General features: G+C 39.3%; 3 protein-coding genes across 3 annotated transcripts; 2 read left to right on the top strand and 1 right to left on the bottom strand.

Annotated features, from left to right (window-relative positions):
- Positions 1-622: 622 nt before the first annotated feature.
- Positions 623-29485, top strand: LOC137276775 (cubilin-like). Its single transcript, XM_067808417.1, has 26 exons — positions 623-725; positions 3595-3676; positions 4641-4765; positions 5370-5519; positions 6216-6300; positions 8075-8202; positions 8671-8814; positions 9262-9343; positions 11008-11135; positions 11800-11940; positions 13140-13230; positions 13645-13766; positions 14604-14759; positions 15059-15140; positions 16465-16601; positions 16842-17015; positions 17704-17794; positions 18886-19025; positions 19509-19652; positions 20866-20947; positions 21897-22027; positions 22901-23035; positions 24467-24557; positions 25021-25139; positions 26082-26231; positions 27115-29485. Exons 1-26 carry the CDS (start codon positions 653-655, stop codon positions 27264-27266), a joined length of 3135 nt encoding a protein of 1044 aa, XP_067664518.1. The 5' UTR covers positions 623-652; the 3' UTR covers positions 27267-29485.
- Positions 29486-32230: 2745 nt separating this feature from the next.
- LOC137276776 (CUB and sushi domain-containing protein 2-like) lies at positions 32231-38199 on the top strand. Its single transcript, XM_067808419.1, has 8 exons — positions 32231-32330; positions 33680-33773; positions 34167-34297; positions 34847-35119; positions 35659-35743; positions 36028-36164; positions 36558-36728; positions 37549-38199. Exons 1-8 carry the CDS (start codon positions 32276-32278, stop codon positions 38010-38012), a joined length of 1410 nt encoding a protein of 469 aa, XP_067664520.1. The 5' UTR covers positions 32231-32275; the 3' UTR covers positions 38013-38199.
- A 16497-nt stretch (positions 38200-54696) lies between these two features.
- Positions 54697-62907, bottom strand: LOC137276777 (bone morphogenetic protein 1-like). Its single transcript, XM_067808420.1, has 9 exons — positions 62652-62907; positions 61549-61566; positions 60947-61073; positions 59941-60050; positions 59478-59630; positions 58862-58946; positions 57959-58077; positions 57202-57357; positions 54697-56711 (listed from the first exon to the last, which is right to left on the bottom strand). Exons 1-9 carry the CDS (start codon positions 62707-62709, stop codon positions 56431-56433), a joined length of 1107 nt encoding a protein of 368 aa, XP_067664521.1. The 5' UTR covers positions 62710-62907; the 3' UTR covers positions 54697-56430.
- Between the last annotated feature and the right edge of the window lie 9068 nt (positions 62908-71975).

A 71975-nucleotide genomic window follows, 5' to 3' on the forward strand; every position in this document is an offset into this window, starting at 1 on the left:
TAACGTTATTTGCGTGGGAGTGTGCCCTACAACAGCGCTAGACCCTGACTTGCACTTGTTTAACTGACGACTACTTGTGTATGGAAAGGTACTGAGATGTGGGAGAGAGTGTCACTCTATACAGATTGCGAAATTCAAGCCATTCAAGTGGGGTTTTACATGAAGGTTGAGATGGATTGTTTTGTACAGTCCCAGCAGTGAACTCCCCAAATAGATGCAAACCAGTCATTAAAAAAACCCCGAAATATATTCGTTTGAAATTAAATGAATTATTGTAAATACGCAAACACTCAGGGCATAAATATATACAGGACTCCTTGATTTGCTGTAGATGATTCCCAGATTATGCTATATACAGTGTTACAAACGTTGTCTCAGAGACGATGACTGTTGTAAGAAAACACAGAGCACTGAAAAAGAGCAAGATAATATTATGCTAATTAAGCCCCGCCCACGTGGACGTATCACGTGCAAGCATGACCCATATTCCACCGCGGGACTGGTGCGCAGGTACTGATCGCTGTCTATACAGTTTAAGGAAGGGCCCCTATCGAGCTTATCACCGAGACTATCATTGTTTACACAGTGCATTGGGCAAGACTTTAAAAACACACCCGCAGTCCACATAATCATCGGACTAACACCTGCCAGCATGGACCGAGCTTACTGGAGATATTTCGTGTTCACCTGTGTAATGGCCCCTCTCCACCTTTCCTTAACGTCAGGTGAGCTAATCTTTATGGTCTTCATCTCGACCACTTGATCAGCTATTTACCGGTATACAATGATCGCTTACTTCGAAAGCGAGTCTCTGGACCATGTAGGTCAGTAGGATGAGGCATGAGTGCGATCGTCTTTCAATGATGTATAACGTACAGCTACGCCTTACGTCCAGCTTCCATCCTCAGCAGGATAGCAAAAGCACAACACAAAGCAGTGAATGGAGTATATCGCCTTTCCAACCCATCTCTTTAAAGAAACCACAAAGTGTTAATTGTGCATATACAAAGATTTCAAGCTATTGGTTTCAGATTATATGATCATTCTTTACAAAAACCCCAACAAATGAGCAGTCGATACTACAATGGAGCATGTGCATTTAAATCAGTGATTGGGACAGTGAGGGTGTTAAATGCCAGGATGTTTTTTTTAAGATCGTGCTGTATATGTATCAAAATATGCAGTTGCTTGGAAACCAAACAATTTGTTTTAACAACTCTATTTTTTCAGGGAATCGGGCGTAATGGGTATAGGTATAAAATAACTGATTAAATCTTTAAATTAGTTTGCAGATTGTAGAAATGGATTTTGTTCGTTTTTTATTTAGACATTATAGAAAAGGAAAGTATTGTAGAAAGATTTAAGGCATTGCAGGTTTTGGGCAATGTCTGAAAACATATACATGAAGCAGTTGTTTAATGTTATTATTTATCAGCTGAAAACACAAATATGTGCCCATTCTTTTTGGCGCAAATATGTCCTTTTTTGTTTAAAAATTCAAAGCATTAATACATAATACGATTATTACATACTAAATTTTACTTACTAATTATATGAACGTCTTTACTCACAATTTATACTTCACCCATTATTACAAAACCATGCAATTTTACATATATTTATCAATAAATATGTATTTCAACCATACGTTTGGTAGTTTGTTGGACTATAACCTGATAATTACTAATCAGCAAATTTTGAAAAAAATTGCTCAGGATTATCTCATTATTTAAATCAGTTCAGGTTGGAAAACGTGGCCTGCTAACATATTGTCCGAATCGATACTTTTAAAGAAGTTTTCTCCTTTTATTGCACAGAATATTATTTTAAAGAGGTTATCGTGTGTTTAGAAGTAAGGTAAAATTCATGTTCAAATAGTTATATTAGCATGAATATAGAACCTGTCTCTACTATCTCCGAAAAAGATTATGTCGGGTTTACATATAGTAATTCAGTGTTTTACAGTGCTTTTCTGATTTTTTAAAAATGCGAATATGATACTATGCTTGTACCATACTGAAGTTGTTTCTGATACCGCCCTCAAATCGCATATAATGAGAATAAAGTAATATATTGCGTTTTGCAGATTGTGCATATATGATCGTCTTACAACAAGTTATTCACTGGGCATACAGTGGATGAGAAAACGTCTATTTTATACATTTACACATGCCCGTGGCCAGTAAATCTCCACAGTCACTGGTACAACTGATCAGTGATTTTTCTTGTCATTGGTAAATGACTTGTTAAGTTAAATTACACAAGAGTATGGCATGATAAAAATGTTCATCATGCAGACAGCTTAATGTTGAAACCAGTGTCAACATTCAAATTTCGTGCTAGTGACTTATTTTGTGGGCTTATAACTTTCAGGCATTGATTGGCCGACTGGCTTGCAAATGCATACACTATTTCACACACTGGCCTGTGCTTCAAAACATAGTTTTCTTTCCCAAATGGTCGACAACAATTTCGTTTCTTTCCGGTATCTTTCCCCCAGGACACCAAACATGTCCATGGAATAGATCTGGTGTTGTGAAACCTTGGCAAAAAAAATAATTTGTCTCCTCTTTAACTGACACGAATGTCTTAACATACATTTTCGCCTGGCCCACACCGAGGACCAAGTGCTCGGTTCAAATATGCGGCTGTCCGTATTCAGTGTTCAGATCCCAAAAATGTTAGTGAATGCTATAATTAATCACCAATGTACTTCAGTATAATCAACGATTTAAAAATCTTATCGCTCAAGAATATGAAACGTAACCGAACATAACTATTTTTCCAGGGTTTCCTGAAGCAAGAAATATATAACGAACCCTAGACTTGTTCATGAACTCCGATACTGTTTCGCTACATCGTATTGACACAAATAATTAAAGAATGTTAAAGTTATGAGGTGCTTTCATGATCTGTTGTTGTTTTGTAGCATGGCCTCTGGTGGCAAATCAATTACGCAAACCAAACTAATTTGTGCCAAGAGGTTCACGATGTCCATCAAGCCTTAAGAACATGGTTGTAGTATTTACTACTAAAACTGTCGCATTTCAAATGATCAACTTTGTGTGGAACCTCACTATATAACGGTACCATAATGTCATGTTGACATTTATGTAAACATTTCCATCTCAACCTCATTTAACGTCATTTTGAATTAATCCACGTAAAAGGGGAGATTTTATGAATATCAATGTCTGAATATTCTCTTTTATTCACGAACTGAAATGTTATAGAAAATAATGAAAAACAGCGTTTCAAAGTGTATTCCCACTAATTCATCATCTGAATTTGATAGATATTATGATGACAATGTTTCAAAATATTTTCCTAATACTTAATCAACTGAATTTTATAAATAATACGAAGGACACATTGTTTCAAAGTATTTTCCTTCTAATTCATCTTCTGAATTTGATAGATATTATGATGACAATGTTTCAAATATTTTCCTAATCCTCCATCAACTGAATTTTATAAGTAATATGAAGAACAGTGTTTCAAAGTATATCCTTTATCAATTGAATTTTATAGACGTCAACATGAGATTTCTCGCCGTAATATTTCTCGTCAATATATTTTATATTTACATGACAGCTACACCGTGTGGTACGGTGCTAACTGCAACGTCTGAAAAGAAGCTCCTCACCTCACAAGGATACCCTATCAAATATGAACCGTGAGTATTTTTTTTACACAGTTTGCAATGTGAGTAACTATTGGGATCGCTTTTAACATTGAGGCGTTGAGGCAATACGAAACTGTGCAAACGTTGGCCGACTCATGAAGTTATAATAGGATACCGCGATAGTTTGACAGCTGCATTTGATGTAGAAATATACGGAGTATTTTTACGTGGTATATGAGATTATTCGAGTAAGTGTATGTGGTATTAACGAAAGAAGACGTTATCGTAAAGAACACCGTCTTCGAAACACAAAAATGGTTGATAGTTGTATTTCGATATTGTTTCTAATATGGTTTTAAGCTGGTGGTGTTCAGTCAGAATAGGAAGGTCCCAAGCATTTTTGTCCGACGTAAGCATTTCCGAATTTCCATGAACGACAGAATTATATCTGATATTTCCCTGTTTGGACCTTTACACACGATGTATGTATGTATGTATGTATGTATGTATGTATGTATGTATGTATGTATGTATGTATGTATGTATGTATGTATGTATGTATGTATGTATGTATGTATGTATGTATGTATGTATGTATGTATGTATGTATGTATGTATGTATGTATGCATGTATGTATAAAACAGTATACACATTGTCAACAAGTACTTTCATTAAGTTTGTGTTGTATAATAGCATGCTTCAAGCTGACGTAAGAGCATGCAAAGAGCAACCCTGACTGAGATGCATATGTCGTTTTGAAGTATGTGGAATTCAAGTGACCATTACCTGTAAAGTAATTACAATCTGTTGCATCGTAGTGTAAAAAATGTACATGAAGGACATACAAAGCACGTGTACATTCTGTACATATTGAATGTATTAACTTCAGACGCGCTTTTCTATAGCAGCTTCGTAAATTTAACTATTTTTTATGTGGTAATTGAAATGCATAATGGCGTCAGAATATATAGTCCATTCCACTTTCCACTGATGAATACTAACTAATGATTTCAGCTCTCAAACCTGTTCATGGACTATTCAAACATCGGACCCTTCCATGAATGTAGTTCTAGAGATGGTGGACGTGATGATTCAACCTTCTACTGATTGTGTCGATGATTCAGTCAGCATATACGACGGTAAGATCTATATATCACAGAGGGATTCTGGGTTAGAATCCAGCAAGGTTTAAGAGGCGACCGAATGGGGTTAGGCTCAGTGACGTGGTCGGTAGTAGGTCCTCCTACATGGGGGCGTGCTTTGCTGATCACAATGCGACCACACTATTGTCTGATCCAGACTTGATTAAACACAGACCTACATTATAAAGCGGTAGGGTGATTCATTTTCATTCAGTATATTGAACTGAACGTTTTCACAAAAGGTGTAGAAATTACCATTTTTAAATATCCACCACAAGCATACAATTAAATCAAGCTTTTGATTGTGTATTAATTGAACATATTCTAATTATTATTGATTGATTTCCTGAGTTCATTGTATACAATATTTTTTATCGTGACACTAAATAAAACGAGTATTTATTTATTTTGTCCCAGCAATGCTGCCATCTTCTTTACGTGACATTTTAGAAATTGGGAAGTTCAACATAGAAAAAACTTATATTTCTGTATTATGCTTTCATATATTTCATGTCGAAAGTTGTATTATTGATATTTGTATATGCATCACACAATTTGTAATGCAGGCGGCGTACAGCATTATTCATTCATTTCACTACAGGTAACTCTAACACAGCGACTAAGCTGGACACGTTGTGCGGAGACAGTCGTGTGTTCTTGGCCTCAACTGGACAGAACCTATACCTTGAATTTCGTTCCAACGATAACCTGGAGACAAGAGGCTTCCAGTTCCGATACTACGAGGGAGACAGTATGTATCGCTCACGCGAAAAAAAACTACACAAAAACATTTTTTAAAAAAAGTTTAAACCTTTCTTTGTTCAACATTTACGTTCTTCTTTACATCAACCATTAGAGACAAACTAGAATATGAAAGATAAGAAAAACAATGCTTTTAGAGTTATACCTTTTCTAGCATTATTACGGTATCGTCTAAATCAGTGGAATGTTGTGTATAGTTTATAGAACACATCAAATGAACACATCTTTCAAGTATTACATATCAAATCATGAAGAATTTGGCACGGCTGTCACAGTAACTATATCACTAGGTGTTATGCATATTCAATATACCTCGGACTACGCTGTATGTATAACTAACATATATTTGGGATTACACTTTCTATATTTGGGATTACACTTTCTAAGTAAAGTCCAGATTCTAGTACTTCTTTGGTGTTGAGTCCCATCCAGGATTCGAACTCACACTCGGAATAAGACATTCTAACAGTTATCACACAAAGTCAGCAGTTTTGACCCACTGAGCCACCTCTTACAGAATGGAAGTCGGCCATCAGGAAGTGTGTACTATGTACTTTGTGTACCTCTCTACTGCATGAAAATGGTATGGCTCCCATGACTGAAGCGATGAATAAACGGGGTGTATTCGTAGGTCGAGTTCATATAATCAGACATGTGACTGAAGATGGATTTATATTTTCTGTAGGAACAACGCTCTGCACCTTCACATTTACGGCTACTCGGGACGTGAAGACCTTCTACTCACCCGGCTACCCCATCGACTACTTCAAGTAAAGTGTTACATATTTCTTGTATTGTTATTTTATACTAGTTGCATTCATTCAATCATTTTGTTTGTGTGTTGTTTAATGCCATTTATATGGCAGCGGTCTGTAAATAATGGAGTCTGGACCAGACAATCCAGCGATCATCATCATGAGCATCGGTCTCCGTAACTGGGATATGATGACATGTCAACCAAGTTAACTAGACGGACCGACACCCGACCCCCCAACTCCAACCCTTTTGTCGCCTCTTATTGACAAACATGGGTTACTGAATTTTAATTCAAACATCTAGTGGTCAGTTATGACAAGCATGGGTTGCTGAAGACGAGTTATTTTATTCATTAACCTGGAACTGTCAATGATCAACTTATGGATGCGATATAACGTAAATCTGTTAGGTTTGTTTTTACTTGATGATTATATATCTCTATTTACGTCCCTACTTTGATCAATCTGTCTGAGCTTGTAAAACTCGAATTGCACCAGAACGCAGCTGCTAGGCAACAGTGAAAGAACATGATACGTCAACACTCAATTCTGTACAAAATGTCTATCAGGTATCAATTTACCAATAAAGTAAGCCGTTTTCGTTGACTAAAATATGTATTATGTAAAATATGTATTATGCAATATCAACCCTTAGAAGAAAATTTGCGATGCATAAACACAGTTGTACTGAATGATTGATTTCATGTAGTGTAACACCGCTCCTGATAACACTCAGCTATGTAATGTTGGTGTGGAAAAAAAACATGATTTTATAAATCAGTCAACATATTTGACACTGTAACCCATGACGACGGGCAGTAGCAAACTGTCATCACCTAATATTACGGCAAAGATAACTTGAGGACTCCGAGTCAGAAGTAGTCACGAGCAACCCATACTTGCAGCCTCGTGAGATACAAAATCAGCGAAAACCTGCGTTAGAACTGTTCCTCAATAACCCATGGTTAGAGGCAAGGATCAGTCTCGCTGACTTGGTTCATATTTGTCATCGTATCCCAGTTGTGTAGACCAGTGGTCATGCAGGACCCACTGAATATTGCTAAAATACAAATAAACATGCAAACAAATATATAAAGGTGAGAAGCGAACACATAGATCGGGTGGTTAGACTCGTTAATTTGGTTTATACTGCCCTTACCCCCGACGACGGGAAATGTTGCTCACAACATCGATCATTGGTTTGTTGGGTCCAGACACAAAGATTTACCGGCCTTCGCCATGAGCAGGAATATTAAGTGCTACACGACAAGAAAATAAATGACACATATCCTAACTCAGAATAAACAATAGCTATAAACCAGTTCCTAGCGTGGATACTGAACAATAAATGTTTTTAAGAAAATTTAATTTGAATTGCTGTGTGACAGTCTTCACTCCAAAATAATATCCTCAGACATATTCATGCGTCCCATCAAAAGTTTAGACTCAATAGTGTGAATATAGCTACTTATTACAGGCAACTGTTTGCAAAATATTCCATACTGTTTAAAGATACTGTTTATGGATGAACTGATGTACTGTAAACCAAATTCGTAACGTTGGAAAGATCTATCTATCTATCTATCTATCTATCTATCTGTCTGTCTGTCTGTCTGTCTGTCTGTCTGTCTGTCTATAAAGTGAGTGTTTTAAGTGAGTCTAAACTTTGAAGGGAAGCATATGCATGTATATGCATATACATTGATGTGACAGTTTACGTTAGATTATTTCTTATCAATATATCTTCTATTTTGCCATGTAATATATATGCCATGTGATTGTTTTCCAGCAATTTAACCTGTCAGTATTCAATTCAAACGGCTGATGCGTCAGACAGCGTGCGGCTGGAGTTCACAGACGTTGACGTTCAATCAGCTGACTCTTGTCGTTATGACAGCATCGGCGTGACAAATACAAGTAATGCATTAAGCTATTTCTGAATGTAAAACTTCAGTGGCATCGAAAGTATGTATATAAGTATGCAGCAGTACAGTGGTTTAGGCATTGCAATTCAGGGTGGGGTCTGATTCCATCAGGACGTGCTCATAGTGATCGAATCCCAGGTTTGCATCGATTGTGATCCCTGGTTTGTCAGCAAATATCCGTGCTTGTGTTTTGTCTTGTCGTTGCGTGTGTTTGTGACGAGGAGACCATTTGGCAAAGACTTCCTGCTTATTTTATCTTTGGAGTCGTTCTGTAATAATGGACGTTACCTCATATGTACAATGATCAAAACACCGCTATCCTGATATAATTAATCTAATCTGGAACACGTATATAGTATACAATATAACCAAATTGTGTGCGAACATTATGCTAACAACCGTGGCTATGCACAGCTGAATCCCCGATACACAATGTCTGCATAAATCAATATCGCACTAGTTTCAGGTGGCGATGACCCGGTTGCTACTATCTGTGGCACAGTGGCCTCACGTTATCAAGGAGGAAATAACATGAAGGTCGTATTCATATCAGATGTGTCAAAGGTCAATAAAGGATTTTCTGCTGAATACCGGAGTGTCCCAAGTGAGATTTATTGATATATTTGACGTCATTAAAGTAAATCATAGTGATAGCAAGTAATATAATAACAGGAATAATAAAGCGATACTTATGATAAGCTATTTTAGGTTTTCATTGTTGCAACATTAAATGTCATAAAACATTCGTTATAAACACTTACTGATTTTATGCTTTATGTATTTTACCGCCTTTGTTATTTTTATTGTGTTCTTGTATTGTCCGTTTGTACTTGTGAGTACACACCTGTTGGATTACTGTAATCTATGGTCTTTCAGATGCCCACATAATGCACGTAAAACAAGAACCATTTTCATGTTGGAAATTTGTGAAAAACGTATTCCCCTCAAACATACCCGGAAAAAACAATACAAAAAAATCTTTATTTGAGTGATGTTATACAAGATGTTATGAGCTATACAATTTAGCGAGGCGTATCTTCATATCTTTCAGAGGAAGATTGTTCCATGCAAGTGGAAGCCACAGACACGGACTCTTTCATCATGTCCCCAGGGTACCCGACTCAATACTTTAGGTAATACTGGACAGTATTTATTCGGGCGATTTGTGCTTGAAAAACATATATCATTGTAACCCAAGACCTATTTAAGTCGTAATGAATAATAGTTACGTTTACATCCTCTGGTTCAACTTAGAAGTGGCTGTGCATTGTTTGACGCCGCAATGTGTATGAAATAGAGAATGAACCAACTGAAACAGTTGCTCGAACTGCCCAACCCTCTGGAACCAATTTTCAGATTGAATTTGATACGTGGCAGATAGATGATAGAAAATAAGAAGAGTTGGTGCAAAGATCCAAGCAAGGATAGATATATGTTTACTCTATGAAAAGAATCGTGAAATCATTATATTGATATTTCTGTTATGAATATTGTCAAGGTCCCCCATGGTTGCAGCTGAGTAACGGCATTTATTAAAGTGCAACATAGTGAATGTCAGTTGTGTCAAAGGCATTTAGAAGTTGGAAATATCAAACTAAAAGTGCTTCATGGTTCAACTTCTTTATTATACAAGGTCACAACGTGTCGAGACAGATTCTAGTCTCTTCTTCAGGTGAAGTGAAGTGATGTGAAGAAGAGACTAGAATCTGTCTCGACACGTTGTGACCTTGTATAATAAAGAAGTTGAACCATAAAGCACTTTTAGTTTGATAGTGAATGTCAACTTGTATAACATGAGAAACACCACATTCCACTTGATTAACGAGTAATATATCAAATTGTAGACGTTAATGCTGCTAGGATTACACCCTTTAACGTGTAGCACTTCCACGTGAATCTCAAAAACCCCAACGGATTTGTATTGTTTTTATTGGTACGGATGCTACGGTCAAGAGCAGAAAACGTCAGAAGTGTGTCAACAAAGAAATAGTCCTAGGGAAGCAAAGTTTAATGAAAAGAGATCAAACGTGTTGTTGCAGACTGTTTTGATAAATGACATTCCATTCATTAATTTAATTTCTTTTCCGCTTTGCAAAATCTACACGTCCACCAATACAAGTGACGTATAACGCAGTGACCTTGCATAAAACGTCACAAGATAGTGTGTACATGTTGTGATCTAAGTAACTTATGTATGAGTAACCTGCTTACAGTATTTAGCGTAATTGGTATCACCGATGGAGACGATATGCGAAGACAAATTATGCTGTAACAGCTGTAACGGACTTTGTGAAAACTGTATACACTGGGTGTAACCTGACGATAACAATTACACGTGTACCTACCTACACTAGCTGTATAGCATCTATACTGATACAGACTGAATATAGCCACATCGATCCCAGTTTAATGAACATATAAACTTGTGGTACCGAAGAATATTATGCATCTGCCCAGCGGCGTTCAATTGTGCATTATGCAGGAATATACAGTATGTATAGTTTAGATGAATTTACAATCACAGTTCAGTAGGACATCCAAAAGTATAATTAACAGTTCTTATGAAAATATTATTTGCCGACAGATACACGAAGCATTGATGCTATGAATGAAGAATAATACTGGACAGTTGGTGATAGACCTTACAAAGTCAATGGATGATGATTCAACATGAGGGAATCAAAGTGTTCTGTTCATTATGTAAAGAAATCTTTCGCTACGTTGGTCGTATCATTTGCCTCTGCCCTGGTTGAAAATCTGTAACTTCCTTCGTGTACATGATGCCTTATTCTTCCAGTAACCTTATCTGCCGCTGGACAATCGTTGCCATGGACAACGATGCTGTGGTGGAACTGACTGCTGTCGCCTCCAACATCGCCGACACCTCCACATCTTGCAGCAGCGACAGAGTGACTGTGATGAACTGTGAGTTTCTCTTTACAGTTTGTTTTGATAAAAACAATGCTGACGAAATTCAAGATTATGTTACTTAGTTTAGCAGTTGTAAGTCTTAGAGTGTTTGCTTCGAAATACACTGGACAAAATAGGTTAGGGATATTGGTATTTTTATGATTGATATTTTATCAGTATGTCAGTTAGTAGATCGATCATTATTCATAATTTCCAAATTTACCCAGACTATTTTTGTCCGGTATGTATATCTAATGTGATATCAATTAGTTATACAAAACATACGAATGCAGGATTAATCGGTACTATGGGTGGAGACAATGTTAGCGTGACAACAAAATCGTCGTACAATGTTGGACTGGAATTCATAGTGCCTAAAGTTCTCGAGATTTTGTAGTGATTTATCTCAAGCTTCAAGCAATATTTTATGTGATAAAAAGCTTTAATTTTCAAACTATCTCATACAGTTTCACATTTAACACATACATATTCAGAAGTATAAGATATTATAGATGAAAAGAACTTTCATATGAGTTTGAAAATCATGAAGTATCGAGAACTGTAACACATCTGCATGTGTTCGTGGAGTTCATGAAAGAAGACGAAATGCATCTGTCACATGTGTGAAGCATGTTGCCAGGTTCGTAAATTTATATGTCACCTTCTATTACAACCTCAGCTGACACAACAGAACTCGGGACGTTCTGTGGAACAAACACACCCACATATGAAAGTAACGGACCAAACATGACTGTTATCTTCACAACTGACGGAAGCAACCAAGCAACAGGGTTTCGGTTGAAATACAAACAGAAACAAGGTTGGTGTCACGTTTCAAGAGATACATAACACTATGACCCATGCCTTTTAACTTTGAGTTTCTAAAGGAAAGGATCCGTTAAGGTCTGGGGTAGAATAGACCTGCAGTAACCCATGCTTGCCATAAAAGGCGACTATGCATGTCGTAAGAGGCGAGTAACGGAATCGGGTGGTCAGGCTCGCTAACTTTGCTGACACATGTCATCGGTTCCCAAATGCGCAGATCGATGCTCATGCTTTGGATCATTGGATTGTCTGGTCAAGACTCGATTATTTACAAACCGTCGCCATATGGGTGGAATATTGCTGAGAGCGGTGTAAAACTAAACTCACTCACTTACTCACCCTAAAAGAGAGAGGATTTCGTTCTAAATGCAAACAGAAACAAGGTAGGTCACGTTTCAAGACATTCATAACACAGTAACTCATACCTGTTAACTTTGAGTTTGTAAGGGGAAACGGGCTTCATTCTAAACTACAAACAAACAATTTTACGACAGTGGAAGCGACAAACACAAGAAGTTCCTTGATAAGCATTTTAGCAGTTGTAAAGGTGAAGGACAACCAAGTTCTGTGGATAGTCAACCTCTTTATCACGGATAGTCAACTTCTTTACTGCAATGAGTGCGCCGTTTCGCTGTGGGTACTAACACAGTTATCAAGCAAGTCAACAATTTGATACAGGAAGAACATAGTATAAATTGCTGCATACCGAGTGTAAGTGGCTGACCAGGTTGATAACGGTGTTAGTACGTACACCAAACGTCTCACTCCTTGCAAGAGAGAAGTTGGGTTAACGACAAACCCATTACAATGACGCGCATTTTTATATTTAAAGAAAATAAATACGTAAACCGTCATGTGTCGCCTGACCAACGCATATCAGACGGAAACAAATTAAGATAAACTGTTTAATTGGTTGGTTGTTTAAGGTCGCCGTGGTAAATAGCTAGGTGTTTGACATCATGTTTTATGTGAAGTCAGCGAGCCTTATTGCTTGTCGCCTCTTATACGACGGGAAGACCAGTTCCTGAAACAAATGGTATCAGGTGTATTCACTGAAGATATATGTCTTACATGATTTGCTTTCAATTGTCATTTACTTCAAAAATATGAAATAAGTTAAATCTCAATGACGTTTAACTCTGAGATATGTTGTACGGTTGCCTACAAGTAATATCGAGCCACTGTGCCTTACAGTAACACCTACATCGTCATCGTGTGGAGGGACATTGACAGCTTCAACACGTGAACAACTACTTTCTCCGGGTTATCCAAGAGCATATCTGAGGTAAATTAAAACATCCTCGTGTTCAACTGATCACAACTGGTTATATAACCTTGGAAGAGTTTAGGCAATTTAAACACATGCTGTTACCCATTTGTGTGGGTTTGCAAGCTTGTTGTTGTTTAGCATCATCTTATGCTAGAGAAAATCTCCAGAGTTGACACTTACCAGGATGAAGGCACCGTTTAGTATGGGTTAGGATAGGTGCTGGCAGATTGAATCTTGGGCAGCTTGAAACCTCCGATCAACATACCCTATTAAGGAAGTCGAAACTGACAATCTCTCAAAGAATTGCCATGGTCTGTTTGTCCATGTATGTTTCTGTGTCCAGATATAATCATCAAGTTAGTATTACCGAGCAACTGTACATACAGTAGTTGCTTATAGCAACGAATTAAGTTGTACTTCGTTTTACAGATCCCAAACATGCACTTGGACAATTACAGCCCTGAATGAAAGCTTCGTCAATCTCTATGTAGATGACATTGATGTAGAAGTTGGTGATGAGTGTCTTTTGGATAGCCTCAAGATATACGACGGTATGCAATTGAATTTAATTAAAGTTATCTTCTGAAACAGAGTAATGACAGCATACAATTTTAACTAATTCAGCATGACTTTGTATGTCTCTAGTTGTCTGTGCATGCGGTAAAGCCTTTCAAACAAAACAAAACCTTAACTTTTTCACTAATAGGATATACCTATGTTGATCAGTGAAATGAATACCTCCACCTTCGAGGTACATACGAGGGGAAGTGAAAACGTTCGTAGGACTCACTAGATATGTGAAACAGCACGGCCACTAGTAGTATTGAATACATTGGTCATTTAACACCTCGAAACAAACAGTATTATTCATTGTGATATCTGGAAGAGAGATACACTACTGATATGAGAACTTCTCAAAACTTGTTGACCTTCCCTGATAGTCTTGGATTCATCACTGGCAAATCGCTTCCACACAGGTGAGACTTTCAAATTTCGAAACAGGTTATTAATCACTGGATGTCAGGTCATAAGTGTACTCCTGGGTTCTGCTTGCGTTGGTGCCCTCTAGTGTAAGGACATGTACTCAGTTTTAGAATTCTCAATGTTATTAGTAGTGTATTGCTCTTTCAGTTATCACAATACTGACACTGTTTGTTGCGAGGTACTTTCACGGGAATTTCATGAATGACCATTGTATGCCAGTAGTCGGTTGTGAGTAATACGAACTTTTTTACCTCACCCCGTATCGCCTGTCAAAGACAGAAAAGCAGATTTGGAAAACTGTAATCCAAATATACGGATTACTTATGGATGTGTGACGGGTTTTGTCACTTCTCTTTACACATGTTCGAGGTGATGTAAATTTGGTACAACTTAAATGTTCACAGGGGGTAGTTCTTCGAGTCCCCACCTGAGAACTTTGTGTGGACAACTGAAGGGTTACAGGTTACAAAGTACAGGGAATGTAATGACCCTTGTCTTTACCACTGACGACTCCAACAACGGCAGAGGGTTCGAAGTCTCTTATCAACAAGCCTCAACGGGTTTGTATGTTTATCCGCACCGTACATAGAATAATTTTAAAATGTTCTAGTTATTGTAAAATTAATGTTGATAAAGTTCTGTTTGTGAAAAAGGACTAACAGGATCGGGTGGTCAGAGTCACTTCGTTGACACGTTATTATATCCTATTTGCTAATCACTGGATTATCTGGTCCAGACTCGATTGTTTATGGACTGCTGCCATATAGCTAGAACATGTGGCGTTACACAACAAACAAACACACTTTTCAATTTCAGGGTTGTTACAGTTCATATTGTAAATGTGTCTCCTTGTTTGCAGAATTAAAGTGCTCCGAAACGCTTAAAGCTGCAGACACATATTCCTACATCACCTCACCGCAGTACCCGAATCCTTTCCCAGGGTTTGTAGTTTTACTCTAAACAAAGGACTAATCAAAGGTGCCTCTGAAAACGAAACCTCGTTAGTCGGGACTTATTTATTCTAGAAACTCCAGATTTCGGACATGTATGCTGGGAAGTAGTACATGCGTAAATAGTGGCATCATTTGTAACTATGATCCGTCTATTAATGAAGACAATTTCAGTAGCAACGCGGGCGTCATGATTAACGTCACTTCACTATGTTCGTTTTATAACGGTTGATATCTTTTTGGCAGTGTGGAGACAATGGTGGGTTGTCTTAAAAGAGTTGATAAAAATATGTCAGTCCGCACAGCATCGTTTTTAATATACTGAGGGAAACAAATAAGGGAAGGTCATTCCATTGCAGTGTTCATCTTTTTTTTTCATATATTGTCCCACAGCGCATGGAAACTGGAAAATATTGTACATTAAAGGAACGCTTGATTTGTCCCGTGTTCCTTTAAATGTTTCTGTCAGTATATGAAGTTCATGTAGAGAAAATTCTGTTTCAAATGCAAACAAATTATAGTGTATCTCAGTGTATCTCTATATTATCGTGATAAATAATCGTGACAATTATATTCATGTGATTTTAATATAAATTATAAACGCGACGTGTTCCTGAATGAATCATATTTGTTATATACGGGAGCCATGGCCACTGTAATGTTATTAATCCGTATCCGCGCGCGCGTGTGTGTGTGTGTGTGTGTACATGTGTGCACGTGTGTGTGTGTACATGTGTGCACGTGTGTGTGTGTCTGTACATGTGTGGTGGTGTGCACGCGCGCGTGCGTGTGAAACTGAATATTCGTGCTATCTGTTCGAAATAAACTGTACCTTGATTATGAATGAGTGCAATTATATCATGTTAACTTTTCTTATCTTGGTATTTTCATCTAGATATAACATATTCCGAAGCGTTGGAAGTTTGAAAACATTGAGCATGAGACACATTTCTTTAAGGCTTAGCTTATTATACATTACAGTTAATACAAGAAATACGGCTACTAATTAGGAAACGATCCTTGGAAAGCCAAAAAGCCATTTTGTAATTTGCAAAAAGTAACAATGTCGAAGTTTAAGTTTGTTCCATGTATTGCAATACTGGATACTGCATGATAGTACTTTTGAGTAATTAGTATCTTTCATGAACAGTACCATAATGCCGAACTATACTGAACAGCAAAAGAAACACAACTCGTTTTCGTCAACTTTTCAAACAGGAGACATAAACATGAACGCTTACTTTTACGAAATTTCACATTTTCGCAACTTGGGTTATTTTTTTTTATAATTATGCGATACCATTTTCAATTTTAGTAATTCAAGTTGCACGACGTACAAAATAGGTGGCGAATCTGGCCTTAAGTACAGGATCAAACTGGAAGTGCTGGAGTCAGATCTCCCTGAACCAGTAAATGGCGAGTGTACGAGCGACTACATAATGGTGTTTGATGGTGAGCGGATTGCCATTCTTCCATTAAGATCTGGCAGAGTTAACGCATCTCTGATTTCTTTTGAATAAATAACATTAACACGAAATGTTACTTTTATGAGATTTCATTTTTACGAAACATGCATTTCTTTTCGTGTCAGTATATATTTGCCTCTTGCATGTTGCACGTTGTAACATGTAACACGTTGAATATTACTCATAACAAAATATCTGAAGTGCATGATTTCCTTTTGTTTCAAAGGACCCTTTAGCACTTCTGCGCCACTCAAGTCCATTAATACCCAGAAATCCCGCTTCTGTGGTAAAGAGCTGCCGACGTTTGTGAGTCCCGCCCTAATGATGGTCCAGTTCCACAGTACACAAGCAACAACAAACAGCAAGTTCCGGATGAGATACAAACAAGGAATATTTGCCGGTAATGTGTATCTTTCATTCAGTGGAATAGGTATTTAACAAGGGTACCCAGGGCCTAGAGTTTCGAAGCTCTCTTAGCGCTAAGATAATCCTAAGTTAATGTTAATATCTGACACTCAGGCAACTCATTTTCGCTAAGATAGCTTCGAAAATCTAGGCCCTACTCTTTGTATTACTCCTAGGTTCACTGTTTTACGAGGGAGGGGTGCAAAGAAAGGGACTGACAGCCAGGTGTGCGAGAAAGGATGAAGACGGCACAGCACAGGTTAATGAATCAATAACTTTGTCGGTACTTGTGCACATGCTTCTCGAACACCTGGCTGTTGCTTTTTCTGCACTGCTATGTCGTAACAAACTGTGTCAATATTTTAATGACAGTTTGTCAAACAACTTTTTCTGTGATGCATGACAATGACATGAGTAAGATTAAATTCTCACCAACACACAAGACTTTCCGTCCCGAACCGCTCACCTTGTGTCTCTATTTCTTAAGTGCAATAGCAAATCACTAAAACTAGCGTTTACCATATCTTATGCGATTATTCCATCGGTTCCAAAACAGGAGAGCGCTTAGATCTTAGTTTATCGCATATTTGAAGATGATCAAGTCTGATGCTAAACAATGTTATGATATACTAGCGGCTGGTGGTGTGTACATATTATTTTTGAGAATGCATTTTGTAAATCAGACGAGTTTGTGTCTCCCTGTGGTGGGACCCTGACAGCAACGGATGATATCCAGAACATAACCTCACCGAATTATCCTGACGATTATAGAGGGTGAGATTCTTCCTCGTGTTATATTATATAATTGTCTTAACAGCTGTTTCGACTTCTATAATCATTGATACCCGAGAAGATCGGGATTAGAATTGATCTTCAGTAAACCACACTTTACATGCACGGCACTTCATGTTGACTTTATTTATAACGTCTTTTGACCCTGTGAATTGATCTTCACCCATGTTCGCTCTGAGAGGCGACTAACGGGATAACATGTCATCGCTTCCAATGTGCGTAGATCGAATGCTCATGCCATATTGTTGATCACTGGATTGTGATCACGAGATTAACTCTGAATTACATTATTTGTACCAGCTGTAACTGGCTGTGGAGGTCCACTCACTCTGAATAGTCATGTCGCTGACGTGCATTATACTGTGCATGAACAGCAGCCATGTTTTCAGAAACACCATGATTTTGTCTTGCTACTTGATTTATAAGATAAGATGCTGATAATAATAATGATGATGATGATGATGATGATGATGGTGGTGATTTACAATCCCAGTTTTGCGTTCCCTTCAACACAAACCTAATTGCTGACGAGCACCCTTCAGATATTCCCCTTCCTCCCAGACTCTAATGCATTTATTTTACCACGTACACCCAGCCACTGTTAAACAATTACAATCACTTGTTTCCTTTTTGTGAGGTGGTGCTCAATATTCTGAAGGCATGTTTGAATACCATGAATAGCTGCATTTGTTACCACTCGGCCCTTTCCGTAACCGCCTCGTAAAGACTCGGCTTGTTCCGGACAAACACGAGTGTAGTCTGTAACTGAAGTCTCAATTCTAAGGGAGGTAATTCTCGTTTGTTTTAATTCATGAATTGTAATCGTCAGTTACCATGTCAACACGAGTCATTAGACTGTATACCACTAACACGTTGTATTGCTGAGTTTAGGGCTTCCTTGACAAGAATGGCATTTGTATGTTAGCATATGGAGAAATGTCGTTAGTTTTATTAAACAGTAGTCTTCCACTTCTGATGGGCAACATGCACAGTGGGCCAGCACGTATTGTGTTGTTACCGGTTGATACTCATTACAAAATTTGCTAACTAATTTCGAACGATCTTTTCTTTAGGTTCTTAAACTGTACCTGGACCATCACAACAACAGATAGCACCAAGATGGTACGGCTAACCTCAAGAAACTTCCAGCTGCTTTTATGGCCATATCCTTATAACTGCGACGCCCAGTTTACTTGGTTGAAGATATACGACGGTAAGAGTGATGGCGTTATAATGGATAGATACTAGCACGAAACACCGGGCGAATGGGTAAGGTATTACGATGCTTTGAAAACAACATTCAAGATGTAAGACAAAATATTATGTATGTCGTCTTCTTTTGTACTGTATATACACCGTTTCAGGATTTTTCATTGTCCCTTCGTCCGGTGAATGATTCAAAATGATCCATACTTGAATAAAAGCTTCTATATGCCTCTCAAGGATCTCATCTTTCAAACTATGTCATGGTGGGGGAAACCCGTGAAGATCTGGGTTAGAATTTGTCTTCAGCATTAGATCGTTGTCATAAAAGTGACTATTAGTAAATAAGTGGGATTGGGTGGTCAGGCTCGGAGTTGCTCAGACTGCTCAGACAGCTCATGCTGTTAATCGCTACACCTTCAACTTTGCTAACAAACACCCCATGCCGATCCTTGAATACCAGGTGATGATAACATAAACTCGTGTTTTTCAGGTTATGCCAACACCACCAATTACGATTATGAATGTAGTAGACAGGCTTTGATGCTGCGCCAGAGCAGTCAAAATATAATGGCAGTGGAACTTCACGTATCTGGTTTCTCCAAAGCTTTCAGTCTGCAGTACATTCAAACAGCAGGTAACTAGGCAAATTATATATTGAGTCTTTGTTAAAGATAATCATTCTGTGTTTGTTCATATATGCGTTTTCTCCAGCTGAATTATTTAGTAACCCATGTCGGTTGTGCCTAGCGGCTGACCTTCTCAGATCCGGCCGCGGTGGACCACGTGTCACAACAGCAGCGCGGGATAGGGTCATACGTGTTTGTCACCTAGATGATAGGCTCAAAAGCTACGACTGGGTTGGGTTTGAGCCCAGACGGTAAGGAATTGGTATTCGCCCGAGACGACCTGTTCGAGACGTCAGTTTGACAGATCAGCATCGTCGGCTGCGATTTCATTGTGTGACCACAGTAGCGAGACATGTGATGCTGTTTCCGTTCAGACGAAGACTTCGTATTCGACACTGCGTGTATGTAGTAGACAGGTTTTGTGGAAAAGAGTAATGATGTGGGCTGACATCTCACACACCGGACGGGCACACCTGGTACACGTCCAGGACAATATAGCAGCACAACGTTACACACACGACACCCCTCGGTCAATCGTCCTTCTCATTATGCAAGGAGCAAAAGTGATTTTTCAATACGACAAATCCCAGTCTGACTGACGACGGTCTTCATGTGGACCGGCAGCATACAATTACTGCCAGGCCCCTCAAGGTGTTCAGATCTGAACCCTTTGAACAACGTGTACGATCCTGTCAGCAGTCGATTCGGGCACTTCAGGAAGAGCTGCCGAATATAACCCACTGTCCCAGGCCACAATTCATAATCAGATTCGTTCCAATGACCACAGGCAGTTTCAGACTCTCTTGGAGACTGTAAGATATATCGGGCACATCGACACCTGATTCATGTGTGCCACCCACAACAACCGTCGTCAGTGGCATGCCGTACGCCGTGCGGAAAATTTGAACATTTTACTGTGGTCTGTTTCACAAGGTATATATTGAGAAATGACACATGAAGTGTACGTGTAAGTGTACACATGAAGTGTACGTGTATGTCTTTAAACTACTTTTGCATTTCTTGTCGTAAAGAGTACATATTGAAAAACCTGGTTAGGTGTATAATACGTAAAGCATTCATCTGAAATCCTCTTTTGCATTTATTGTTTTACAGAGTACATATGCATACTGTGAAACCTGATGTTATTTTAAAAAACATATATAAGCTGTTTTAAAGCAAGGACATCAATACTGCTAATACAATTAAATATTATGTTTTCAGAAATTGTGCCTTGTGATTATGTAAAAGATATCGGCAGCTTTGGTACACTTAGATTTCCTGGAAACGTTCAAGGTCCAGTGCGGTAAGTACATTACCGTAAAACATAATCACTTAACTTGAAATATCTATCAAATAATTACTTCATCATTATCAAACAATTACTTCATCATTGTAATTCTTGTAATCGGATTGTCTAAATCTTTCGATCAAAAGGCACGAACTGCGACCGAGACCATGAAAGCTGATGGAAATATCTTCAGTTACTAATTACCATAATTGTACCCCTATTAATTATTGCTGGTGTTACCTCAATCTAAATTCTACAAATTAAGTCCAAACGGATCAGTACACTCTCTGTATGTTCGACAATAATAACTTTAAAAAGAAATAGCAAGCACAAAACACCAACGCTTGTGTTCCGAACTGCCAGAACCGTCGGGCGTAAGATGGTAAATAAATCCTGAGTATGGAAAGTCTTATTTACAACATATAACGTCTTCGCCAGAAGTCTCCAGTACGTGCGTGTGATGATAAGGGCAACACAGTCACGAAACTGCCTTACCGTGTAATGAATGGATTACTGAAACTCCAGATATGTAATGGAGGGTAAATCTCTACCAGGAAATATTACTATAATAATGAGTGAAGCAAATAACGGTATACCACTAAGTAAGTCTTCTGAGATTTCCTTCCACAGCGATATTCAAAGCTGGTGATGAAAACTGGAAAATATGATGGAACGCATATGTTCCTTTATTTGTTTTTCTGAGTATATACAAATAAAGTTAATGTAAGACCGAGGTGGTGGAGGTACCAACCGTGCGTGTATATTGTTAGCTGCAGAACGAAAACTCAAACACACCATATTATTAAATCAGTTTATCAATCTAAATGAAATTTTGTCTAAAGTCCACACTACCAGTGATAAGAGGTCTCTTTCGGGAAAAAATATATTCGCTGGTGATGTTGCCAAACTGAAGTCCAGAAATTTATGCAATACAGTGTTTCTTTCATGTTTAATAAATTTCCAGAGGCGGCACGTGCTCTTGGTTGATAAGGAGAACATCAGTGGAGGAGAACAAGCACATGAAACTGACGATCAACTCGACTGCATTAATTAAAAGCCCTAACTGTACCCAGGATTTCATAAGAGTATATGATGGTATACTTTTTCTTTTGAACAAATATACATTTAATCAGACAACCCAACGTGTAATGGTGTTGTACCGTGTTAATTTCCAAGTTGAAACTTATTTAAAAGATTCATTGGGAATCAGTCAGAAGAGGAATTGAATACAAAGGTTTCACTAAGACAGTATAATATTGAGTGGCAATACAAATTCTAAGGCAAATATAATACACGAGTGGTGATTACGGCAATAAAGACAGTGATGGGCAAATTCACCTCTGAGAAACTCTAATCAAACTTGGAATAAAGGGTTAGACAAAGACTAACCACAACCTAACGATCGCCACAAGCGATATTTGTCTTATAGCTTCCGGGGCGGTGAGGTAACCTAGTGGTTAAAGTGTTCGCTTGTCACGCTTGTCACGCCGAAGACCCGGGTTCGATTCCCCCACATGGTACATTTCTGGGGTTCGTCGCAGTGATATTGCTTGAATATGGCTTGAAGCGGCGTGAAAGGACGTCACTCACTTCTGTTGCTTGAGATGTATAGGGAGAGGAGAGACGAACTGGCTCCGATTGCATAACTAAAAAGAACTAGAAGCTTCTACAATAGTCCCCGAGGTGCATCACTCCAGAATGAGCACCTTGCACACACACACACACACACACAAACACAAACACACACACACACACACACACACACACACACACACACACACACACACACACACACACACACACACACACACACACACACACACACACACACACACACACACACACACAAAGCGTTCAGTTGTGACTCCAAACACCCGGATTCGATTACTAACATGTACACAATGTCCGAAGTGCATTTCTGGTGTCGCTCGTCGTGATAATACCGCACACTTTTTTTTTTGTTTTCAGGTCAGTCGTCAGCAAGCCCTTTAATTGGCCTCTTTTGTGGTGAGGAAGCATCAGTGGTTCTGGTGTACGGACAACACATCTTAATCAATGCCTCGCTGGCCGAAAAACGTTCTTTTGAAATCAGTTACTCAACAGGTTTGTTGATAAAATTATGCACATTTACTACGACACTTACTACTTGTGCCATGTGATAGGCGATGTGATATACTGAAGGACTAAATACAGTTGACCAAGTTGCATAATCGTAAATTTGAAAAGCTGAAACAAACTTTGTATAACCTTCATATAATGAATTTGTATTTTGGTCTTTCAAATTTCGTTCCGTGAAATTTTAACCGTTTATGCGACTATGCAGTTATGTTTAAACAGGATGTAGAAATAGTCTTTGGAGTGTCATTGAATGGCAGAATGGTTCATGTGTTTTATATAATATTGCTGACTTAAATTACACGTTTCTGTTGTTGTTTTTTTTTAAAATATGAAATAGTATTCAAAACGGCGTAAGATCTACTCATTTCATGTGTAAGGGAGTGAGTGAGTGAGTGAGTGAGTTCAGGTTTAAGCCATACTCAGCAATGTTCCATACTATATTGCGGCGGTCTTTAAATAATCGAGTTTGGATAAGAGGTCAACAGTGTGGGCATCTATCTGGGGACCAATAACATAGTGGCCCCCGGCGACAAGCATAGTCGTTTTTAGGTCAAGCACGGGCTGCTGAAGGCCTACCTTTGCGGGTCTGTGAGGGCATTAATATAATCATCATATAAACTTACTGGGCAGTGTTGCTAAACATACACAATATGTACATTATATGTCAACTACATATACAAATCTAATCCAAGACTTTCGCCAGGTCAGTGGTAAAAACGGCATACACGATTTTATCATATGGGACATTTGTTTGCGGGATTGAAGGGCATTCGCAGTTGTGCAAATTGAAATGTCAATGAGGCATATTTCACGCAAATAAAATTGGGTTTTAACTAATGTGAGATACAGATAAACAAAAATTACCATACCAACACCACTTCACTGCCATTACCATACGAGTCATATACTGTGACTTGTACATTGAACAAAAACAATAATCAGCACTAATAATATTATATCCCGAGGTGACTATAGCCAAATCATAGGTGTCGACAGCTTTCGTTTTATTGGTGCATTGACACTATCACGTGACTGCCTTCATTGTCACTATCACGTGACTGCCTTCATTGTCACTATCACGTGACTGCCTTCTCCTCGCGTACTTAAATCATGAAGTTATAAACTTCTTAAAATCATAAACGTTGGCCCGTGTTCAGGTATATTTTGGTCCGCTTTCGGAAATTAGTTAAGTGCTTTCCATCTGCATCACTTCCGACTTTCATCCAGCATGAAGCTCATTCGTCACCACTCCCTCCTTTCCGTAACCACCAAGAAGCTATTCGGTTTAACTCGGAGTTGGCTATGAAAACATGAAACTGCCACGCCGTGACGTCGTGACGGCAAGACAACCCACCTCCTCCGACTTGTATGAATACATGTAGCCAGTACAAATAATAGATTTTGATTTTGTTTCAGATTTGAACTTTTTGGCAACTCTAACGAGGTACGCTTATTCCGACAAGAACGGCATTATAACCTCCGTTAATTATCCTTTCAACTACCCCAGGTAAGTACATTTGAAGTTAGTTAGTGAGTTAATTTTCACGCCGCTCCCTGCAATATTTGAGCTATATGGTGGCGGTCTGTAAATAATCGGAGCTGGACCAGTGATCAACAACATGATCATCGATCTACGCAATTGGGAACCGATGACATGTGTCAACCAAGTCAGGGAGCCTGACCACCAGAACCCTTAAGTTGCCTCTTACGGCAAGCATAGTCGTCGCCTTTTATGGCAAGCCTGGGTTGCTGAAGGCCCGTTCTACTTCGGACCTTCACGAGTCTCCAGTCACGATCTCTTGAAACGTGTGTGTCGGGTTTCAGATTTATCTTTTGATATGTTTCTCACTCACTGGATTGTTTGATCCAGCGTGCATTACGCCAACGCAATTATATACTTCATTGTGCAACCCTGAAAAATAAACTGAAATGTTTGCTTTACGTCAAGGGAATGTTGGTTTGTTATGCAGAAATGCTGAAATAGTATGGACAATTAAAACAATCGGCGAGAGAGTTGTCGTGGAAGTGATGTCGTCGGAAATAGAGGCGTCTGAAGGCTGCATCAACGATAGAGTTGAAGTTCACGACGGTAGGTATTATGTCATTAGCATTCAGGCATTGAAGTAAAAGAGACAATAATCAACAATTACAATTATAAGACATTTCTCCTGTGATTTCTCCACCAGCAGTTTTAATGCATTACAGTGAGTGAGTGAGTGAGTGAGTGAGTTGGGTCGTAGGCAATATCAGGTGGCACCAGAAATGGACTTCAAACATTGTACCCATGTGGGAAATCGAACCGGGTCTTCTGTAAGACGAACGAACGCTTTAACTACTGGATTGCCCCACCTGCTAATGTATTATAGGGAACAACATCAGCGCGTTAAACGAAAAAAACACGTGGGAACAGGTTTGAATAAAATAAAGAAATAAAATAAAATAAAAACAAAGAAAAAAGACCATACATGCACTGAATGTAACGGACTAGGTCGTGCATGCGAATTTCTTACCTCATCTTCAAAAATACCATCCGTATCTTGGAGTTTCCGAGTTGGCAAGATCAGGGCTGATTCTCTCTATAAGGCCTGTTTCTATATCACGTGTACATATTCAGAATTACAAAGCTGAACTGGTTAAATGGCGAATGTGTTGCTTCACGCCACATTCAGCAATATATCAGCTACATGGCCAACGTCTGTAAATAATCCAGTCTGAACCAGACAATCCACTGATCGACATCATGATCATCAATCTGAGCAATTGGGAGACGATGACATTTTCCAACCTAGTCAGTGGTGCTGACCACCAAATCCTGTTAGTCGCCTCTTATGACAGTTACTGAAGATTAGTTGTAACCCAGATCTTTATTGGTCATCAGTGGCCAATGTAAGTTCGTGTCTTAAAGGCGTGACCTGTGGTCATCGTATCCTACCTTGTTTTTCTACTTGTAACATGTCTAGAATGTATATATTCTGCGACGTGAAAACATTTACTAACTCACACATTTACAGAATCTGTATGCTTATTTCAGGGGAGTCAAAGAACGGGAAACTTCTAGGAAAGTTTTGTGGAACAAATACGCCGTCATACGAAAGTTCTGAAGAAAGTCTGGCCGTCGTCTTAATTAGCAACGACAACGACATCACCGGCAAAGGGTTTCAAATCAAGTACTATGAAAAAGGTAAAAAGAACGGTTATGTTTTCCTAAAAACGATTCTGTGTGCCTGGTATCTGGTTAGAAGTCCATGATGTAAAGCACCTTTTCTCGTCGGAAAAAGAAAAATGACAGTTGTGGGGGCGATGTTCTTAATATCAACCTCTTTTGATGGGTTGCAGTTCCACGTTTTTACAGATAAACAGTCGTGATATAACTGGAATGTCGTCACTGGCACATGTGGGATAAAGTACATGTATACCATTGACATTGTGTCGATAATGTATGGTTATGTGCAAAGCAAATTATAATAATGTGTCACTTTGATTTAGTAGTGTGCCATCATTTTAGTTGTAACATTTCGTCAAACATTATGGTCTGTAATAGTCAAGCTCGCATTCAAGGGAAGCACTTGTTCCTTAGGAAGAATACAGAATGCTGGATTTTTAAGACAATGGTTTTCATTGTAAGTCAGATGTTCAGTTTCATGTGATAGAGAAACATGAAATTGTTTTCACAAAAAGAGCGTCGGATATTGTTGTAGAAATATCCTTCACCCAAATACCAAAATATGGTTGTAGCGGGATTGCTTCTACTCAGGTATTACACTTACTTAATATCACTACAAATGAAATGGGTCATGACCATTTCCAGAACCAACTTGATGTATCGAAGATTCGCTTTTTCAAATAATGATTAAGCCGTAATCATATTCGGAGGAGTATTTGATTTTAAGCACATGCACTGGCGGGTGTATGCATTAATGGTACAAAGGGAGATGTTATACTAGGTCGTTCGTGACGTCACTTCGAAACAAAGCTAAGGCACTATAGTGCAATGCAATACTATATTATAAAGGTTGTTATATTGAAGCTAAAAGAACTACGTGATTTTTATTTGTGTGTTTCAGTGTCAATTACCGGATACATCATCGGGGGTGTAGTAGGCGGTGGAGTGGGGATAATTATGTTTGCAGTAATTGCATTCATCTCTGTTAAGAGGCCGTGTCAATCTCGATATCCCAAACGGAATGCTCAGGCCACGTATGTCAACAAACACTGAGGAATAAGGTGCTCCACAATTAGACGATACCAAAGTGGTGGGAATACTGAGGATATTTCTTGTAGAATATTGAGTATATCTAAATGCGCAAAGTAACTGGAAGTGAAGATTGGTAAGAATTCGTTTTGCTTAATTGGGTCACATAGTATATATACACGTAGATCTAGACATCTAATAGAATATTGCATTACTCCGAACGTGTCGATTTTGTAGAATATTAAAATATCTCCATGCGCAATGAAAGTGCAAGTGTATGCCTAGTAGAATTTCCTTGTGCAGAGTTGTATCCCCTTGTCTATATACCTTTATATCGTACAGACAACGGAACCTATCTTAATATGCAAAGTAAATGTACATCTCGTAAAATACTGAAAACATATATCACATGGAGAAAATGTTCGTGTACATCCAGTAGTGTAAACAGTATCTCAGTTTGACTGAGTTTATATCCGTGTACTTAGCATCTAGTAAATTATCTATATTTTAATCCCCCGAATCACTTTAGTAAGCACAGAATAGTACATTATCACATTGCAGATGAAGTCGTAGACTATTAATATGAGTACGGTGCTGACAACTCCATTAGAGATAATATTTGAAGGTTTCCAAACAATTAATGGTAAACGTTTGTAGAATGGAACTGCTCTGTGTGCTGGTATGGATACGTAGTAGGCAAATTACCCAGACGTTCCGAACGTGTGAAGGTCAGCGTCATCTTGTACTATGACTGCAACACTTGTCAGAAGAGAAGTAAATATCTGGTGTTCTACTTGACTCAAGGGATAAGAACACCAGATGACACAGACACATTTAGAGGGTGAGCATCTGGTGTTGTACTTGTCTAGATGATGTGGACACCAGATGAAAAAGAAAACATCTGGCAGATTGAACACCTGCTGTTGTACTTATCTAGATGATGTGAGCACAGTTGAAAAAGAAACCATCCATCTGACAGATTGAACACATGGTGTTGTACTGGTGTGGTGTTGCGGCAGTTGTGTATAGAGACGTAAACAGCAGCTGTTATAACTGTCCAGAGTATTGGTCCACTTGCACATACCAAATACTGCTTTTGTACAGATTTGCATGGACATTCAATACCACATGCGCCCTAGAAGGAGAGACCCGACTCGGGACCTGTCGAAGACCTAAACCTGTTGACCTTACTACTGGTGGACGGGAGCCACCTAAGCTAATATGATTGTTGTTCAGCTCAGGGACAGCTTCGAAATACCGGTGAAATCACAGGGACTTGTATCGCTTAGAAACAGCGCTCGAAAGACATCGATTGGTTGGAAATGAAATATACAGTGGGAATGGCCAATCGGATGGGCCGAGTCTGTTTGTGCGGATCTGATCAGTTCACTTGAATGTCAAGGTCACTTATTGTGGAGATAGCTGTTTTCGATCATTCGTGGCGTATAACTTTTGAAATAATGATCCGATTGTGACCATTTATAGGGAAATCATCTGGTTTTTGATCCGTTGGCGTCGACGGGACCTTAAAATAGTTTACGCGGTGACATGTAACTTTGATCGAACATGGGGTGGTTTCTTCGTTACATCCCTTTCCTTTTATATAGAACTAGGGTAGGGTCTATACACATATATGTCTTTCGAGCGCTGTTTCTAGGCGATACAAGTCCCTGTGGGTGAAATGGTAATGCATGATTGGTGCTTCAATGTTTATTATGTAAACAGTTTGACAATCACAAAGACATTCACAATGAATGCTCATGTACTATTATGCTTTGTGTACATGAATATGTATCTTACCTTCACGTAAAATAAGTTTATATCATCGACCATTGACGCTTTAACAAGTTTCCTTGTCACACCTCCCAAGTGGGCAAAAATGTACCCGCTGCCACGGTAACCGCCCAACTCTCTGCCGAGAAGCTGTGCCGCTAACAATCGTATGGCGTCATAATATGACGCATACAGTTAACGAAGTTAAATAATCCTTTCGATTAGATGTTATTGGGTTCATGTACACATCTATCTATTTTACCGATTTTCACTGCGTTATTTAAACGTTTTCATTCATTGAATCGTTTGCAAACTCAATTTAAATATGTACAACCATTTTTACAGCAGTTTTAAGCTTGTCAGAATATGTTTCACTGATTTTGAATACCCAGTCGAGAGGCACACACGGTATTGTCAGGAAGTGGTTAGCGAGCTTATCCTCAAAATAAAATAAACTATTTCTTTCATTTAAGATAAATACGTTGTAAACTTCCTTTAGGTAATAGGGTCTACCGACTAGGATGACAAAGAGGCGTACATCAGGCCGTATTACCCATGAGAAAAGCATACAACTTGCAGACAGCGTGACCCACTGCTTGACACGTAGAAGATGAGCCTGTGTTTGTGACAAGTAGGCGGCGCAAGGAATGTAGACGAATACACTTGGTTGCTACAGGTAAATGAGGCAGATCGGGGATTAAGCCCGTGCAATACACACTCACCATGGCGTGAACTCATGCTTCTTCAGTTTAACACGTGTCCCGCAGACACGATTCGCACGAGGAAACTGAATTTGTCAAATTGTAGGCGACAACCTGTTTCACACATTTTTCAAATGGAATGTTGTAGACAGCCTTCCCATAAATGCAAAAACGGGTCATTTGTCAGGTCGTGGCTCATCTAATACTGGTATATCAGTAGTGAACCTCACATTTACATATAACTCGTCCAAGAAGTCATTGTTTTGTGATGTGTATTTCTTGCTACCTTTAGTCTGAAGAGCAAACGTGTTTTGTTGTTGTGCGTATATCTTATTTATATACGAGACCTGTGACGTCCAATAATCAGCATCATTTCATATACGTCCAACCTCAAATGTGATATATCTGAGTTAACCAATATAAGGTTTTATTACATCCATCTGATGGACGTGTATTCAATTGTATTTTCTGAAACATATTTATTAAATATAATTATTATCATGTAACTTATCTGATGTTTTCCGATGTTCCAGACGTTGGAGCTCTTACTGTCTTACTGTCGCCTATTGCACACAGTTGTGTAAGAAAAGCTTTTAATGTCGATAATGTCTTGCGTGTTTGCACTTGTCATAATTCATCATACCTCAAGACTTTAAAAAATGGGGCCGGTGATTCATTGACGGATGCCGTTTGAATCAAACAAAAGTGTGATGTTCAAAGAAAATATTCATTCGGAGAGAAGTGCAATGATTGTATTGATTATAAATCGATTAGGAAGTCGCATTGATATAACTCGTACTGACAGCTCAAGATAAGACAAGCTGAACAATTTACCGTTGCCCGATTCATTTCGAGCTGCTTGTACAGGGAAGAAAGTGAGTGAGTTTAGTTTTACGCCGCTTTTACCAATATTCCATCAATATCACGGCTTCACACATTGTACCCATGTAGAGAATCGAATCCGGGTCATCGGCGTGACGAGCGTACATGCGAACCACTGGGCTACGCCACCACCCCTGAAGGGAAGAAAGAAGAAAACAACAACAGCATAAACTGTTTAAGAGGCATTCTAGAAGTAATAAGTAAATAAAATGACAAGCCTTTATGGATGAACAATTTCTTTATTGTTCAATCGTGACCTTTCGGTATAGATACATGTACCGTTTTCAAGCATGAAATGAAAACACGACGGTATGTAACTATACCGAAACGTCGCTATTGTACACTAAAGAAGTAGATCAACCCTAAAGACGTTTTCTTCCAGCAACAGCATAATGTCACCGCCTAATCACACGAAGTAATGTTAAAACAGTACTTGAGTGAATTTAGTTTGATGCTGCACTCAGCAATATTCCAGCTATATGACCGCGGTATGTAAATAATCGAGTCTAGGCCAGACAAGCCAGTGATCAACAGCATAAGCATCGGTCTGCGCAACGGGGAACCAATGACATGTGTCAACCAAGTCAGCGACCGTGATCACCCAATCCCGTTAGTCGCCTCTTACGACAAGCGCAGTAGCCTTTTATGGTAAGCATGGGTTGCCGAAGGCTTATTCTACCCTGGACCTTCACGGGTCTCTTTATTTATATTTTTATGAAATGGATATGTTATGTATACAGGAACTCCACAACAAGAAGTTGCAAAGATGTATTGCTTTCCCGACTCATACAACTTACATTGTAGCATCAATCACAGAAACACAATCACAATCACAGTGCCACATATGGGGCAGTATACGCTCTTCCTTTCGGGAACACTAACTTGAGTTATTGTCACTATTTCAGATCCATAAACATACCCAGTTAGTCGGAATCGTACCAAGGGCCTGTAATGGGGATTTATGATTAAGAACACTTTTTGTGGCTTTAAAGTCGTGCCAAAACTAATTTCTCTTCAACTAGATGACATGAAGATAGGCTTTAATACCAAGTGACAACCATGCTTGAAAGCTTATCGAAAACAGCTGAAGTTTGCCCATTAATCATTTTGACATTCATCACAATGGAGGCAGATTACATGATATATTTTCCCCCTCTGACAGATGACAATTTACCTCAAAGGTTGACATTAAAGAATTATCTACGTTCAGAGCAGTGACGTGATAGTCATGTAAAATGATGCGTTTTGATAAACAATGCTGCTCCTTGTACGTTACTGACACGAGAATTCCTCTGAATACTTAGTAAAATAACTTGATTGGTTGACGCACATGAGTTACATGTTTCATGAAAATGTTTGTGAACAATGCAGTATTTCCGGGTCATTGATCCATATGTTGACATCGGTACGTATTACAAAGACTGAAGTACACCCTGCATCACTTTAATATTCTGTTACACAAAGAAATAATAGGCTCTTAGTGCCAAAGGCATTTACACTGTACTCTCGTAAAACATGCGTCACAATTAACATTGGTTTTTATGCAGTGAGAACCTGGCGGAAAACCATTCATCATAAAACATTCATTATAATAGACACAGGCTCTTACAGCGTCACGTCAACGACGGATAATCAGTTTGTCAACGTGGTCCTCGGGTAATGTAGGTGTTGTGCATAATGCCACTGACGACGGGCTGCCTTGCTTTTCTGTTGAGTTTCTGCATAAGTGCAGGTAACTTCTTTTCAGAAACCTCATTACATCATGTTTTATGTGTGTTGATGTCAACATAATTGTGTTCTTATTGAGAAATGGGAACGTAGTAGCCCGTCAATACACGTGTATGTGAAATCTGGCACTTCTATTTGCTGAATATTGGCATATCTTAACTGACGAATGATCCCCGGCAGCTACTGGAAGTTTGCGGAACCCGTCGTTGTTAACACTGCCATGGATGTGTAGGTACTGTACAAGAAGCTGTGGAATCGAAACATGTCGAGCCTTCGATACATCTGAAATTTGTCAGGTTAAGGTTAAACTGATCCAGTACTCGACATCAAAACTATGTCCCATCTCAAATTTCACATCAATCTCGAATTATTGACCATAACTTTGACGTCTTGTTCAATCAGAATTAAAGATATATTAGCATATGTTGCTAAGGCTGGGATGGACGCTTGAAATGTTATTTGGCGAATGATTTCCAGAGGTTAATAGGGTTTAACGGGGTTTAATACCAGTTAAATTAGTTACAATCATTGTCCTTTTGAAAGAGTATATATGACTGTTTATTTATTGATAAGCTTAAATATAGTTTCACTCGTTATAATGAATAATGACACTATGTGCGTCCTCAGGCCGGCAACAGTACGAGCGAGGTGTCATGTTGTTTCCATTAAATTGGCATTTCCTCATGTACTTTCATTCCTAACACAACATATACCTTTAATCTTGCATTGATTGCCAATTAGAAAACATCTGAAACTTTTTACCTGTATAAAACTCATCCAGATATTCCAAACGGATTGTACCAATATCTAACACGATTTACATTCACAGACCTCCCTGTCATTTGTTCATTTCTTTGACCATCTGGACCGCTGCCCTGGAATGTCCTCGAATTTTTACTGAAACGACTAATTTCAATGACGACATGTTTAGACCACTGCCGCTTGCGCACACACGTAGCGACGGTGTCAAAATGCAACAGCTGCAATGTCCTTTCTAAGTGTGGCACGTCACAGTTGGTATTCCGTAGTTATTTTGGACTGCTTTCACACATTCACATTTTGTAATAATGCCTCTCGGACAAATCCAGCCCGAGCGAATAAACAATTTTTTTTGTAATTCGTCCGTTTAACTGAAATAAGATATTCCATCAATTACGCCGCCCGGTCGTATTTTCAGTTAAAAAAAAAAAAAAAAAAAAAAAAAAGAAAGAAAGAAAAAATGCCTTGCCCATTTGTTGTCTCGAATGCCCCGAGATTTATAGTAGGTGTTCTGTTGAATTCATATATGCCTGTGCATAATTATGAATGAATGGCCCTTACAAACATATTAACTTGTGTTCTGTTGTACAACAGTTAGTTCTGTCCATTGGTCGCATTGTGATGCCGTTGCGTTTGCCTCTTCAAAGTTCAACAAACTCTCAACGCACCATGGCCCGCTGTTTCTCAGGTACGATGTACTGGTGAATGATTTTAAGACATAAAAATTTGAATATGGGTAATAGATGTATGCAGTACCACAAACGATTGTATTTAGAGTTACAGGAGGTTTGTGTTTAAATAATCCATTTGGGGAAGAAGCTGTCGGTATTCATTGTTTGACGTATCACACGATTACTGAGGACGGATGTCACAAGGTGTTATTATGAGTCAGTCACAGTGCAGATAGGTGCTCATGCTATTAATCACCGGTCCGTCTAAACACGTAAATTTCTACCATAAGATGGCTGGAATATTGCTGCCTCTGGTGGTAGGTAATAACGGTTGTACGTGTAGTTAGGAATTGAGATCTTCATTGGTGTGCAGAACATTAATTGGTGTTTATAAAGACAATGTTTGCTAGTATTGTAGCCAACAGTGGTACCTGCGAGTGGAGGATATATGCCAGACCTGGATACAATGTGCTGATGGAAGTAATGGAATCATCACTTCCTCCAAGATGTGATTCTGTTCACAACATAAGCGTGACTGAGGGTATGCAGTTTCCAGAAAGTGATCGTGTATACACCATGTCCTTAACTGGTTCTTAACGCCGCAGTATTACCTGTGCACCAGGAGAAAGGGCGGCACCGCTGTCCACCGAGACGCAATTCAATATTCAGGGGTTTTTTTTGTCCACAGCATGTACATACCCGAACTATGTTATTGTTTTGGATTCGCATATTCGGTTTCCATGTTTGTCAGCAGCATCTAGAGTATTGGTGTTGCCAAAGCGTAACATGCGTCAGACATGATGTTGCTACACCATGATAAGAGTCAAATATTGTTTAAAAGGAGTTAAGGCAATTGTCCATTTACGCAGTCACCAACCGTTATAACATGAACTGTACTAATCTTGTTCCTACGTCTCTATGCATTGTATCATTATAACTCTGTTTACTTTGGTGATGAAAACATTGTTATTACTAATTAACAAAATGAGTAACAGAAACTATATTCTAAAACGATTTCAGTATTATATATATCACATCATAAGAAACGTAATGTTTAAATGCGAAAATATTTACAAATGATTTATTGAAGGCACTTATGTATGGAGAAACCTTCTTGGATCCTGGTGCGGCCAGCAGACACCGACGTTCCGTTCCTCAAGCTCGACTCTCAGTATTAAGTTCAACTCTATTATTATCAGCAATGATTATGGTTTTTCTGTCCGTTACAAGCAAATACCACACAACACAGGGAAGACGCGATCCCTTTTACCGACAGCCCGTGCTCGCCAGAATGCATGGAGATCTCCACCGGCCATCGATCCACCTCCCATGCAAACAGTTGGTACAACCCCTGCTAACAAAGGTAAGTTCAAACGGCTTCCACAGTGCCTAGCTTTAAAGAAAACATGCCCAGTAAATATGTTGAAATCAATAATGAGTGCAATGATATAAATCTTCACGTTAATGACCTTTGTCCAATCCATTTTTCATTCGGCACAAAGCCGTTCAAAGATTCTATTTTTTAACATTTAAATCCAATTTGTTCTTTTAGTGTAATTTTCGCGTGTTTGTTTGTTAGTTTGTTTGACGATTTACGTTAGATGTAGATTGTTGACGTCGATTCGACAGAAATATGCTCCTATGCCATGTTGGGAATCCAGCAGACAGTGCAGGACGTGCAACGCAACGACCATGTAGATTGATTGACAGCAGTCATCGTACACGACGGCATGGATCATTTTCCAGCGTATCAATCACTTGATTGACAGTCTAGCTTCGGCTGCTTAAAACAACCGTCATGTAGCTGAAACAACATTAAACAATAACTGGCGCATTTCACAATCATTACACAACTTAAATATATTCTACAGTGGTCAAATATTAAAAGCATTATGTTTTCAGTGCGGACATGGACTTGTAGCCTTGTCCCAATCCCTATCGTTGTCACAGAACAGGAACAAGTCCTTCCTTGTCCTACTGGGCAACTGTACGTATTGAATTCATTGATTGGTGGTGTATGCACATGTAAGTCTACCTGCTCTTACCGACTGTATGTCCACTGCCCTTCTATATTATCCAGCTGGTCATGAAAAAAGAGAAGTATCGTTTCCCGTCGTTACCTTAAAGACTAGCTTTAATCTGTCGAGATGACAACCGCATGCATAAGAAAATGTAACAAAAAGCCAATTTCAGAAACATACATAGCCTATGTAACTTCTTCTCCAATTTTGTATAAAGGGTATTTTGATTTCGGATTATGATTATTTGTAGAAACATCCAGTGTTGCTGGCGCCTCACAACACAAGCGTTGAACAATTCTGATTTTAATGTGCACGTTAACATTGTGTCTGACCACGATGATGACCGTCCGCATCAGTGCAAGGATGCCTATGTTCAGGCGTTTGATGGTGAGCACAGGCAAGGTGGTGTAAAAACATTTCTTTCTCCATATTGCGGAAACTTACAGCACATGGGGATATTTAGCTAAATATTGCTAAAATTGGCATTAGACCATGTTCACTCTTTTAGTTTATAGTCTGAGGTATTTTAGTCGCTGGGGTATTTAGTCGCTCAAGAGATGTATTCCGTTATGATTAATGTCAGACTCGATTTCTCATGACATGTGTCCTTAAATATGAGTTCTCTGGGTTCCTTACATACATATTACTCAACTTGTGTTGACCTTACTCTCTGATGTAATTAATTGCTGATGGTAAGCAAGGTATTATAAACTGTCGTATTCATTGACAAGAGAACCCTAAAATTAATCGAACATGAAACAGGATTATTGTGTTGCAAAGGTTCTCCATCTACATCGCGATTGCTGGGTAGATGGTGTGGTCAAGCTATTGCTACTGCGGTCAGCTCAGGGCAGGAACTCTACCTCGAATACTATTCGGGAAAATTCGGCAATGACCGTGACTTCAAGGTGATCTACGTGGCAACAAAGAAGACACAGCTTCCTCTATTGGGTAACTACTCTCTCTGTATATGTCATTGGCAGTTGTAATATGAAGATGGACTTCGTAATCACGAATTTCCTTATATTTAAATGTATGTTTTTCTCAAATCTGTCCTCCTTTCTGACTGCCCCCCTATATGGTTCGAAAGTAATCGAAGTTCATAACAAACATACTTCCAACAAAGTGATGGATGTAACACACCCATGTTTTCAGACGTCCACACACTGTATATTTTTATCGAAAAGTGGAGAACGAACCTTGATTGTAACCAGCATAAACCTGTCGTCCTCTGAGTTCGCTATAACCGTTAGTTTGAATTCAAGATAAACTATATTACGCTGTCTCGAACCTGCGACATGGTACATGGCTTGACTTGGCTATTATGAGGCACCAAATCGCCAATCGCACAATTTTTATATAAATCAATAGGAAAGAGGGTATATCTGATACGAAAGTTGGAAGATACTTGGTTCTGAAAAGTATTATTTTTCTGTGCACATCCATTCAGGATGAACACACTCCAACTGACCCGTAAAGGTCGTGTCATAATTAATCTAATCTTCAGTATACCATGCCGTCGTTAAGGGCAAAAGACGTGATCGAATGATCATGCTCACTGAATTGTTGACACCTGTCATCGTATCCCAGGAGATCGATGCTTGGGAGTCTGTCACTGCACTGCCTGGTCCACACTGGATCATTTACAATTACAGACCGCCGCCATGTAACTAGAATATTAATGAGTACAGCCTAAAAAAACCAACAACAAAAACAAAAAAACCCAACCCAAACCACATTGTCCAATAACTTCTTTTTCTCTGATTACCAGCTTCCGGAGAATCCTCAGCAAGGTCCCTGTCTACCGTGGTTGGAACAGTGTTTGGCGTCGTGGTGCTTCTTATAGTTATAACAGCCGTTGTTATCTTCTGCACAATGTACAAGAGGAAGAAAATGGCAACGTACGAACCACACGTTGAGACCGACCCCGTGTATGCTGCAATAGTTAAATCCACGAGAAAATCGTCAGACTTATTCATTAACCTGCCAACAGTTTCTGAGACGGTTTATCGGCCAACTCTTTCGGCTCTAGAGTGTTGCACTGCAGGGAACATGCTCTCTGCAACTGCGGTCAAGAAAGGAGGTGTGTCTAAATCAGCTGACTTCAGTGATCCTGCGGGTGATGGTTGTGGCAAGGTCATTTCAGACGAAGAAAGGTGGACGTCGGAGAGAACAGAATCTATGTCCAACGTCTATGGCGACCTACCCACCATCCACTCATCGAATACAACATAGTAAGGAAGGGGAGACTTTGAACAAATGTTAGGACTGAAACAGAATTAAGTAGAACGCCGTAAGACTATTTCAAATACTATATGTTGTCTTAGATTATGTATAACTATCAGTTCCATTCGTTTTAAAGTATGTTAGACCGTAATATGAACATCGATTTATTGTACTTATAAAGTTTGTTGAAGGGAAATCGGTGCTATCTTATGGAATCAAACAAGGTGTCCTGAGTATGGCATATAGTGGACTGATCATCATCAAATACAATGGACCATACGGTCAGTCGATTCGCCGTGTTCAGAGGGTGGGAATTGGCTCACTCACTCCCCATGCATCGTCGAAAAACAATACTGCGAAGATACTTTATGTAACATGTTTCGTAATTTCCAGTGAGAATGTGGGATTTTTCAAATACGTTAGACTGACAAATGACACATATAAAGGCAATCATTATTGCCTTTGAGATAAATTAGAACACGTTTAATTGGCTAAAAACCAGTGGATATGCAATCGTGCACGAACGAACATAACAATTTGCGATCATTGACATTGAAATTCATCACACTTGAAAAAATCAGGGGAAAAGTTATTTTTATGAAAATGTTTTGAAATTAAGGTATACTATTTTTATCTATGTGGAAACGGATTGGAATAGTAATGATATGTCTTGAACGTTGGTGTTACAAGAAACAGTATGTCCCATAAACATACGTGTTAAGCCTACAATATTCGAGAGAGTCGAATATTGATCAGCTGCATCATTCAAGGCGAAACGCTACCGCGGTGAAAATAGAAAAGAAAGTAGAAGTCAATTTGCTGTATTCTGGATTCAGTGTGGGATGGCCGTACCATGTGGGATGGCCGTACCATCCCAAACCACCTGGCAAATTGCCGCGTGACTAATTACCCTGGCCACCTGAGACAAACTGACAATGATGGCCACTCTTATATTGTGAGCACTATGTAAGTTACATTAGCAAGCAAACATAAACAATTACTGTCAGCTGCCATAATTACTAAGCATATATGCCAGAAATGTGCTACAGGTACAAGCCGATAGTGGGATTTGCACTTTCAACAACATACATTTTGCTATAATTGATGTTCCTGAAGGTCACCGTGGAGCTGGGAACCGATATGTATCAGAAGCATGATCTATGTACGTCAGTTATCAGGAACGGATTATTTTAGAATGTATCACCATCAAACACTTCAGTGAGTTTAATTCCTCATCCCGCAAACTGTGAGACAAAGCCATATGATATGCATGCATCAACCGTCATCAAATATTTTCCATTACAAGTGAGCATTTATGAAATTGAAACAATCTATTTACACATATCCAAATAGCCAGCCCTTTGAAAAATTGCGGTTTATCTACATGCATATATACATACACCTGCATAGTATATACAAATACGAATACATATTTAAACACTTTTATTACAAATCTTCATCTACTGAATTATAATGGCAAGAGAGAGATGAAGCAGGCGTTACACAGTGTACACATTCTTATCACATAGCAGCGATCGTGCAAAGGACTCTGCGCGAAAAGAGATCTCTTATGATCGGTTAAGAACTGGTAAATCGCTTTGGCTGACAATATTCTAGGAGAAATGATAAAATACTCTGAAAAGGTCATAATGCCATTTTTGACGGCATATCATGCCGTATTTTGTAATAAACTATTTGAGAGTGGCAGCTTTACAGATGCTTGGAGTAAAGCAAAAATGATTCCATTACAAAAGGGGGATATCCACAACCCAGATAACTATAGGGGCGTTTCATTGGTAAGTAGTATAATCATCTTTTAAAATTATATACCAGCATATTCCACAATCGTCCAACACAAATGACAGTTGTAGTAAAGCCACTGTAATCAAGCATATTTTGTTAATTGATGAATATTCAGGCACCTGCATGAAATCAACACAGGAATCAAAGGGATGTGGATACATGATACCACTGAAACAAAGAGTAATGGTACTGCTGATTTTAAGCTCTGTACAATAAGCATGGTTTCGCAGACAACTGTTCCACCCGAGTGTGTGTGTGTGTGTGTGTGTGTGTGTGTGTGTGTGTATGTGTATGTGTGCGCGTGCGTGCGTGTGTCTGGAATTATTACTTGCGCCTTTCGCTGCAGCATTTTCTCACCATAATAAGAAGAACCCTTTTACAGTTTTATCACAAATAATTAATTACGTATTAAGTAAGACACAATATACTGACTGCCAGTTCATACGTGTCTCCCCTTTGATACCGAGCGCCAAGCAAGGTAACAAGAAGTAAACGACAACAGAAAATAAGTCTTATTTTTAAAGTACAAATGCACTGAAATTACTGAAGCACATTATACTTATGTCATATCATGACATGTTTGGTATATGTCCCAAAGAGCTAGTATATACTGTTTCAACATTACTGTGCTATTTTTGAAAGATCTGCAAGATTTCTTGAATGAGTAACAACTACAAGACAGACTGGATAGAGGACAGCTATTGCATTATCTTGATGACTTTTTGTTTGGTGGCAAGGCTGGCGCCAGGAAAGTACAGCTCAAAGACATGCAGTCTTTGATTGGAGTGTTGAACTTCATTTGTCGTGTGATACCAATTGGTAGACCATTCTCACGGATGCTGATCGATGCTACCAGAGGTATATCCAAAAATACACACGGGATCCGGATTACAAAAGCCATAAACGAAGACACCACAGTGGGGTAACATTATTTGCCAACAGGCCATGGGATGACAACACTAGAATTCAGATGTACACAGACAAAGCAGGTGCTAAGGGACGAGGGTTTGGCTTGTATTTCAGTTACAGGTGGGCCGCGGGTAAATGGCCTGTAAGGTTTACTATAACCTTGATGGATGGGTAAGATTTAAATCTGTGGCGGTATTCTCTCGGCAGATGCTCACAATACCTACTAGTTCTAGTAATAGGTAGGGTATGTGATTGTGCTCCCCGCTCACATCATACTGCCAGGGGTGGGATTTGTGCGATGTGGTGGCCCTCGGAGCCTAAGTGATGTGTACTGGGTCTTGGCCAAGAGAAATGGGTGTCTGTGTGGTGGCCCAAGCACTCATATGCTCTCATTGCCATTGGCGGAGGTGAGTTTGCGGCTCTCCTAGGGGATTAAGGGTTGAGTTAGGGTTGTGAGCAGTTGCTGGGGGTATATAGTTTATATTCAGGGATAAACTATGCCCATTATTCCCAAACCACGCCTTTGTTATTTGTGAATTAGCGTTTCAAAAGCAGGTCGTAAGACGATAATGCTGTTTATTTGCAATGAAATATCACATGATCAGTACGAGACTATCATTACTCACACAGGTGACCATCCTGTACCTAATGTACCAGACACCATTCGGATGTTTAGAGCAAAGTGATTAGGAATCGACAGCGGGTCAATCCTCGTGTCATCATGCGTGAGTGGAATTCACACGTCCTACCAAATGGGAAATATGTCTCATCGAATGTGCATGTATTGGATTTGGAAACAATGGGGTCGAAATTCCAAAACATTGACGCGAGTCACGACAGCAGTAAGGTGACTAATTATACTGTATATTTTATTACATTATCATTTCCTTTAAACACTACGTGGGTCAGGATGAGTACGGCCATGATCTATGAGTCACTTTTTAGAATGAACATACAGTGCATGGTAATCAGAAGCATATGCTGAGTAACAATGTTATAGTGTGTGTCACCTTTCCATATCAGTGGTAGATAACAACTGTTACTGCACGAGTACCACTGCTGTTACCCAAACCGCTCCTTGTCTCCCCACTCTACACTGCTCTTGTAAATCAAAAGTCTGTTCCCTTATCACTTGACTAGACTAACACTTAGACTAACACAAATATATATATTTGACAGTAACAAAAAGCACTTTTAATTGAAAAGGAACCCCACTGAGTTGGTTGATTGAGGGGAAAGCAGAGACAAGGACAACAGAGATGCGACTCTTACTGCTTTTCCATCTCTTATTGATCTGTGCGCTCAAAGGTATGTTTGAAATTTCATATTTTGGCAGTCTCATGTAGGTATGACATGGTCAGAAGCAAAATGCTTGGTTTGGATTTTCATTTGGTCCAGGTACATTTAGGATTTCCTGTGTACGTTGGGTTTTCTGAAAAAAGGGGTCAGAGCGCGGACATTCTAAATCTGTTCCTCATCCGTATAGGCAGAACATACAGAGCACAGCTAACGATTGGGTTGCCAAGGTCCGGTCCTCCCTGATCTCATGCCATCTTCCTGCCATCTCACCGAAATGGCGTGGTTCGTAACTCACCTTCAGTCATTAGTTTTCCTTGTCAACTATTTACAGGCTAACTAGATATAACTCTAACCCTTATTGACTGCTTTGAAGACTGTAAATAACTCTAAATGCATCTAAATACAAATTATAGCTGTAGTCACATAGTGCGGAACGTGGTATATTACCAAAATAGCTAACGACTTTTATACTTACCTTATCCAATTAGACGGGGTGTGGCTTATGTTGATAGAGTAGCATAGTGGTTTGTGTAACGAGTGCTGTTTTAGTGGGATGATGTAAATCCTGTTGGGGTCATTACAAGTACCAAACGTACTGAAACTCCTTGTGGTCTCTGTAATGGCGATCTACCTTTAGATGCTTGTTAATCTATAGTCTGCTTTTATATTGTACTGCTACACATGATGATATATTTTATGGCAATGTACTACATATTTAAACATCACCTGTGATAGTCTAGTATGCAGTTACGTCATACTGCTGTATTTTACCCCTGATAACTATTTATGTGCGAGTGACTGTATTGAAGCATAGAACTAATACATTACCCAATGTCTTCTAACAGCATCCGGTACATACGTTCCAGTAACGTCTGTTTGATCATATCTTAACCCTGGCTGGAAGAGATATGCGAGGCAAACAGGAGCTTGGTGGAAAAGGGCAAACCACACTTAAAAGGAGATGTGCAATGTAAAGAAGCAAAGTCTGTGTTCAGAAGAATGTTTGAAAATCCAAGCGTAATTCGGAAAATGAGAAGTTAAAGGAAGTGTATGAAACAGCTAAATTGGACATAAACGATTTTGTAGAACAACCAAGCGATTGAAAAATAAAAAGGATGATATAAAAACTTCTACAAATAACAGCATTTTTAAAGAGATTTGTAACTCATTTGGCAAACTGGCTTCTTGATCAGACTGTTGTGAAATCGGCTTTGAAACAGGTGTTTGTGGGAAAATTGCTTCTATTATTCATGACAAGCCAGATATTTTCCAAGAGATATTGATATTTCGTCTACCCGTGACAAAATTTGAAGTCCAGAGAGTGAGAGAGCGAGTATGGCTTTGAGCCACTGTTAGCAGTATTCCAGCAGCATCCAGCGGTGACACCCGAAGTGAGATTCACACACTTTCCCCATCGTTTTATGTAACTCTGGAGGCCTAGGAAAATACGGTGTGTGTGGAATGTGGGGCGCCCAAGAATGGGAACCGTTTGAACTTTTGTTCAGCCACACTAGCGATGCCAGTGTTTTGAAACATCATATGATTGGGTATCATGCCCTTATATTTATTTCATTTCATCGAAGGTCGCTTTAGGCGTGCAAACTTTCAAATCTAAATTTCTGATCACTGCTGGATACTCGACTGGCTCCATAGTGACACTGTACTCCAATCTAGCGCTTGTAAAGGAGGAACCAATATGAGTTTAGTGCTGTAAGTTATTACTTGACCAATAGCTTCATATAAAACCACATAGGTAAACTTTCAGCAAGATATGATAATTCTAAGCAGGTCGGGATGAACGCCCCTTCTACATTGGCATATACAGGGTTGAAAAGTTTGTTCAGCGGATACGTGTGGCGACGGATGAGGTCTTTGGGTGGCATTTAGAAGCGATACACAATAGAGCCAGAGTTTTGGGGATGCCAGCTTGTGTATTATGAGGAACACAACGTTTCGGTGTATATCCTTACAGGTTGTTCAGCTTGACCTGAGCTACTCTACATATGCACGACCCGGGAAGTCAAACGGCACAAACGGCTGCTCGCTGCCTAAAAGCCCGATTAGGAACATTAAACCATCTGCAGCTAATTGTTTAAAGAAGGTTAGCGCACTGCTGACGATTTCTCGACACTGAGATGTCAAAAGCCGAAAAAATCTCGGCTTTTCGGACATGTTAACAATTATCTGACAAAGACGCACCACTTCACAATAATAGACCCAACCAGTTGTGACACGCATGCATTAGTACTGACTTGACCAGGTCAAGCTGAACAACCTGTACCACTTCATCAGGTGGAATGACAGCATAACGAAGGAATAATGATATGCTCCAAAACGTTATGTTCATCATAATCAAGAAGTCCACAAACCTCTCTACCTTAATGGGAAAGACACAAGGAGGAGTTTACCCACACCCCAATTAATGCTGCACAAGCACTATCTCGTACTTGTATATATGCCTATAGCATGCTTACTTTGCACCTGGGAGAAGCCACACAATCTTTACTGCAGTTGTTCGCTCATGTATCTCTCCCAACGTATTGTGATGTATTTTGTGCTAAACCATGCATATTTGCCAAGAGCTACAGGCATGAAGGTTCATATATTCCAAATCAGGATTTGATACTGTCTATAGTAAGAATTTGCTAAAATTCTTGAAACGGTAATCTTTGTTTGATTTGCATGTTCCTTGTATGCTTCATTAACAATAATGGTGACTTATTCATGTTCGTACAGTTGAGCCCATCCACAGTTGTGAGTCAGTGTTTTACGCTTATCACGAATCTCGAACACTAAAAGTGGATGCAAACATCACCTCCATCCACGATATACCGGCCTATGGACAAAGCAAAAGGTAACAATTCTGTTTCAGAATTTATTCCCATACGTTTTATACGTGGAACATATTCATGAGCATTTGGCTGAATATGTTTTGTTGAGACAACCGAACACAAAAATACATTAAAAACATTTTCATAAATATTTATGATCCCCCAAAAAGTATTTTGATATTCTGCTCAGTATTTTGTGGGCTGGGGACGTTTACACATGGTTAACATAAACTAATGCTTCACCAAACAAAAAAAATTAATCCTTTCAAGGGGGCTACACAATTATAACCTCCTCCTCCTCCTCCTACTCCTCCTCCTCCTACTACTGCTACCACTACCACTACCACCACCACCACTACTACTACTACTACTACTACTACTACTACTACTACTACTACTACTACTACTACTACTACTACTCAACTTAATGACGACATTTCTGATGTTGTTATTCAAAGTTACATATTACCCTGGTAAACGGATCAAATGCTCCCACTGCTGCAGCCTCTACTACTGCTTTAGCAACTCCTACTACTGTTACGGATACTGCTGCTGCTGCTGCTGTGACAAAACTTTATAATTTCTGTCACAGATTGTGTAGCGTAGCACTTGTGACAAGTAAAGAGAACGAAGTGCAGGTATCAGTTCGTGGATCGTCGTTGCCTTCGCCTTGCTTTAGTCATGGGATCCAAGTTTTCGAAGGTACGTGAATAGATTATGTTTTAACGCTTAGTTTAAAATGGTCCTATATTTATGCATGTACGTATGAGTGGTGAAGGTGATAGAGGGAACACTATTGAACATGTATTGTCCAGCGAATGTAAAGATGGGACGTGACGAATGAGATTTGCAAGAAGTTCAAAGTCACAGAGCAATCAATACCTTGTGTGACCACCATTGGCACCAATTGCAATCCTATAAATTCGACCAGATTCCGGAAGAACTGTGTGGGAGTGTTCCAGTATTCTTCAGAAGCAAAGCAGCTAAGGTCTGCGGCTGAGGCTCACGTTGCCTCACATGACGATCCAGTTCGTCCCACAAACTTTCAGTTTGGTTCAGATTTGGTGATTGGCCAATGCCAAAGCCTTCATACGGTCCAGTGGGACACATCACATTGTCCTGCAATACCCTTATATTGCCACAAATCCCCTTACATTCATGTTTTATTACCTTTATTGAGAAACACAGAGTTGGTTATGCCATGGCAACCGGGGTGTCAATGGCAATGGATTCAAACTTGGACATGGTTGGAGGGAACGGTCACCATACTGATGAAACGCGACGTACTGATTAAACACACATTTCATAATTTTAACATAGAAAATACCGACGGTGTCTTTCTTTTTCGTTGAGTAATATATATCATGTTATTGTTAACTGAGCAGTATTCCAACTTTATGGCGGCTGACTTTAACCGATTATTCCTTGTTGAAAGTCATTGAAATGCAGATGGACAAATACTTGAGTTCAACCTTATAAATAATACCGTCCATGGACATCGTATGATCAACATCACATTGTGTTTCTCTATTAGGACCTCACCTGCTAACGTCATGGTGCGAGAACTCTACACCCTCCTTCCGGTCATTGGGGAGCAGTTTGACGATCTGGTACAACGCCAGCAGTGTTACCAATGGTTCTTTTACTATCGACTACCACGCAGTTTTAAGGCGAACGGTCGATATCCAACCTTGTGATTTTATTCCACAGGTCCACAACCAGACAAATCATCCACCTTCTTCTAAGGACGGTATGTAAAAATCCTAAGACATATCTTTAGTACATACCAATCATCTTTTATACGAAGGTAAACTGCCTTAAGTCTGGAGGCTAGTGCAATATAGAGAAAAAAACACACACAAAACTTGTGCTGCCTTGACTCATTTGGCCAGCTTATAACTGAAGGATATAACATTTCCAGAGGGAAGAGGGCTTACTTTTCAATAGTGCCCACGGGTCATGTTATATCCAACTTATAAACCTACCAAAGATGTACTTTGGATATAATTTCATCATTTGCTATTCACTGGTCAGAGGGACGTTATGTAGCTAACTGCCCGAGGAAGCGAGATTGTGTTAAATTTGATGGATATTATGAATAAAATGTGTCCCCTGAGATCAGAGTGACGTTACAGGAAGTTTGGAAGTTCAAATCTTAATAAACCTTTCAATCAAAGATAGTAAAAAGAATCAAACTGAATCTTTTTCTGAACATTCAGACAATTATTCGTCAATCGTTAACAAATCGAATAACAAAAATGATTTATTATTTTTATTTTTTATTCTTTGAAAGACATTTATATGATAGACGTAAGGAAGAGAATTTTCATGGATGTGAGTTTCTTTATTATGAGGAACACAACGTTTCGGAGTATATCTTTACTCTTTCATCAGATGAGTGATCAAGGGTAAAATCCGAAGCGTGGACATCCATGAAAACTCTCTTCCTGACTTTCTTTTTGTATTTTATAAAATACGGTGTGTTTGCTTCACAAACGTAGTATGGTGGTTGTGCCGCACTGTTCTTTATGCCACGACCTTTCCGAGGACCTTAACAGCAACCAAGAACGAGTTCTTTACAGTGTACCCGCATTATGAGAGGTATGTCACCAAGAAGTAATTGGGTTTCAGTTGGCTTAAGGCAAATTCGTGAAGAACAACTGTTTGTCTTCAAAACAGTCTAAGGTTTTACTACTAGGTGTAATGTGCATCACTGATATTGAATTCCCAATTTTCTTCAGAAATTATATCTCTCGTTTCCATGCTGTGACGTAGTACAAATGTAACAAGTTGTTCCTTGCCAATTAAATGGCTAAACAGTAGAAAGAGATACTCATGTCGCATTATTGGGTTGTACTATGTCAGTGATTTCGAATTATTTTGTTCAGTTTTAAGAATGTTGGCAATTAAGTAAGATATATGCAATGTTAAGCTTTAATTTACTTAAAAACACAAATGCATTGAAATCAGTTATGTCCCTTAGTCATGTTTGTACTCAAATTACGGTGTCAGTAATAATGTTCAGTTATCTGCTCATATGTGTCCTCATGCTTTTGGACTCGTGAAGATCCAGGGTAGAGTAGATCTTTAGCAAACCATGCTTGTCACAAAAGGCGATTATGCTTGTCGTAAGAGGCGACTAACGGGATTGGGTGGTCAGACTCGATGTCTTGGTTGATACTTGTCACCGTATCCTATTTGTGTAGATCTATGGTCATGCTGTACATCACTGGTGTGTCTGGTCCAGACTCGATATATATGGCCAGCTGGCGATATAGCTGGAATACTACTGTGTGCAGTGTTTTGCTAACCTCATTTTTTTGCATTCATCCTCAATAGAATCCGTTTGGGCAGATGAATTAGTCTTTGTCTTGACGTTATGTATTTACTCAACATCAGAAACAGCCATGTAATGACACTTTTAATAACCAGATTGACCCGTGAATGGAGGATCTGGTCAAGCTGGAATAGAGGTGTTTATGTTGAAATTGAGAACAATCCGAACTTGAGTTGTCCGCTTGGAGTCATCAAAGTATACGATTGTAAGTTATCACTCCATGCAATAATATGCTCATGTGTTAGTATTTAAAATCAAGCAGTTGCCTTTTACATGTGTTAGATGTACATGGTTCGTGTACATTTGTGAATATACTGCCTAATCTGTTTGACAATTTCCTCTATATGTCTAATTAATGTTTTTAGTCTGATAACTACATCACGTTTTTGCCTAATAACTGTATTCGTCCAATTACTATGGATACTTAACTTAAAGACTTGATATCGTTGGTATATTTTCAAACTTAAATGGACTTTTTGCGCAATTATTACCACATTTAACTTTCCGTTTGAAACTAAAGGTGAACAGCGCAACAACTACAAATACTTAGGATCTTGGTGTGATGGTAGGAACAACACGTTCCGTACAGCATCGTGCCTGGCTCTACGCTTCAACGCTACCAATCTCCCAAGTGGAAGCAACACAATCTTCTCTCTGACGTACAGATATCCAAATAGATGGTCTGATGGCACAACAACAAGAAATCCGTGGATTCCAGGTATCTGACAGCATGGGTGCTTCAATACCCAAACAAATGTATCACTGTGACTGTTTGAGTTCAAAATGGTATACAATAACATGTTTGAGCATTCTTACGGGGGGTTGTGAGTTTACACATGATACAGTAAAACAGCCAAACATAAAAAGTAAGCACACACTTAGAAAATCTCGTCCATGTTTTGCATTAAAATGTATATTTTAACAAATGCTGGCATTTTTTCAAAAGGGGAGCTAAAATTGCCTTAGAAATCATAATAATTATAGTATCTTGTTTCAGCTTCACAGACGTCATCCCATTCAAGCCAAACCGGGACCATTGTAGGCTCGGTCTTCGGAGTTGTGTTGTTGATTTTGGCGGTAGGAGTTGCTCTAATTGGGTGGAAAATCTATCGTATAAAGAACATGTCTCCTTACCAGAACCCGCAAATCACCCATCACAGTGAAGCTGGTTATTCTGTAGTTTCGGTAACGAAGCCAACGTTCTCCAGTACTGTTTGTGGGCAAGTTAAGTCACTAGGGAACGACAAGGAAGGACCAGCAGACTCTGACTCACCCCACACCAGTGGTCGTCCCGTGTTCCAAAATGAGTGCATGTCTCTCTGCCAACCACATGATCCTATGTTTCCCAAAGGTAACGTTTACGTCGCAGACAGATCGGCCACCGACGACAACCATTGTAATGACGGCAAGGACGTTTCAGCTCCTGACAACGTGCGTGCCATACCTCACAGCTACAACGAACCCGAGGTCAAGACCTACCAGGGCCTACCTCAGTACCAGCTCTCGAACAGCAGCAGTGTCAAGGGCAACGTAACTGATAATCAGTGACGTACGACAACCTTCTCGGTACAAAGATGGACTCCAATGCCTGATTTGTGGATATTCCACTTGGCTTGGGGTTTCCGCATGCAACAGGTATATCAGCTTCAACAAGTCTAAAGACCAATGTTTTAACCCCAAACCATGTTTTCAGAACACTAAGCATATTTGATACTGTCTGGTCAATTGTCTTTTTCAATTAATTTGGTTGAAAAATATGTTTCCCCAAAGTGTCTTCTCATCCCTCATTCCACCACCAGAATATTTGCGAAAAGGTGACCCAAGTTGGAAGGAAACTCACCGGCCTGGATTACAAACAGATGTATTTGTGTGCACCTGAAATTACAATTTAAAGAATTCTAATTGAATGTGTTTGTTTTGCGAATGTCACAAAACAATGAATTATTGAATCCTGAAATAAGGGAAGAACTTTACAATGCATCAGAATACCATATAGGTACTTATTCATTAACGTACTTGGACTTGCACTATAACCGATACTGATGTGATGCCATCCGTGATATCAAATACGCCCTTTATTTGCAGTTCAAAAATACTTATTGACATCATATTAACTAATACCACTGCATTCACTTGCTCATGCTATCGACCACAGGTGTTTCCTGAACAATGTTTACAAGTCATATGCCGCATATAGCTAAATGGGTGTCGCTGGCTGTAGTATAAACAATGTTTAATAAAACAAATATTAAAATAGCTTAGTTTAAGAACAGTTATTACATGACACTGTAATGTCAATGGTTAAGTGGTTCACACGGCTATAGACAAAGTGTTTGCCAAGACAATAGCTGTGTCTCTTTACACTAGAGTCCACAAGATCAGTGAAAGTGAGTACTTTTAATGGCCATCACTGGCAGCAATTACTGCTCGGCACCGTCTTGGCACAGTTTGGATAAGCCCCCACCCCCCACCCCCACCCCCACCCCACACAACCACTATCAGATTTGTATTGTTTTTGCCGCAGCTACATGAGTCTAATATTCTTAAAATCTATTGTGTGTCTCTGTTGTTTTCTATTTATTACGTATATGGTTCAAACATGACTGGATGCATATTATGTCCAAGTAGTATGTTTCGTACAATAAATGTTCTTTCATACACAGAATAATTATGTACCCCTACACTCATGTACATTATTACTTTCACCTGGAGCTGAGCACGAGTTTCAGCATGATCAAACGTAGTCTTAGCATTCCATCACTAAATAATGAAACTTTTCCCATACAATCGCAATACTGTATCTTCAAGACATGAGTGATACTATATCTCCAAGACCAAGAGTTAGATGAATTCGGTTCGGCTTAAATTTGGTAAATGTAGCTTTCAGTCACGCATCTAATAAAGTAACTGAAATTCTATATTGCTCAAACATTTTTCCTATACAAATGTAATAATATATCTTCACTGAGTAGACCATGATAAATTCGAATAATCGTCATACAATGTAACACCAAATCTTCATTATATGTTGTTAAATATACATTACATGACATTTACATTAACAGTTTCATCTTGGTGAAATGTCACATTTGTGTCCATATAATAAGCTTACTGTAACTATGCATTGCAAAAGTGTAAATAAATGCGATGTAGCACTTAAAGACCGCCTTTCATATTATCCACACACTAAAGCAGGTGAACATACAACTCCTTGAGAACTTCCTTCAGACACCATGAATAACAACATTATTTAGAACGCTACTTCTCAAGACCCCTGGGTTGGGCAATGTTTACATAGTGATAAGACAGTTGGCTTGTTAGAATGTCAAGTCAGACCGGAAATCAAGGGGATACGAGGATTCACAGCATGTACGAAGATGTTACCCATGTAACTAAATATAAACTGAAAACCTTGTCATGTTGAAGTAATGTATAACTGAACTACCTTTGACTGTGACGGTGTGAATAAAGATGTTATCCGTCGTCAGTTTGTCGATACTGACCTAATATCTTGATATTGTCTCACTACATTCGGGTTCAAAAAGAAAGCTTTACATTTCTTTCCACGTCACACTGCTGTACACCTAGACGTCATTACGTCATGAAAGACACGTCACTTGTTTGCCACCACGGTATCAGACAAGACATTGTATCCAGTAAATGTAACATGTCTTGTTTAATCATCTACAAACAACAAAACATGAGTATTAACACTGTCAACACGATGTGTCACTAACGGAAAATAGCCTTCGTGCTACCGGTATTTGTGGGGAATATATATTATTCTAACATGCAAAACCTATTGAATTACAATGCTGATAATTGAGGTGATCCTAGGCGGTGTCCATGCAGCGATCAACCCCAACCAGATGTGTACACATACATACACCGCACTGCTTTTCTAGTTAGAGTGGGCCATGAAAATCTGGGGTAGAATATAGATCTTCAGCAAACCACGCTTGCCACAGCTTGATGCTTACTATCGGGATCGGGTGGTCAGGCTCGTTGACTTGGTTGATACATGCCATCGGTTTCCAGTTGCGCCGATCGATGTTCATGCTGTTGATCATTGGCCTGTTTTTTCAGACTCCATTATTTACAGACATCAGCAATATAGCTGAAATATTGCTGAGAGGAGCTCACTCACCAACTCTAGTCACAGTGGTCTTCAAAATCAGGTCATGCTATTTCTATCATAGAAGCTTATCAAACATGGTGCATGCGTGTGCGTGTGCCCACCTGTGTGTGCAAATATGTGTGTGTGTTTTAATGTTCAACTTTTCCTTCCCGTTAAACGTGCATGCATATTAATCAATCTTAACATTTAATACCATTTTCCAGTTCCCTTAACATTCTCTACACCAATTATACATTTGTACATTTTGTAGAACACAAAAATTTTACAGAAGGCAGGACATAAATACACACGTCCACGGCTGGCAATTGCTATGCTGGATGACAAGCGCTGAAGAGATACCTTCATAGGCGAAATGGTTTAGTATATTTCTTATTTGTGTTTCTTCTGTGAATAGAAGTAAACAGCTAACAAAATTGCTGACTGTGACATCAGGGACATGGTTAGACTTATACCTTTGATAACTTCGTTTCTTTAGCAAAGATGTCAGCGTCAGGTCAGAACTTACACCGACGTTCATTTCAAAGCAGTTAATTGCTGTCGGAACTGCACATTTCACTCGTAGCACATACGCTAGGTTGTCCTGCCTCTCAAGATTTCTCGTGCCATTTACACGTCCTGTATATTTAGGCGGGTCTTCCACTTTCTCCTCCTCAAATCCGGAGGCAGACAACACTTTCAAACTCGCTGTGATGGGAGCTGTTTCTGTAGGTAAGAGTGACATCATTAACAAATTCATCAATGGTACCTCTCCGAAATACTACTGACCAACTGTACATGAACGCTACACCAAAGACATGGACGTGGATGGTCGACAAGTCGTCCTTGACATTTTCGACACTCCTGGAGGGCATTGTTTCCATCATCAAGGCAGATATATTTGTACTGGTCTATTCCGTCGAAGATCCGATATCCTATGAGACAGTGACTTTTCGTAGAAACGTGATTGCTCAGCAACACTCACTGCTCTTAAACGCAGATTCTCAAGATTCTTTAAATCTCATTGACGGCGGAAATGTGTCCCACAATTGCGACAAGTTGTTCTCTTGAATGACTGAGACATTAAATTTAAATCGTTTCGACATCAATATAAGCCATTTCGTCAGTGAAAAGGCCTTGCACCGTCTACTTCGTCAACGAAATCAGAGTTCGAATTTTAGAATATTCTAGGCTGAGGAAGTTTATCAGTTCCATGGAGAAGGCTTCATGCTATGGGGTGCCATTGGTGGCCAGATATCAAGAATACTGGTGATAACCAGTGGAAATTTGAATAACTTGTAGCGCAGATATGAAGTGTTGAGATCTTTTGAGCTGCACTTTATTTCAAACAGCAAAGAAGCGTCTGCAGGACAACGCAAGGCCCCAAACCGCAAGAACTGTTCGAGAATACCTGCACGTTAACGTCTTGGCCAGCACCTCATCCGTCGACAGACGATATCAATCAGGAGACGTGTGATGGAGTGGATGAATGCCATGTATGTTCACATGTTGCCTGACTCTTGTTTCATTATGTGACTCTGTATGTACTTTTGGAAGCGCTCACTGTTGCACTATAACAGACACATGTTCACTGTTATGTTGTGGCATCTTATGTTAAGTTATAAAGTGAGAGATAATAGCGGAAAAGCCTATACTATATAGTATTTGTCAGTATTAAGCAGAGTGACTCGGTCAGGAACTCGATCATGAGTATCATGATCTGGAACTCATTATCATGTCCAAATATTGTTGTTTAACTACAAAGAGGGATTTTCTGTGTGTAATTGGGATAATCAACATTTGTAAAATTAGAACTTAAGACAAATGTACACTGGGGATTTAGAATGGCTTGGACTCAGCAACATGTCACTTCATGTATACCGTGATGGGTCAACAAGGAGACTGACCTTAAAGGGTAGTTGAACCAAGATACCAGCTCCCAACGAAAGAATGGAAGTCTCTTTGATTAATTAATCACCATCTGCTACAGTGAAAAAAAATCAATGACGGAACTGTCCTGTAATATAGCGCTGGATAGTAATAGATAGCGATAGTGTGTTTAACACTGCAAGATTTAGACACTGACAAAGAGCTTCATATTATGAACTGTGCGGTCCACAAAACAATAGAAACAGCTATGATGTTTGCCTGTATTACAGAACGCAATAACTGCATAGAACCCATTCCAGCTCCGCACATCGCTAACATTATATTACTTCGACAAGGAAATGACAGTGCTGTCGTTATGGTTCAATGACCAACAATGCGTAATCATGGCTAATGGCTTCAGTATAGCACAAATATAGAATGAAGTAAGGTGACACTGATATAGATCCTGAATCAGTTTGTGTTTGATCCCCTTAATGTTGGACTCCATGCAATCAAACAACCCTTTCCTTATTTATACATATTTTTTTTCCAAAATGTCCCTGAAACAAAACAAACGTATTTTAGAACGTCAACACAAATTTCAGTTGTCAGTGACACCGGCGAAGACGCGCGTACGGTTGGTCGGAGTTTCACGCTGTTCCAGTTACATAACACCTATTGTCAACAGTGGATAGTGTTCTCGGCAGGATATAGACAACGGATATTTTCAGTATCCTTTGGGTCATATACGGATACCGATGCAAATTAGACAGGTCATATGCAAATTTTAGGGACTACTTCACAGTGTAAACAAACATGGCGTCAAGGATCTGTGATGGTGTTCGGATTGACGGCCGTGGTTACGGTACTGTCAGTCCTTTGATTCCAGAAAATTATGATAGATGGAGAAGATTATGAAGCGAAGATAGACACCCATAGGCTAGCAAAGATAGCAAAGACAGTTTCCCGACCGACTGTCAGTGTTAGCGAGAGAACGGAATAACAATCTAGATGCACAATGTCACGCGATCATGAAAGTGTATTTGGTGGTCAAAAAGGTAATTGAAATTTTCTGAAATTCCACACGAGGTTTTACACAAAAGCTTACTGGGAACTAGATGACGTAACGCACTCAATTGGGTGATCAGTACAAACTTGAGTCACTGAGCTTGTGACGTCACGTATTATTACGCACATATTTGTGACGTCATCCCACGAAATTTAGTTTCATGATCTGCATCAAATGAAATCACATTTTTTTAAAATTATAAAGTAAGAATAACATTGTATGAACGATAGGTTAACACGCTCGTGTGTTTGGGGATGGTTTATATCCTGCATTAGGAATAAACACTATGTATTTAGCTCGCCAAGGCTCCCTGAATACAATGTCTATTCCTAATGCAGGATATCAACCATCCTCAAACACACTCGCGTGATGACGTATATGTACCATCATTATTTGATAGTGATTTATAAACACGTGCACTTTCATTGCATTTCGTGATATGTCAATCACTTGATTCTCAATTCAAAGTTACACAGCTGTGTATGGAGTTATACATACAAACAGAAACAAACGCACTTATAATATAGTCGTACATTTACAATTGTTTCCTCTAGTAACATGCACTTCTTATGGATGTGGAAATGGTTTTGGCCTTGCATCATGTCATGTCCAAATTCGAGATGTAAACGAAAGCATGACTTTCTATATTTTGAACAAAATGACTATAGATCATAGACAGGTCACAGATGTTCAGAATGCATGTTATATTCAGAAAAGTGTATATGTATTGTATTCTAGTACTTTCAATTTAGTTTTAAATCATTTTGTTATTTACACAGCGTATTGTTCCTAATGCGTATTGCATCAACGTGGGTTGGAAATGAAACAATATTCTTCTGTGTATAATTATCCACAGATAAGATAATTATAATTATCATGAACCCAGATGTACCTATGTACAGTAAATGAGTGAGTTTTGTTTTACGTCACACAGCAATATTCCAGTCGGGTGAAAAATATTTTATATCAAGTTGAAAAAAATGTTCATGAGGCGAACTGTTTCTGCCACAATATTTCATCTGCGCTTATACCAGTCTCTCGGGCTTTCCCATGAAGGTTGTACAATGGTGTACGTACGTGTTACGGACAGAGTGTGTTCAACAGTGGTGTAGTAAATAGTTACGCTCGGTCGTAAAGTTACGAAAGCTGTGTTGATTGGAACCCAGACGTTGTAAGCTATCGACTTATACGACAACCTAGTCGTCGGGATTAAGACCCAGACTTTGGTATGTGGGAGGACCAGAGGCAACGGCGTGGTCGTACGATGGTGGCAGCCCAGCTGAACCTGCAGAAACAAATGGCTCTTTCAACGTGGAGACTTTCTCAGTGCCTTTAGCGTTGCCCTTTTCAGTTGAAGCCTGACTTCGGTGTCTCTTCCGGCTACGAATTACGCACGCACAGACAAAGATGAAGGCAACCAGTGTCAGAACACCGGCGATGACGCCAAATATGATCGGGTGGCGGTTGACTGGTAAAACTGAAAACATCGTGCATCAATTAATACATACATGTGTTCTAAACATCTCGTAATGTTACAAATCCTTCACAAAAAACTTCTTCATTTTTCACTTTACACAGTGTCAGAGAATCAAAAGAATTTTACAATATTTGTGCGTGGCTGAACTGCTCCTTTTATGCGACCAATTATCTTTTGGATAACGAGACGTAAAGTGAAAGCATGAACGTGCTCTGTGATGGAATGTTTATGACTCTTTATCTTTCATTTTAAGCGTATTTATGTTAAGCCTGTTACATAATTTGTTTCGGTAAACATCAAAGACGTTATGACAATATGAGTTGCATATGAAACCTTAACGTACATGGCCAAAACACAAGAGCATTACCACCAAATCCAAGCATTTTGCAGTGCGGTGTGTCGATATACTATTTATGCTACAGAAATAATGCAGTGGTACCATATTGAATCTTTAAGCACGTTGTTAAATGGTATGATACAATGCACTCACAACACACGATGAGAAAGCCGTATCCTATTTCAAATGCAGACCCAGGAGAATTGACATCAGAGTGAAATTTGACGTATAGGTACTTCCCAGAGCTGGTTACAGAGACGTCTTCACCTCGACACCATTTTCCAAGAGACCGATCGGAAACATGGTAACCTAGGGCATAGATCATGCTTACGTCACGTACATGTCCACCATTACACAAAATTGAAATGCCTTACAGCGTTGTTTCTCAAAATACTTTTTACTAGGATGAGACAATTAATGGGTTTTCAAAATGACCATTCAAACAAAGTCAATGCAGGGAACACAATAAACGACACTATCTACACCCACTTTGGGATCGAACCCTGAACTTTTGTGTAACTACTACACTACATTGAGTAGAAGGCAGAAACAGTTGTCAAGTATAAATAAGTCAATGTCATGCAATATCATTCTATGTTTATGTGAGTGAGTGGGTTTAGTTTTATGCCGCACTCAGTAATATTCAAGCTATATCGCGACGGCTTGTAAAGAATCGAGTCTGGACCATACATTCCTGTGGTTAACAGCATGAGCATCGATCTGCACATTTGGGAAATGATGACCTGTCTCAACCAAGTCATCGACTGCCCAGCCTCGCTAGTCGCCTCTTACGACAAACATGGATTACTGAAGATCAAATCTAACTCAGATCTTCACGGATCCTATGTTTACGTAGCAGCAGAGACATTATTAAACCATGATCACAAGAACTATGTAAAAATATACGTACCATCAAATACTTCAATATAGTCTGTAACACATCCCTCAGAGTTCTGGAAGCTAGACAAATTCATGCTGAGATGAATGCTCGTTGTAGTTGTTCGTAATCTCCAAGACAAGTCAACATTTCTGAAATTGAAATGCGTACGAAACACATTGTTATGCAGTTCAAATAGTACATATTAGTAAGTGACTTGAGATTATGAAGACTGAAATATAAATCATACCGTAAAGTGTAACAATATATGTATAAGTATACACGTACATGACCTTTACATGCAGAGAAACGCACACGCACACGCACACGCACACGCGCACTCACATATTATCATCTCTAAAAGATTCGGGTCAGAATTGGTCTGTCGTAAGATGCGACTAACGGGATCGAGTTGACATGTCACCGTATCCCAACTGCGTAGATCAATGCTTATAATCACTGACTTGCCTGGTCTAGGATCGATTATTTACAGTCCACTGAAATATACAAAGTCATGCAGCTGAAATCCTGCTGAGTGCTACTTTAAACAACATACCAACCGACAACACACATAAATAATATATGTTTTGTACTTTTGAACGGAAGGAGGAGAAGTCAGCCGCAGGTATATGACAGTCCATACACTCAACACACATTCATATAAACTCAAATTTGAATATATCGGATGTAAGAAAACGGTTACCAAACTTGCATTTTCGACATAGCTGCTGTGACTTCATTATTTGGATTCTAAATACAGATTCAGATTCTGCACATTTATGGGGAAAAAGTTATTCCATGGTCAAAGAGGTAACAAGGGTTTATGGTAATAGCCACATGAAACATAGACATACACTAACACTTATTGACAGTTTATATTGGTTTATATTTATCCTCATTTTGATACTTCCGGTTACTTGTATGAGTCCTCCTTACCTAATATTCTCGCCGCGAGTTTGCCTTAGCGGGGATATGACAGTTCTGTTGTAATTATCATCGGATATTTCCTCATGACGATGCACTGTTAATATGAAGAATTTGGTTACAATTTATCACATTCAGTGAAACAGTGTTGTGTCGAAATTAAAGCGACCTAGGTAAATACTACTCGAGTTATCCCAGGTTTACACTACCACAAAATAGTTGCTACATAGTCAAAGACCCATCGAAATAGCCGGATGTTCGACAATTCGACACAATGGTATCTGACGTTAATATTAAAGAACAGTAGCTTGAATCTAATTTTCGAAAATTGTACCACTATTTTGCTATTGAATTCATCATGCAGCACACACCATGATATCCGTGAAAATCCGGGTTAGCTTTGATCTTCAATGACCCATGTTTGTCGCAAGAGGCGACTAACGGGATAGGGTGGTCAGGCTCTCTGACGTGGGTGACACCTGTTATCGTATCCCAATTGAAAAGGTTGATGCTCATTGTGCTACTGGATTGTTTCGTACAGACTTCATTATTTAAGGGTCGGGTCGCTGCTGCCAAGTAGCTAGGATGCTGCTTTTTGCAGGGTTAAACAACCAACCAGCCAACTCACCATGATAGTTTCCACTGGTGTGCCTCAACTTGAACATTCCCCTATTGCTTGTGTTGAACTCAATCCTCATATATCTGCCTATACTGGTAAACGTTTCCAGTTTCCTCTTCCCAGCACAAACATCTCCCATCCTATAATCACCACGACCAGCTCCTGGTAAAACATATAGAAACAATTTCATGTTTCCTTCAGTTGATTTAGCACGAATAGTATCATAAATAAGAGATATGTGTTTTAAGTGAATTCCATACATAAAGTATGCCCAAAGCGCTACAAAATCAAGAACATACAAATGATTGGAACAGTTTTCGGTGTATAAAGGAATAAACTGGCTGAATATTTTGACTAGAGTTGGTAACATCTTCTAAAAACGTATCTTTATGAGACATTTTGGAAGCTTTATAGAGGGAGATTGACTCGGCTCAATTAGCATCAAACAACATTGACATGATTTACACCTCACCATCAAATACTGCCAAGTGGTGTCCATGGCTTGATTTATCACAGGCAAGGACGGTAACTCTGACTTTTTCTGTCTCCTTTGCTTCAATTACCCATGAACACATCCATCCCCTGTGAATAAACGATGAAGACGCCCTATCATATTAACAAGCAGAGAATTGACCAGTATTGCCGTTATATCATGCCCTGTGATGTTATGTCTGATATTAAACGCAATTAAATACCCAGCCTCAATTATCCCAATTGATGATTAATTTGGGATGAAAGGGAAAACGCCGACCGACATAGCAGGAAAGGATCTGTGAAAGTCAGGATTGCAGCAGGTATTCAGGAAAGACCCGGGTGATGTATGGCGTACACAGGCTTACCACTTGTGTGAAAGCCACATCAAGTACTTAGAGACCAAGGGACATATCTGGGGCAACTGAGATTCAAACTTTCAAGCAGCAGATCCTGGACTGGTTTAGTGAGTGTGCACAAGCCGGCCATCTTAGCCCAGTGGCTCAGCTGAAGTGATGCGAATACAATCCCATACCCCAAACACTAATGAGTTTATGACAATTACAGACTGACCAATGACCAAAGACGCCACTCGTTTGTGCTTAATGTTTGGGCATTTAGTGGGTTACAACTATACAGGGTTCAGGTACAAACATAACCCAAAGGCAGGTCTCATTCCGTTTCCTGTCTTGCGCTACAGACCCGTCAAGTTCCCGGGGTAGAATTGGCCTCTAGCAATCCATGCTTGTCATAAAAGGCGACTATATGCTTGTCGTTAGAGGCGACTAACAGGATCGTGTAGTCATGCTCCCTGACTTGGTTGACACGTCATTGGTTCCTAAACGTGCAGATTGATGTTCATGTTGTGGATCACTGGATGGTCTGGTCCAGACTGGATTATTTACAGACCGCCGCCATATAGCTGGAATATTGCTGAGTGCACTCATGCACTACATTTGATATACAAATACAGAGTTTATTGAATGAAGAACATATGGTTAACATACTTCGGGAGATTCAGTGGGTAGTCGGACGAGGTAAGTAGCTTCGGCGTTACTGATGCCGAGAGGGAGATTGTTCCACAAACGCTGGATGCTGTTGACGTCGGACTAGTTGCAGTTGACGTTGAGGGTTCTATAAACATTCTCAATGTCACCACAGAACATAACTGCACGAATGTAATTATTCAGTCTAGGAACTTTTTACAATAAAACAAATTAATAGATTGAAGGTACATTTAAAATGTTGCTGACGATGTGAATATTGATCACTTCCACATGCTATGTCCATTGACATTGACAAGAATATGAACTTTTCCACTGAGCACTAAATAACTCGGTAATATCTCCGTAACCTTTTCAGGTCTTCATATCTCTATGTAACCATAACGTATGTTTAACTCCTCAGAAGATCTAAGGGCTGTAGGGAAAAACAAAATAAAAATAAAAAAGAATACCAGTCAATGTAATATGTCTATTAAATACCCAAAGTATTTTACTTTAATAATGAAGTGTATATGGGACAAAAAATATAAACATTTTCGTTTGAGATTGCAGTTTTTCCGTAAGAAAAGAAATAAAAGACAAAAAAATCCAATACTACTACTTACCTGAACCTACAGATGGTACTGAAAAAAAAGTATAAGAAAACGTCTTTACACATAAAAATCATTGATAACGAACGTGTAGATACTTCCTGGTTTCGATAAACGTTAGCTTGTACTTAACGCAAGCTCTAATGACACACTTTCGGTGTCACCTGTTCCTTACAGTTTGTTTATTTTCATATACGTAATACCGTACTCAGCATGAGTTCCGCGGTGTCAAGTCGACCTGCAGATAACTGAGTCTGGACATCGTCATTCATCAGAGTCATTCATCCGACCTGGACATATTGAGGAGTTCATGCTGGTATGTACAAAACAGATCGATTTGGTGATTCACTTTCAGCAGGTCATAAACTCAGCGCAAATATGACAGCGAATATTTACCTGCTTTTATTAAGCCCATGAGCTTGAGTATGGTGGCTGCGGACTGGGATTCGAACCCGATCAGTGGGTCGCGGTACAATAAGATATTCACGGGGATTGGAGATGACTGTTAAAATTTGGGGTATGGTTCACATTTATAACTGAGAGAGAATGGTTCAGCGACGCATATAGCAATACCACATGAGTGACACTCGAGATAAGATTCACACATACCACCCAGTCTGGGGAATCGAGACCGGTCTTCAGCGTGACGAACATACGCTTTAACAACCAGACTCTCTTTTCACGAAGCAACCTTCAGTAAGGGTGACCTTCACTCTTATTCTTTGACAATGCACTATGATAACCTTAGTGACTTAAGATCACCTTAGTGCTTTGTAACAGGAGGCCCTGGTCACCAGTTTGCCATTTCACATTAGGAAATGTGAAAGTCGGTACGTATGCATAAACAGACACAAATACAGGTCATACAGTGGAGAAGCTGGGACATACATGTGTTAATAATATGCATAAATGGAGAAAGATGGAGGTCATGGGAACGTCCGAGTGTACGCGAACTTTGTTATCGTGGTATACACGTTTGTGCGCTATAGTGTGAGAAATATCTACCGCCCTTCATTTTCCGTTCAGCTGACATTACTGGGACGTTGTTGACAACATGAACGTCCCCCACAACACAACCACGACATTCTGTATAGTGTGTGTGACAGTGCAATACTTACATATAGCAGAGACTAATACTACTCCACAAATAGTCGATAACGCCATCCCCAGATGCATCTTGTAGATAGCAAATGCGCAGTAGCGAGTCACGGACTGAAACAAGAAACACGGTATTCTAAATCCGGTTACCCTACATGATAACGGAGAAATACACCTGAGCCACCTATAGAGGGTGCCTCTTTATTCAGTGTTGTATTACAGTTGGGAGCGCCTCTGGTACTTACATTCTACTCAATGGCCTTCAGTGAACGGACTGATGTTCTTGGCTTGTTCCCAACTTTGATTAACTGACAGGTGAAATACGTGCTTGTATATGCATGACTACATGAAACGGACCAGAAATATTACCGGGGCTACGCCTTTCATTCACACGACGAGGAGATTTGTACAAGAAGATATTTTTATGAATTAATTAGCGAACGAAGATAACGAGATAACTCGTATGACTATAGGAATCACATAGTAGAATATACCATATCGATTCGGTTAGATCCCCAGAGCTGGATGGCTGGATATATAACATTAGTACACTGCCCATTTGCATGGGATGGGATGGGATGGGATGGGAGAAATTATTGCCGAATTATACATGTAAAACAAATTCAATTAGTGACGCATGCCCAAAGGACTGAAGATTCAACATCCGATTCTACAATCAATGTTCCATTGCGTTCTTTCTTTCTGCAGAACAGAGGGGCGGTAGGATAGCCCAGTGGTGAAAGTGTTCGCTCTTCACGTTGTAGCCCCGAGTTTGATTTCCTATACTTATGCAATGCGTGAAGCCCATTACTGGTGTCCATCCCTTGAAGACCCGGGTTAGAGCTGATCTTTAGTATCGCCAGTAGTGGCGACTAACGGGATCGGGTGGTCAGGGTGGTCAGGTCTGCTGACTTGGTTGACACATATCATCGTATCGATGCTCATACGGTTGATGACTGGATTGTCTGGTTCAGATTCGATTGTTTACAGATATTTGGAATATCGGTGAGTGCGGCGTAAACCTACAGTCGCTCACTCAGGTGTCGAACGCCGCGATACTGCTAAACCACGCACCATCGATCGCCATAAAGAGGCATCGTCATTTCACGAATGCTGTCAATGGCAGTTTCCTTCTCGTCGGAAGCCATACACGTTCCATAAATACAACGACGGTCTGTAAATTATGTAATCGGGATTACGCAATCCAGAAAATCGATTTTGTGAATATCGATCTACGCTGTCAGGGTAAGAGAACACGCAGTCTGTTGTGTCAGCATGGTCGCCAGTCATAACTAGGAATGGTTGCTTGGCATTATTCCTAACTTGGATACCCAAAGTGACACATCCATCGATGCCATCAACGGTGCCATCCTGCTTTGTTTAAAAGATTACAATGTGGAAGAGAATGTTTATGGATGTCAACTTTATTATGTGGAACACAACGTTTTGGGGTATACCTAACTTCTTCGTTACCTTCATCATCTGAAGAAGGGGATGTACCCTGAAACCTTCTGTTCCTCATCAGAGAGAAGTTGACATCCATAAAAAACTCTCTTCATTATGTGTATCACTTGTGATTGCCATTCAAAGACCGGATTACAATGAACAGAGATTACGTGTTGGTCAGCATTCCCGAGGCTGCACAGAGGAGCTTAGCTTAGATTTATGTCAACTTTTAGGCACAGTTCATCAAGATCTGCATACTCTAATAACATGAAACCACAAACAATATAAAACAAATAACAACATTATGTGTTTGCTAGCTGGTTTACGCCGTATTCACCAATCAATGTCCCGGGCACGTGACGGGAGTGTGTAAATAATCCACTCTGGACATTCAGGGTTGTACAAAGCGTGACTTAAGATACTCACAGCGCTAAAGTTCTTTTGTACAAAGCCATCTGGTTAGATTTCAGAGCAGGTCATATTCATTCTCTATGAATGTATAGCTCTCTATCTAGTATACTGAGTGAGTTTAGTTTTACGCCGCACTCAGCAATATTTTTATATGACGGTGGTCTGCAAATAATAAAGTTTGAACCTGACAATTCAGTGTTGAACATCATGAGCATCGACCTAGGCAAATGGGATACGATGACATGTGTCAACCAAGTCAGAAAACCTGACCACCTCATCCTTTTAGTCGCCTTTTACGACAAACATGTTACTAAAGATATATTCTACCCGGATCTTTCTAGTGTATTGACTCTGTGATATTTACTTCACTGTTTAAATGTACATCGTCGTTACATGGCTTGGAGCTTTTTATGCATCTGTGACACTCCCATACCTTAATATAGACTTGAGATACTCTCAGCGCTAAAGTTCTTTAGTACAAAACCACACTGGGTATATTTCAGAGCACGTCATATTCATTTCTCTATGAATGTATAGCTATTTATCTGGTGTACTAAGCAATATTTCAACCATATGACGGCGCTCTGCAAATAATCGAGTTTGAACCTGACAATTCAGTGTAAGACACATCATGAGCATCGACCTAGGAAAATGGGATACGATGACATGTGTCAACCAAGTCAGAAAGCCTGACCACCTGATCCTGTTAGTCGCCTCTTACGACAAACATGTTACTAAAGATATATTCTACCCGGATCTTCACGGGTTCTGGTGTATTGACTCTGTGATATTTACTTCACTGTTTAAAAGTACATCGTCGTTACACGTACTAAAAAGCAAAGCTGTTATGTTCGCATGCTTATCGTAGTCGATTGGCGGTTAGATTGACCGACGCTTTTTGAAATTTCCAGTGTCGGGTGTTTCTGATTTGTTGTTCAGTTGCTGTTTATTAGTCTTCATTGTCAGCAACATTATAAATTATGTGTATAATTCAAACTGGATTTTGTGATCCATACTGGATTATCCACATGCCACTACCGTATAGTTGGGATATTTCTGACAGTAACGTTAACAACAAATCTAGTTAAAGCATATAAATATTAATAAATATTGGTTCCCAATTGCGCATATCGATGTTCATGTTGTTGATCACTGCATTGTCTGGTTCAGAGTCGATTATTTACAGACTACCGCCATAGAGCTGGAATGTTGCTGAGTGCGGCGTAAAAGTAAACTCACTCACTCACTACTAATGATTTGTAAATTTTCGTACTTTTTTTGTGAACACTGTACAGAAAATAATAACACAACAAAAAAGGAATGATACAAACGATTTAATCCATCTGTTTATTTATAAAAATTGCATCTGTAAAATAACGAAGCTTACATTGATGTCATATTAAGTTATTTTCTCTATTAGGAATACATAACTTGTCGCACTTTTGGGGCACTTTTCCGCCGTCGATGAGATCTAAATAGTCTGGATAATCTGCGTTTAAGAGGGACGAGTGTGACTAGGGCCGTAAGGCGTCTTGGTTTGGTAGATACAGAACAGGTTTGGCTCACGATATTTGTAAATGTGTCAGAAATGTTCGAGTCGTCTCTCGCCGAGATTTCCATGTATTCTTTCCAAACTGACGTTACCATGCTATGGGTTTTATCCTTCGACATAAAGCGAGATGTGGTCGTAACGTCTGCCTTGTTGCCGATCGCGACCACTAAAACAGGAATACATGTTTGCTTCTTCTGTGCGATCAAGTTCCTAAGTAAAGTCACTGTGTCAAAGGATACCAGATCTCCGACCGAATAGACCAGCACAAATGCATCTGCGTTGACGATGGCCAGCTCTCGTAAATAAGAGAAACAAGTATGGAAGTATGGAAACTGTCAAGGACGACGTGTCGGCCATCCACGTCCATTTCTTTGGTGTAACGTCCTTGTACAGTTGGACAGTAGCATTTCGGAGTGGTACCATTGATGAATTTGTTGATGATGACGCTCTTACTTACAGACGCAGCTCCCATCACAGCGAGTTTGAAAGTGTTGTCTGCTTCCGGATTTGACGATGAGAAAGTGGAAGACCCGCCTAAATACACAGAACGTGTAAATGGCGGCATCTTGAGAGGTAGGACAACCTAGCGTATGTGCTACGAGCGAAATGTGCTGTTTGGACAGCAATTGAACTACTTTGAAATGAACGTCGGTGTGAGTTCTGACCTAGCGCTGACACCTTTGCTAACGTAACGAGGTTATCACAGGTATAAGCTGTACCTTGTCCCTGATACGAGAGTCAACATGTACAGTTCTATTTGCTGTGCACTTCTAGCCACTGAAGAAACACAAACGAGAAATATGGTAGGCTATTTAGAGATGCACGTTTATGATGTCAAGGTATCTCTTCAGCGCATGCCATATAGCATAACATTTGTTAGCCATGGACGAATGTATTTATGTTTTGCCTTCTGTAAAATTTACTTTTTCAACAAAATGTACAAATGTGCAATTGATGTAGAGAATGCGTCACTGGGATTTGGAAAACGAATTTAAACAGTAATTTTCATCTTGCATTTACATTTAACGCACACACAGACACAGACAAACACACACACACACACACACACACACACACACACACACACACACACCATTAGTAACGCATGTTTGATACACATCTATGATAAGTCTGTCCTGACCTGATTTAAAGGTCACTCTAACTGGAAAGGCGGTGTGATTTATGTATGTGCACACACACGAGTGGGGTTGATCATTGCATGGTAGTGATCAAAGGATCACTTGTGTTATCAGCATTGTAAGCCAACAGGCATAGAATGTGTTTATATATTCACCACGAAAGCCAGTAGCACGAAAGTAATTGTCCGTTAGTAACACATCGTGTTGACAAGCTATCAATGCTCATAGTGTTTGCTGCTTGTTGATGTTTAAACAAGACAGGTTACTGTAGCTGGTTACAACGTCGTGTCTGACACTGTGGTGGCAAAAAGAGTCACACGTAATATAAGACATCTTGGTGTACAGCAGTGTGACACGTAAAGAAATGGGAAGCTTTCTTTTTGCCCACATTCTAGTGAGACGACATTACGATATCAGGTCGGTCTCGACGACTGATAACATCTTGCCCCATACCGTCACAGTCAGAAGCAGTTTCAGCTGTATTTTACTTCATCGTGACAAAGTTACTTTTTAACTGTTACTTTTTGAATGTTTCCCGCATTCATTTAGTTACATGGGTTCCACGACAGATTCATCGTAAACTGTTGATTTCCGACCTGACATTCAAATTAATTGTCTTATCGGTATGTAAACATTGCCCAAGCTGGTTGTCTAGATTAGTGTTTCAGATAATGTTGTTATTTACGACGGCTGAAGGGAGTTCCTGAGGAGTGGTGGTTTCACCTGTATTTGTGTGTGGATAATTAGATTTTAAAGACTGTCTTGCTTTTAAGTAAAAAAGTCGAATTTATGACATAGCGAGTTTCGCCTTTGAAATGCACAGTAACAGTGCGATTATTATTTTGACACAAATGGCGTATTTCTCCAATACGATAATCTGTATTATTAATATGTAATGAAGACTCGGTGTTATGACACTTAATCGAATTCATCTCACTCTGGTCTACTCAATAGATATATTATTACATTCGTATGGGAGACGTTTCATCATGCAGTCATAAAATGCTAATAATATGAAGACTTGAACCTGTTTTCACCTCCAGGTGAACATGATATGTACACGTTTTTAGTAGTGCACATTATTTTGTGGATGAATGAGCGTTATCGTACAAAACCTACAACTCAGTTATGTTTGAGCAGCCTATAATTTCATGTACTTTTTTATTTGTGACTGAAGGTTTTCACTTTGTTATTTGTATTTGTTAACGTTGTTTATATCACAGCCAGAGACACCAGTTATGGCTATATACGGCATGTGGATTGTAGACGTTGTTCCAGTTATACCTGTGGTCAATAGCATGAGCACGGTAATGAGATCGCATCTTTTTAATATCAAGTGAAGAAGCATCACACATATTTTGAACTGCATTGAAAACGTTTATTATATATCATGAAATTTATTACAGCAGTATAACTCATTTTAATATGGTATCAATTATTAATTGATTAATGAATAAGTCCTCAGTAAAATACTAATGCATTTTGTCCTTCCCTCACTTAATTAAATAAATCTCTCTACATTGTTATTTCAAGCGCACACATAAAAATATGTTCGTAATCCAGGCCGGTCAAAAACAATTCTTTCACAAACATATTAGCAAAATGATAGTAATGATACCTACTGGAGGGTCATTGTTACTTAAACGATTTTAGTACACGCACGTAGGTACCATACAACAGTTAGATAAGTATCCTGCGCTATATTGATTTACAAAATAATCAAATTTTCACAAAGATCTCAGTTGTTGTCGACCCTCAGCCTTTTTGATACCGTATTGTCCTCATTTGAAATCCAAGTTTAGAGATATATGCCAGTTTCAGTTCTTGATACTGTAAAATGCAAGTTGAGTGTACTGTCGTCCGTGGAATGTTTTTAAAATTTATGCATTTATCATGAATTAACTACTTTAAGTCACGATATGGCTGAAATTCTGCCGCTGTGACTTTAAAATTTAACTCACTCACCACTCACACAGTTTACTTATACTTATAATAGAACAGTCTGTATGTTTATAAACTACACTTACCAGGATCTGTAACGCTACCGTCCACTATGGTTCTGTAATCGACAAACCATTTCAACCATGGGTATCCGGATCCACCAGTGTACACCAGAAACACATGTTGACCTGTACTGACCAGTGTCTGATTGGCCAGACCACACCACTTGGCCAGGAGGGGAGAGCTAACAGATGGACCTGACAAGAAGGAAAGGCAAATACGTGGCTAAAACGCAACTTACTCCTTATTCTCTTTATCCATGGGATAATGATTCATTACAAACAATTCTCAGAAATTTAATATATCAACATCATATTTTTGATACATGCTATAATATTACTTAACAGTGTAATGATCCACAAACCCACTGACATCCGGTTTAGAATTGTCCAAAGGGCTGTGACGGTTCCATATTTTCTTTCCGGGTACCCCACTCCCTATTACCCAAGCCGGATATCCTTTAATGCTAATTCCTGACATCGAATTTGTAAGAAATGGCAATATATACTTTTCAGCTCGGAAGGAAACATTTCAAGTTTTTCAATCTCCTAACCACATGCTATATTTTAAAGCAGATGACTGTACATTATGTCTAAATCTTCAAAGACAATACAACCTTCTAATCATGAAAGAATAACATATTACATTTTCAGACCCGATGAGATGGTTGACACACGCCATCGTTATTCAAATGCGTCGATTCGATGTTCATGATGTCAATACCTTGATTGTCTGGCAGAGGTTTCATTATTTACAGACCACCATCGTGTCGTTGGGATATTGCTGAGTGCGCCATTAAACAATAACAAACACTCAGACGAATCATAAACCGTTTGTTGTTCAAACTTACCTTCAAACACTTCAAGGTACTTTTCATATCACAAACACTCAGACGAATCATAAACCGTTTGTTGTTCAAACTTACTTTCAAACACTTCAAGGTACTTGTCATATCACAAACAATCAGACGAATCATAAACCGTTTGTTGTTCAAACTTACCATCAAACACTTCAAGGTACTTGTCATAGCACATAGCATTGATTCTCGTGTCTGGGAATTTTGATCCCACTTTCAGTTCTATTGAATTTTTAGACTCTTCAGTTGTCAGTCTCCATCTGAACCTTACCCTGAAAATAAGGAAACCACTGATACATTCAAAAGACCATACTCAATTATACGTCTGTTGGTTTGTTTCTTCTGGCTTTGTTTTACGAGCATGTTCTAAAATCAAATCTACGGAACCCTTCCCGCATTCGAAATCTCTGTGGAACGGGTCGACTGTACCATTCCATGTGTATCTAAACGTATTAGGTCTGGATATTTCATATTGTGACAGCTTGCAATAATTTAGGAGATATTGCGATACATATTGTGATATACTGACTGCAAAATTTCTGTCAAAGTGCGTTCTTCATAAATTCATAATGGAACTCTGGGTGCGACACCATCTTCTTAGTTTATATTACATCACACTTTCAGGCTCCCCGTCCCCATTGTGTATGACTGTATGCCAATTAATGCATTAATGCTTTACAGATAAATATAATGATAAATTGGCACTCGTTGGCACGGAAGGAATAATCTGGTTTAGACAATGTGTCGGATAGTAGAGCTCATGATAAATGTACAAGCCACGAACGGCACTGAGATTTTATGCTGGTTTTGACAGCTTCCACTGTAGAGTCTTAATGATGAAGTTCTGCATTGCAACAAACATTTTGCGAACACAATGCCAAAGGTAAATTATAGAACACAATTTTCAGGATCAGCACTGTTTTCTTTTACAGAATGCACTCCAGTTAGCTATACCTGTAATTCTGTTACTGTATGTCCGAGATTCATCCAGATTCAGTTCCAATACTTTAACTTGTATGTTTCTCTCGAGGGTTACACGGTCTGATGTAGAAGGGTAGATGAGAAATAACACTGCTATAAAGAGGCGTACATCATACCGTCTTACCCATGGGAGAAGCATACCAAGTATTTATTTTACCGCCGTGTTAAATGTACAGAATAGAATTTTATTTTATTTCGAAGATCGCTACCGACTATATGACGTGTAAACAAAATGGCGTCACACTCTTGACTGGGTTTAATATCAGTGAAACATAATCTGACAAGCTTTAAACTACTACAAAAATGGTTAATTATGTTTCAGTTGTGTTCGAACGATTCAGTGACTGAATAAAATAGTTTAGTGAAAGTCGGTGTCTATATGGTGAGCTCAAAAACAGCTGATCGAACGGTTTTCCGGCTCTGGGCACTGTATGTGGCATTGTATGACGTCATAGATTGTTAGCGATACAGCTTCTATTGGCGGAGATTTTGGTGGTTACGAGGCAGTGGGTAGTGTGCTTTTCCCTTCCTAGTAGGGGTGACACCGAAACTTGTTAAAGAGTCACTGACCAATGAAATTGAAGTATTTTGCACGAAGGTATGATTCAAAACATTTCATTTTTGTTTACGAGGTGACTGTAATACGTGAGTGAGTGGGGTTTTACGCCGCACTCAGCAATATTCCACCTATATGGCAGAGGTCTGTAAATTATCGAGTCTGGACCAGACAATCAAGTGATCAACAATATCTACGCAGTGGGGAACCGATGACATGTGTCAACCAAGTCATCGAGCCTGACCATCCGATCCCATTAGTCGCCTCTAACGACAAGCATCTATTACTGAAGGCCAATATTCTACGGACCTTCACGTAAGGAGGTGATGTGAATTTACCTGGATAGTGCAGGTATTGTTAACACCTAACTCTGAATGGCGGACGTGAATGTGAGAATGTTGT

This window comes from Haliotis asinina, chromosome 3, assembly GCF_037392515.1.
Source record: "Haliotis asinina isolate JCU_RB_2024 chromosome 3, JCU_Hal_asi_v2, whole genome shotgun sequence".
NCBI classification, from domain to species: Eukaryota; Metazoa; Mollusca; class Gastropoda; order Lepetellida; family Haliotidae; genus Haliotis; species Haliotis asinina.

Excerpts from the sequence above, each read along its gene's own strand:
- LOC137276775 (XM_067808417.1), top strand. The coding sequence starts at position 653 with ATGGACCGAGCTTACTGGAGATATTTCGTGTTCACCTGTGTAATGGCC. Across the intron at positions 726-3,594 it reads CCACCTTTCCTTAACGTCAG|CTACACCGTGTGGTACGGTG; the intron begins GTGAGCTAATCT and ends TTTACATGACAG. Across the intron at positions 14,760-15,058 it reads TTATCAACAAGCCTCAACGG|AATTAAAGTGCTCCGAAACG; the intron begins GTTTGTATGTTT and ends CCTTGTTTGCAG.
- LOC137276776 (XM_067808419.1), top strand. The coding sequence starts at position 32,276 with ATGCCACTGACGACGGGCTGCCTTGCTTTTCTGTTGAGTTTCTGCATA. Across the intron at positions 35,744-36,027 it reads CCTTGTCCTACTGGGCAACT|AAACATCCAGTGTTGCTGGC; the intron begins GTACGTATTGAA and ends GATTATTTGTAG. Across the intron at positions 36,165-36,557 it reads CTATGTTCAGGCGTTTGATG|GTTCTCCATCTACATCGCGA; the intron begins GTGAGCACAGGC and ends TGTGTTGCAAAG.
- LOC137276777 (XM_067808420.1), bottom strand. The coding sequence starts at position 62,709 with ATGCATCTGGGGATGGCGTTATCGACTATTTGTGGAGTAGTATTAGTC. Across the intron at positions 59,631-59,940 it reads CCACTTGGCAGTATTTGATG|GAGCTGGTCGTGGTGATTAT; the intron begins GTGAGGTGTAAA and ends ATGTTTTACCAG. Across the intron at positions 56,712-57,201 it reads CGGCTTTCTCATCGTGTGTT|TTTTACCAGTCAACCGCCAC; the intron begins GTGAGTGCATTG and ends CGATGTTTTCAG.